The 71,383-nt window shown below is 50.2% G+C and overlaps 1 long non-coding RNA gene across 3 annotated transcripts; it reads left to right on the top strand.

Moving 5' to 3' along the window:
* The first annotated feature begins 35,228 nt into the window (after positions 1-35,228).
* On the top strand, positions 35,229-46,857 carry LOC130683903 (uncharacterized). Of its 3 annotated transcripts, XR_008997996.1 has the most exons (6): positions 35,229-35,663; positions 40,323-40,501; positions 40,973-41,076; positions 44,024-44,145; positions 44,412-45,285; positions 45,390-46,857. It is a non-coding gene; the product is annotated as an uncharacterized LOC130683903 (long non-coding RNA). The 3 variants fall into 3 exon arrangements; XR_008997994.1 differs by having other exon boundaries at positions 44,412-46,857; XR_008997995.1 differs by lacking the exon at positions 44,024-44,145 and having other exon boundaries at positions 44,412-46,857.
* Positions 46,858-71,383: the final 24,526 nt, after the last annotated feature.

Raw genomic sequence — 71,383 nt, 5'->3', positions numbered from 1 at the left:
AATACTAGCTTAGCTTGTCTTATTAGAATTTAGGATGTCTATTTTGGAATAATTTGGGTGGCCCAAGGCTGTGGTAAAAAGCTGATGCGAGGAGGTGTATGAGTTGGGCAAGCAGGGGAATGTAAAGTCCCTGTTGCTGACCTTGGAATATTGGTTTGAAAAATATAGTCTATAGCCCTCCTCCTTTTCTTCTTGCTGGCAAGGTTGTGTGTGAGCCCACCTGGAAGGTGGGAGGTGAGTAACAAATATGGATGCCCTACTGTGCTATGTTCTCACATTCAGCTATAATGTTTGTCTATGAAGCCATCTGTCCATGAAGAAACATGGAGATTGGCAGTCACTTTAGAGTGTTCATTCTTTGTGTTAAACAGAAGTTTTCTTTGATGGCAAAGGATGTAACCTGACATAAGATAAGATGGAAAGTTATTGGCCCAGAAATGGGCAAGTCTGGGGGTTTCAGGAGGGGCTGGATCCAGGAGCTCAAATGTTACTCCAAAATCTTTATCTCCATCTCTCACTCCTGATTCCTCAGTGTTGGCTTCATTCCCTGGAAGGCTTTCCCTCACAGTGTTAGAGATGGTCTCCGTTAGCTCTAGTCTGCCATCTTACCAGTTCATCAGCCCCAGTATAAAGATACCTGCTCCTTTGTGAGAGTTCCAGCAATACTCCAGACTGACTCTCACTGGACTAAAGTGAGAACCACTCACCCTGGCTAACAGACTGGCCACTCTGATTGGCCTGGCTTAGGTTGCATGCCCCCCCTGGTGTAGGGTGTAGGAGCTATCCCCACCCGAACACACGTGGACTAAGTGTGTGGGCTATCCACTTGGCTTCCAGCAACAGAAACCGAATCTGGCTAATGAAGGCAAATGGGAATTTACTGGATGCAAAAAGGATGTTCAAATGATCAGAGAAAGCTGAGAAGTAGACTTAGGAAGGGGGGAACCAGGAGTAGCCCAGAATGACCCTGCAGCAGAAATTACCTAAGGCGACTCTGAGACCAATACACAATGGAATGAGACTAGGATTTGTTGGTTGCATTAAATGAAGGACTGTATGCAGGTGCACGTGCAAACACACACACACATACATGCACAAAAGGGAGTGCATGTAAATAATGATGAAAGTGAATAAGGTCTGTAGTTTGTTAACAGTATTGTTTACATCAAGGTCAGTTTCCTGGCTCTGATACGGAAGTACAGCTATATAAGATGTCACTAGGGGGAAGATGGGGGAAGGGTACATAGGACTCTATGTAATACTGTTTGCAGCTTCTTGTGAATCTGTGATTATTTTAGAATTAAAATATAAAAATTCCAGTGAAATATGGTTACTTTCCATTCTTCAAGAATTCTCTTCCCTTTCTGAGATTCTCGTTCCTCTCCATGAGTGTACACCTCCTGGAAAAACCCCACTATCCCCTCTGTGCTTTCCCCAGATAGGCCATGTAACCATGCGGCTCAAAGCATGGGTCTCGAATAGTGTGACCAAGGGTCCTGGTTTGTCTGAGACTCAGGATGTGGGACTTTCAGTTTTCAAACTGGGACAGTCCAGGGCAAACTGGGACAAGTTGATGACCCTCCCTTTGGGTAAATCAGAATATCCCTGGGCTTAAGTCCCAACTCTGCTGCTTAAGAGCTGTGCGAACTTGGGGAAATGCCAGACTCCTCTGCTCTTCAGTTCTCTCATCTGAAAAAGGGAAATAATAACAGAACTTTCCTGAATGTCATCTTCCTGAGGATTCAATGAAATCACACAGGTGAACAGCTGAAATGGGATCTGGAGTGTAGTAGGTGCTCATTAAATCAGAAGTCTTCATAGTTACTTGGCTACACAAGGGTGCACCCCTAACCCCCCAGGCTCTGCTGATTTCTCCAGGCAGAGACTCTATACTACACCCTCACTGATAGTTAAAACAATGAATACATGCACTGGGACTTAATAAAACATGTTTGGACCATAATGTCATAAAACATGTCCCTACAGCACTTTAAAATACAGCCTGCTGTGGGCCATAAACTTGACCTACAACTTGTACATGAGCTAGTGCAGACAGCAAACATTTCATTAATGCTCATTTGTTTGCCCTCTTAGAATTTAGAACAAGGTCTAGTGACACCTGTCACTTTCTGCTGGGTGATCCAAATCCCTGTAGATAATGTCTGTCACCCCCTGTCTTTGATCTGGAATTTGGAGTTTACCCCACTCTCCTCTCCACTTAACCTTGATTCTGACACGGTGCTTTCCATTTGCTCAGGACTCAGGGGATTCACTAGTTTAATAAATATGTATGGAGCACCTGCTCTGTGCCAAGAAAGACCCTGGGCCCTGAGGACAGGACAGTGAACAGAACAGGTGAAGTCACTGCCGTCATGGAGCTTACAGTGTCATGAGGGGAAAGGAATGAAGGAGGGACGCAGAGAAGGAAGGAGGAGAGATGGGCGGCACGGGGCTACAGAGCGTGTGCCGGATGCCAGGCCCTGTGTTCAGCAGCTGGTGCCCCGGCTCTGTGAAAGCTCAGTGATGGCCACGCTGTTAGGCTTGTTTGACCCCCACTGTGCAGGTATAAAAACACACCCGGAGAGGTTAAGGTCCTTGTGCAAAGTCACCCTGCTAGGAAGTGATGGAGCCGGGGACTGAACCCAGATCCATCTGGATATGAAGCCTCTTCTAGGTCTGGAATGAACGAATGAATTCTAGAGTGAATGAATGAGTGAATGGGAAGCCTCCTTCTGCTCCACAGACAGTCCTTGCTCCTGGACCCAGTGCTCACCTAGACCAGTTTGGGAGATCCCTAACTGTTCTCACAGAGACATCCTGTTTAAACCTCCTCTGCCAGGGACCCTCCCTCAGTTTCCACCGCACTCAGGTCAAAAGCCAGAGTCCTCACCACAGCCTCTATGGCCCTATGTCACCTACCCCTGCCCCACCTTCATCTCCCCATTCTCCCCTCACTCACTCTGCCCCAGGCACACTGGCCTCCTCGCTGCTCCTCAGCTGCACCAGCACATTCCTGCCCCAGGCCCTTTGCACTTACTGTTCCCTCTGTGTGGAAGACTCTTCTCTCAGCTACGTACACGGCTCCCTCCATCACCTCCCTCAGGGCTTTGCTCCAGCATCACTCTCTGTGAAGCCCACCCTACCGCCCGGTCTCTAATTAATAAGTAGGCTTGCTCACTTCCCTTCTTCATTTTTCTCACAGCACTTGTCATCTTCTTTGTCTTTTTCAACCTGTTGGCTGTTTTTCTATCCACTCCACCACCACCATGACTAGAAGTCAGCTCCCATGGGATGAGAATTACAGGACACATTTGTTTTGATTATTGCTGTGTCTCCAGGGCCCAGATGTGGCTGGTGTGCAGGAGATGTTCAACAGATGTTTGTGGATTGAATGGATGTGAAGAGGGTAAATAGCAGTGACATTAGTCTGGGTCAGGGGAGTCACATTTGAGCTGAGACATGAAAGATAAGAAAGAGGAAATAGGAAAAGTTATAGAAACAGCACATGCAAAGGGCCTGGGGCAGGAATGAGCTTGGTAAGTTATAGGAGCATCGAGGAGGCCTGTGTGGCTGGAACAGAGTGAACTGGGGGAGAGTGAGAGCAGATGAATCTGAGAGGTGGCCAGACCATGCAGGGCCTTGAGGGGAGTTTAGATTTTATTCTCAGAGCTATGCGGAGCCATTGAAAATTTCAGAGCAGAGGGCAACATGATTTGACTTACATTTGTGAAGTTCACTTTGGCTGTAATGTGTGTTGAATGAACAGAGGCCAGTGTGGAAGCCAGGAGACAATGGTGAGACTGTTACAATTATCCAGGAGGACCATGGTGGGTGATGAGGTTCAGCCCAGGTAGGCAGTGGTGGTAGAGAAACATGGGTGGACCTGGGACACGCTTTGGAGATAGGATCAGCTTTCCAGCTTGGCTGAGTGGAAATTTGGGAACAGTGAGGTGTGGCTTTGCCTGGAAACTCTCTTGATTCCTAGATAGACCTTCCTTGGGACCTCATGGGAAGGAGAAGGTAAGAGATGCAATTCTAACAGTACCACCAAATCCGCACTTCCTCCAAGAGGCTCCATGGGGCCTTATTCCCTGGGCCACCCGCTAGGCTTCATGTTTCTAAGGTCACTCTTCATTGTGAATTTTCACTAAACTCATGTTTATTTTTGCTAAGTGATATAAATGACCTGCCTTTCGCTGCTGCACATCAGCGCCATACACTTTTGTATTAATTGGGTTGGAGGAGGAAAATTAAGTGCTTCAATTTGCCATCTTTCCAGATGACAAAATGGCATAGAAGAAAATTAGTCAGCTGAAAGAGAAGGATCTGTGAGTAGCTGAAATCCTCTTTGGGGAGGGGGCAGAGGCCGCCCAGGAGAAGGGGCTGGACCCCTGAGGGGAGCAAGGGAGAGGAAGGAGGGCGATGGGTCAGAGCTACCAGCGCCTGCAGCAGCCCTTCACATGCATGAAGTGTTTAAAGGAGACAAAGTGCTTTTCAAGGGCAGGGTCTCCATTAACTTTACAGCTGCCCTGCAGGGTGTCATTACCCCACCACCTGGGTTTGCAGGGGTCCAGTAGTTGTCAGGGATGGAAAACCCATTTCTAACAGACTTAAGCAAAGAGGGAAGGTAGCGACGGGTTCATAGAACTGAGCAGGCCCGAGAGTGGTGTGGGCCTCAGGTATGGCTGCATCCAGGGACTCTACTCAGTTTCTCCCCTCCCCACAGTGCCACTCTCTTCCTCTTGCCTCACAGGGGAGATGCCATGTGCGTGTGCAATAGTCCTGGAGGGAGAGACGTTTGCTACCTCGTGGCAGCTGAGGACTGCCTAGGATTCACCTGGCTAGACCAACCTGGTCACACGCCTATCTTTGCCTTGAACACTGGGGTCAAAGTGGTGGGATTTGCTCATGGCCACAACTACTCCCATGGCACTGTGGTGTCAGTTACAAAAGGTGCCCCCTCCTCTCGGGAGAAGCAGCCCTGTGCCAGGACACAGACTTGGTGGGCAAAATTTCAGTCTTTTGTGCAGACACGACCTGCCCAGGTATACCCAAGTGGTCCTAGATATGCTGATTGCCAGGCCTGGATGATGTTCCTCACATGGAGCTGGGTCCACAGGGTCCACTCTACTCATAGCACATGAGCTAAAGGGAGAATTCATTCACTTAACAAGTACTTTATCAAGTAGCCCCTATGTGACAGGCATTGTGCAGTGAAGGCAGTGGGGTGAGAGTCCCTTCCATCATGGAACTTACAGTCTAGTTTGGGAGAACAGATGAAATAAAAATCAATGAATTTATTGGTTATATGATAATCATTATGATAGTGCTATGGAGAAAAATAAAGCAGGACAGGAGAACAGGGCATGTCACATCAGATGGGTGGCTGGGGAAGCCCTCCTGATGGTGACGTTTAAGTTAAAATTCCAAGAGATGAGTCATGTGGCTGTGCAGGGGGGTGGGTGGGGGGAACATTCCTGGAAGAAGAAAAGGATGTGCAAAGGCCCTGAGGTGAAAGATTGCTCAGGGTGGGACCAATGAACTAGGTCATTTTGTAGGTCATTTTGAGGACTTTGGCTTTTACTGTGGGTGGGGTAGGAGCCACTGCAGCGTTTGAACAGAGAGACAGGATCTGACTTAGATTCTGAGAGGTGATTTCTCATATAGGTAGTGAACTGACCAGCCACCCTCCCTGCCCTCATGGAGCTTATGATCCAGGCCAGATTGGGTGGGGCTGATACTGGGTAAATGGGCACATACTCTATTTTTCAAGGTGGTATATGTCCTATATGTTTCTCTTCCTTCATCCCACTCAAGTTCTATGCCCTCCAGGAGGCTGCTGCTGACGCTCCTTGTTCTAAACACCCTTGGCTGGGCCTGGCTGAGCCCACTGGGCAGGACCTGTGAGATCCATGGAAGGAGGGGTTGTGAGCGGGTGCTGGGGCTCCCATGGTACCCGGACCCCAGGGCCATTCTGGGGCGGGGGGCAGCCCTGCCCCTCCTGGAAGAGTCCCTCAGTATGCCTGGACCCCAGATACGGAGGACACAACCTGCCTAAGGCAGTCCCCCTTCCCTGGGTCTGCCCCATCCCACCACTTACATGTCCCATGCAAACTGTGGGCTCTATTCATCAGAATTCTTTGGTTGCAAGTGAGAGAAGCTTAATTCAAACAGGCTTAAATGCAAAAAGAAAATTTACCAGCTCATGTAATTAAAAGCCAGTGTGGCCCCAGCTGGATCCAGGGACGCCAACAACTGAACCATGACTCAGCCTCTCTCCGTCTCTGGGCTCTGCCTTCCTCTGGGCTGGCTTCACTCTCCAACAGGCTGTCCCCATGGGGTGACCAGGACGACGCCAGCAGCTCCCAGCTCCTGTCCCACCCACCCCAGAAGCCCCAGTGCAGAATCTCTTCCCACCAGATCCAGCACAAGTCCAAGGGAGGCTCTCATTGGCCCACTTCAGGTCACATGTCCATCCCAAAGCCAATCAGGGATGAAGAGGATGGATGGCGTGCTTGGCCACACCTGGGTCACAGCTCACCCCTGGTGTTGGGGGTTGGGGTAAGCACTTCCCTGTCCACACAGTGGACTCAGTGTGAGGAAGGACTGTGTCCCCAGTCCGAAATCAGAGGTGGACAGGGATGGACACATAGAGACAGAAATCAAGGATGTCTGCAGTGCCTTGTCCCAGAGCAGGAGAGTAAGTCTGACAGGTGGATGTGCCTTAGCCAAGGTCCTGAAGCTCCAACCAGCCAGAGGACAGTTTTCAGCCCAGGCTTCACAAGCAGCTCCTGGGGGAGTGGCGTTTCCAATCTTTTGCATCCAAACACCCAGGCAGTTTGCAGGAGGCCCTGGGTCATGGCTGGAGGCCTCTTTCCAGAACCACACCCCTTGTCTCCATAGGGCAAGCCTCATATGTGCACCCTGAAAAGCAGCCTGTGAAATATGAGCATCCCCAGTTAGCCCTTCTCTCCCCCTGCCTTTCCATGGGGCTGCCAACCTCCACTGGTGCTGCACTCCCCCAGCCTGGAACACAAATGAGCAGCATCTACTGCAGACTCATCCATCAGGCTGCTTTCCTCCACCGACAGAGAGGACCTGCAGTGACACAGCGGGAGAGGATGGGGAGGAGAACCGCAGGGCTGAGAGGTGAGGGGAGGAGGGAAAGGAGAAGGGAAGGGAGGGAGGCTGCCAGGAGGATGGAAGCTTCTCTCAGAGCTCTGTGGGGGCCCTGGGGGCCCTTCCACCATGCCTGGGAGCAAACCCACACCTTGTCCCCCAATGCGTAAGCACGTGTACATGCACGTCCTTCATTTCCCCTGCAGAGGCAACTTATTCATCCCCTCCCTCTTGGATTCAGCACAATGCCCCGCATACCTGAGTCTCACTAGGATCCCTGGGCAGAGGGAGGTCATCATTCCTGAAGATGTCAGGTGTACATAGCCATGAACCAGTGAACTCACCCTTCGTCACAGTTTGTTCTGGGGAAATTTTACCCACATGGGCCAGGAGCTATGTCTGAGGATGCTCCCTGCAGTCATGCTTATTACAGCAAAACCCTGGAAGTAATCTAAACGTCCCTTAAGAGAAGGGTTTTCTGTTAACAAATAGGGTTTTCTCCAAACTAGAGGATAATGTAGAGATATACAAAGGGATTTGTAGATCTTATTAGTGTCTTGGAAACATATTCAAGAGATGGTGTTGAGTGAAAGTAAGCTGAAGAATGATAACACAGTTTGATAATATTTGCATGAAATAAGATCAAATATTATGCCTTTATGGGCCCATATGTACGAGGGGAACCTCTATGAAAAAGGATCAAGAAAGATAAACTCAACAGATCACAGTGGTTACTTCTAGGAAGGGCATGGAGATTGGATGAAAGAAACATTTGTCCTAAAGAATCAACAAAATAACCGACAGGCAGTAATAAGTGAGTTAAAAAGATTGCAGGATGGAAGATCAATGGAAAACATCAACTTAACTTCCTTATACTAGCAATGAACAACTGGGAAATGAAATTCTGAAATGCCACTTGCAAGAGCCTCAAAGAACATTAACATACTTAGGGATACATTTAACCCAATATACACACGACTTGTACTCTAGAAACTACAAAACAGTGCTGGCAGAAATGAAACACCAAAATAAGTGGAAGGATGTACCAGGTTCCTGAATTAAAAGACTGAATATTATCATGAAGATGGCAGTCCTCCCCAAACTGATCCATAGATTCAATACAATCCCAACCAAAGTTCCAGGAGGCATTTTTAGAAATTGACGAGCTTATTGTACGATTTACAGGAAAATGCAAAGGACCTGTAATAGTCAAATTTTAAAATAACAAAGAGCACTATTACTATCAGATTTCAAGACTTACTATAAAGCTACAGGAATCAAAATAGGGTGGTAGTGGCTTAAGGAAAATAGAGCCTAACATGCTAATGCTCCAGAGAGGAAGCTGGAGTGTGCAGCATTTCCTGAGCCCACTGGCCAGGGACCCTGTCTGTAGCAGAGCTTTACTACAACCACAAGGAACATCCTTGGGAACAAGCCGACATAACCCAGCTTAGTCATTGCATAGACAGGGGAACTGAGGCTTGGAACAATGTGACTTGCAATATCTCACTGTGAGTTAGTTTCACACTAGGGCTTGCAACCGGCCTCAATCACAATTGAAATAAAGCAACAGGTACAGTGAACTGCAAGCAGTAATGAATAACTATTAGTTCCTGCCTTTTCTTGTCTTCTGCTTGGAACCTCAGTTTTATCACCTGCCAAATGGGGGCACTAACCTTGCTCCACAGTATTTGTCTTGATGCTTTCGGTTACAAGTGGTGGACAAAACAAATCATATAGGGAATTACTGGCTCATGTAAAGTTTAGGTTAATCCTGATGCTGAGAATCTCCATGGTGGCTTTACTCTATGGCAGCCTTGCCCTGGGGGCAGCAGGGAAGATCCCCCCAGAAGCTCTGGACTAACATCTTCCTGGCTCAGCCACTCAGCCAATAGAGGACACCTCTTTCCCAACAACGCAGAAAGTTTCAGGTGAATTGCATTGAAACACATTGGGTCACATCCTGAGCCAATCACCGCAGTCAGGAGAATAGGGGTGCTCTGATTGGTCATATCTCCATCACGTGATAACCTGGGCCTACCATTGACCCAGTTCTGCTCCAGGAGTCACTCATTGACAAGAAGGTTGCTTAGCAACCAGCTTCTGTTGACTTTTGGTCATCCTAGACAGGCAAAGCCCTGCCAGAGTCCCAAGTACTGAATTTTAGGGCTCAGTATCTTTTTTTTTTTAGCCAGTGCTGTTCTTTGGAGGAGAAGCAAGGCAGCAGAATGATTAAAACAGAGACTGTGAAGTTCGATGAACTGCAATTTTCTCACTGGGTTAGATTACTTAACCTCGGTGTGACTCAGTTTCCTTGCCTATAAAATGGGATTAGTAATGCTATGCCCTTCTTGGGTTGTGAGGGTTCAATAAAGTGATTCATATAGATAGAGGGCTTAGAACCATGCCTCACCTGCCATGAGGTGCGCGGCCCAGTGAAAGCAATCTAAATGTTAGCTATTCCCTGGAAAATTCGGCAGTCACAACCCTCAGTTCACTCTACCCCTTCATCTCCCAGGGGCCACTCTGTAGCCAGGGGGGTATTTCAGTCCATGCTTTCTCTGCACAAAAAGCCCCTTAGTGGCTCTGTCAAGTACAGCACTTGCCAAATAGTAGATGCTTAATAAATACTTGTTGAGCACATAAGTCCCGGGGCACTCCAGGCAGAATCAGTCCTTTGCCTGCTCTCATAAACATGATGAAGCAGTTGATAATGAGAGCTTGTCCTCTCTGAGTCTCTGGAGACTGTTTTACAAGCAAAAAGGAGCAAAAACTGGCTGCCCATCAACCTACTCCCTGTCAGATCCTTCTCCCTAAATGCAGGGGAAGCTGCCACCTGGGGAATAATTCCCCGGCAGCCCGCAGCTCCAGGTGCTGTGTTGGCAAAAAGCAAGCGGCCTGCAGAACCCTTTCTTATTTTTACCAGGCATCAAAGCAGGGTCTTGAGTGCTTATGTTTCCATCCTACTAATTTTAGAGGCAATTAGCTGTGGGGTGCTTTTGCCTGTAAGCTCCCTCACACATTTACTTGTTAGATGCTCTCATCCCCGCCCAAATCAGCCAGTCAAAGATTTATGTCAACTCACTCTTAAAGTACAATTTTAACAATCCCTTTAAATGACGGCAGCATCTATGTGTAAGTAGTACTACACGTTAAGCCTCCGCTTGGGGACCGTAACCTGCTTCATTAAAACAGCCATAATGAAGAGGCTCTATAAATCAGCTTCTCTTTTACAAAAACACATTCTCTAAACTTCTTCAGCCCAGCCCTGATGCAGACAGGCAGCTTGGATGGAAGGTAAGAACTCTAAAGACATCATTACGAAGGGCAAAAAATACCCCCGTGTTAAATATTTTAAGTGAAGCCAAGCCAGCCAACCAAACCTTGTTTTCTCCAACATTAGCTGGGGAATGTGTGGAGAAACACAGACTTAATTTCTTTCCATGACCAAACCTTCCCACCAGACTGGGAAGGCACCCTAGCACCTTTCTGTGACTCCACTGGGGAAGGGGTGCCCCAGAACAGCGGGACTTAAACTCCAGTGCCCAGACAACTGGCCTGCCAGGAACTCAGTGAGTGTTCAGTGGAGCCCATTGCAGACTCCTGACAATTGTAGTTCTGGGTCATGTCAGTGCATCAACCGTACTGCTAGTTAATAGTCCTCTCTAAATGCACTCAGTCTTTTAAATTAAACCTCAGGCAATGCAATTATGGCTGTGAAATCATGGAGCTCATATCCATTTTTTCTATTTTTTTCTAATATACATTATAATTAGTACATACCTTGAAAATAAATAACATTTATGGGCATGACATGTAAAATTGTCTTGTGTACTCCAGTGTCACTACAGGTCACCCACTTTCAGAAATGCTGAATTAGCTCAGTAGTCTAAAGGACTGGGTCCAACCAATCACTGTTTATTGGGACTTGGCATTTGCTATTGGATGGTGGAGACCTGATTCATCAGGCCAGAGACTTCAGTCCAGGAGACCTGCTTCACTGGTGTGGCAGAATCACGCAGTGCCCCCTCCAACCCAATCCTGTGGCCCCTGACAGGTGACACAAGGGCACCATGCATGACAGAGAACTAAGGTGGTGCTATCTTTAAAGTATAGAGAGTCAGATTACGTGACTGTGGGAACTCTGGGAAAGCAGAGGGAGGGAGACCGGGAGAGTGAGAATAATGAGGCTGGAGTCAGTAAACCCACCGTCTTGATTTAAGTCTGTGTTTAACACTGCCATTATAGTAGAATTATAGTCAATTATAGTAAAATGTTAGCAGAGAATCTAGGTGGTTAGTATGCTCACTGTAATATTTTTTTGTTGAAAAATTTCAAAATAAAATGTCAGATAAAAATGACATGAGGGTTCCTGCTCCCTTTATGACAACTTTTTTTCTTTTCAGCAGAAGATTTAAAGTGGCTGAACCAAGAGAGTCTCGGGTGCACAGCTGACCTGACACTCTGTGTACAGCTCGGAAACCCCTCTCGGTCCCATGCCCTGTTTCATGGTCACACCGCTGGGTGCCTCCTCTTTGTCCTTCATTTTGGCAAAGGCTTCCAGCCCAGGAAACTGTCTCTGAACACACCTAATCAGCTTGGAGTGTTCAGAAACACCATCTTGTTTCCGGATTCTTCTGCTGATCTGCAGGGGAATGGGTCTCAGGGTGACTGATGAGCCTGGACAGCTGGGGAGAAATGCTCAGGGCTTCACTCAGGTCTAGCCAGAAAGACCCCGATGGCTGTTTCTCTCTGAGGATACTGAAATCTGACAAGAGGAGCAATGAGGCATTTGGCAAGAGGGAAAAGCGGCCAGAGGCAGAGCAAGTGAGCTGTTCTGCAGTGAGACTCCCATAAGGGGCATGAAGAAAGGAAATTGCGGTGGTGGGAGGGGAGTGTGGAGATGCTGCACGTGCTGGGGCCAGAGACCCTGACACAGAGGAGAGGACCCTCCCAAGGAGGTGAGTGGGCCCCACCACTGTGTCTTTCTTCACTTTACAAGTTTTTATTGATGGCCAGTTATGTACCAGGCACAGCACTGGGTGCTGGGAAGGGCAGGTTCCTACCTGGACAACCACTGTCATCTTCCTGTCTTGCAATCCATTTCTCCAACCAACAGCAGGGGGAGCCAACTAAAATCCTGTCTGACCTCAGGGCCTTTGCACTTACTGTTCCCTGTGCCTGGACTGCTCTTCCCCCAATTGTCTGCATGGCTCCCTCCCTCACCGCCTTCATGTCTTTCCTCAAATGTCACCTCAGTAAAGCACTCCTTGGCCAGTCTGAACTTGTAGCCTCCCTCCCACCCTGTCCTCCTTGACAGCACTTATCACTATGTGACATGATACATATTTTATGTGTTTGTTCATCTTACCTCATTAGAATGTCTGTCTCAGGAGCATTATGTGGGAATTGTTTATGGCTATATCCCCAGCATTGAAATAGTGCCTGGCATACAGTAGGTGCTCAAATATATGTATTGAATGGGAAAAAAATTCTTATCTTCTGCAACGTATTAATGGAAAAAAATTTGAGGTATGGTAAGGCCAACAGATGAGGAAATAAATGCCATTGAAGAGGTAGTTTGTTACTCAATTCCTAGAGAAGCATGCTGCACCCCAGGGGACCACAGAGGGGAGTCCCTGATGGGGGGCAGAGGCAGAAGGAGGGGGGAACTGTAGCAAGAGACTTTATTGTGGTTTTGTGGGAAGGAACGTGGGAGGGGTCAGCAAGGGCCAGATATCAAAGCATCAGAAAATAAAAGACATTGTTAGTACCCCCTTCTCCTGGTGATAACGCTCCACCTGTGCTTTGGGGGGTACTGCTTCCACTTTATTCCCCTTTATGAAGGTTGACTGGAGGCTGGAACAAGTGACCCAGGCTAAGCCAATCAGCACTTTCCATTCCTCTAGCTCTGCAATTGCCACAGGGAGAGACATGTGACCCAGATCTGGCCAATTAGAGGGAGGCACCCAGGCTGGGTAAAGGATACGGGGATGGGTCAGTTTGGGGGGCTGGAGGGTAAACCAAGGGTGATAATCCATGACCGGTCTATGTATGGGTATGTAACTAGGACCAGATACAGTACAGAGGGCCTAGTTAAATGTGAATTTCAGATAAACAAGGAATCATTTTTTAGTACAAGTATGTACAAATTTAAATTCAGAGCAGCCTGTATATTTATTTGCTAAATTTGGCAATCCTACATATGACCCACTCTGGGCCAAAAAAGACATAAGGGGATGTCCAAGGGGTATTGGTGAGGCAGCTAGCAGCTGGATTTCACCAAAGGCTTTGGTCCCTGTGTGGATAGAGTGAAGGTTCCTGTGGCCAGGATTCCCACCTGGCCCTGGTTGGCTAGCTCACTGCACACTGTGGGCAACATTGACTCTATATAAAGAGCCCTGCCCAGTGCTCTGGGTGACATGGCTGCAAGGCTGCAGGAGGGCAGAGCAGAGGCCTGAGTGGTGGCAGTGCCAAGGGCAGAGGCCCAGAGGCAGAGACCGGCCTGCTGCATGCAGATTCGCTCTGAGTGGACGGGATTCTAGTGACTGACCTGCCACCGTGGGAATAACGTTGGGTATCAACCCTTTCACCCCAAGAACGTTCCATTGTCATTTTTTGGTGTCACTGAATCCATAGTGAATTGCCCGGGGCTGAAACCCATTGGCAAGATAATTGGTGACTGTTGGCAGGATTCATGGTTGACCAAGGAACAGAACAGGCTGCCCTCGTGGGAGGAGTGTTTCAGCGGCTGCACCTATGGATGGGGAGACATTCGAGTGTCCCCCAGTGGACATGTGGTCTGAGGTGGCTTGCCTCCTGGAGGACTGGGCCCCTCCCCAAGACTGGGGTGACACCCGAGACAGCAAAGTTGGCCCTCAGCAAAATAGGGAGTTCCTTAGATAAACAGAGTGCCTGTGAGGCTGCGGGAATGGTGGGGAGTTTTCTTCTCACAATATTGAGAAAGGCCTTAGGGAGAAAGACGTCTTCTTGCAGAGCGCACGAGAAGAGGCAGCACGAGAATGAGAGCTGCGAGGTGCTGTTGAGGAGACAAAAAATTTATTGTTGATTCAAATGGCGTCTCTACGAGGTGCTGTGGGAATGGTAAAGGATGTCATGGTAACCGGAGAGGAAGCAGCCCGAGAAGGAGCGGCGGCCCGAGAAGCAGCCTCCTGAGGAGCACGAGAGTGCAGACTGGCCAGGTGCCACGGGTGAAGGATGTAGTGGAGCCGTCAGCCCCAGGAATGGAGGAGCAGAGGTTTGGGGGGAGGCATCAGCCTCTTCTCGGTTGAAACCCCACCCAGTTGAAAGTTGGTGGAAAGCCCAAAAGAAAATAAAGACTTGGCAACCGCGGGTTCCTCCAGGAGAGGTGCAGCCCCCTCCCCAGGTCGTGGAGCGCTCCGTGCTCTGCTTCTATCCTCAGGCTCAAGCAATGAGAGCACAGAAGGAAATACGGTCTGCTACCCGAAGGAAGAATTTAAAGGGCCCCGTGAAGGTCACAAGGACCTGGGTGTGGGTTGATTTGATAAAGGCAGGAGCTGACAGAAACTGGATGGAAAGTCAAATAGACTCTTGCTGGAGCTGTGACAACAATTGAAACCAGAGCAGCGGTTCCGGCCGCTGAGGACGAAGCAGAAACCAGAGACACAGCAACAATATCGGCCTGTGTGTCTGGGAGACTTTCTGCTGGAGAGGCTGGAGAAGGTGGGTACTGTAAGGCCCACCTGTGGTCCTTTTGGTTAACTCATTTGAGTGGAACTGGTTTAAATACAGCCAGGATGACCACTTGGTGGCAATGGATCTCTTCAGGTTTGAGGGTTATTATAATTTGTTGTGATTTTTGTTATTTGTATGTTGTCATAACCTCTGTTGTTGTTATGTTATGGAATTTGGTTACAATGTTCCAGCTTCCTCTCACAGGGACCATTGCAGAGGATTGAAGACACAAAGATTGAAAGGCAAGAATCCTGGAGGGATGGAGTGTGGATAGAGTGAAGGTTCCTGTGGCCAGGATTCTCACCTGGCCCTGGTTGGCTGGCTCACTACACACGTGTGTGCAATACGTTGTTATTGACTCTATATAAAGAGCTCACCCAGTGCTCTGGGCAACTTGGGGGCATGCTGAACGAGAGCATAGAAGAGATTGGAATGGTGACAGCAGGGATAGAGGACAGAGACTGAGACCACTGTGGGGGTAAAGAGGCCAGAGGCAGAGACTAGCTTGCTACGTGCAGACTTACTCTGAGTGGACAGGATTCTAGTGATTGCCACTGTGGGAATAAAGTTGGGTATAAACCCTTTTACTCCAAGAACACTCCATTGTCACTTTTTAGTCTCATTGAATCCATAGTGAACTTGCCTGGGGCTGAAACCCACTGGCAAGACATCCTGCTTCTGAGAGAGATGGTTGAGTACTGCCATTTATTTCTACTCTGTGAGGATGTGATGTCTGGAACTGTGCAGCCATCTTGAGACCATTAGGCATTAAGTTTGAGGACATGATGAAGGTGTGTGAACAGAAAGACGGAAAGATTCTGGCTCCTTAATTACATCATTGTAATTCCAATTCCAGCCCCAGGAATACCCCTCTCTGCATTTATTACTGTGTGTGGTAATTAAATGTCTCTCTTGCTTAAACCAGTGGTTCTCAATCTTGGCTGCATATTAGAAGCCCTCAGGGAGATTTCAAGTATGCCAGTGCCAATGCTGTACTCCACTGCAATTAAGTCAGAATATCGGAGGTTAGAACTCAGACATTTGGTTTTTAAGTTCTCCAGGTGAATGCAGTATACACCCCTTGCTACTCAAAGTGTGGTCCCTGGACTGGAAGCATGGGCTTCACCTGGGGGGCTGTTATCGCTATGGACTTAGGCCTGAGGAACTAGAAGCTGCTGTTGAACAGGTGGTTTGCATGCACATTAAAGTTTGGGATGCACTGACTAAAGCACCGTTAATTATTTACTCTAACTCCTTGCGGCTGAACAAATTCTGATTCATGTTCACATAGGACTCCCAGGCGCTAGGAATCCTAGCCCAGCAAAGGTTCCCTGCTCTCTGAAATAGCCAGTTATGCTGTTTTCACAGATTTGGTGTCTTCTGGACAGTGTCCAGCTCTAGAGCAGGCCACACAGGGCTTTGTGGGTGAGCTGATTTTCACCAGAGTGTGAGCCTCTCCTGAGCTTCTGTGCATGAATAGTTTTCTCAACTTTTTAGCCAAAAAGCTTCTCTTTTGAGGCACTGAAGCAGGCCAGGTTACCCCCTGGAGCCCTGACTGTGAGCCAGTGAGGAAGGCTCTTGGCAGCATTCTCTTAACACAGCTGGCTTCCACCTGGCCAGACGTTTTGGGCCCTGCTCATGGTCCCCGGGGGATGGCTCCACCCATCAGCTCACACACATGAGAACAGTTCATAAAATGCTCCTGGGGCTGGGGCAGAATTTAGCTAAGTCTCAAGCAGGGTTGGAGGTGTGCGAAGCTATGGCCCAGGTTTTTCATAAGATGAAGTTAGAGGTCAGAAGCCAGGGCCACTGAGTGATGCGGAGTAAAGTTTCAAAGTTACATTAAGAGAGCATGAAGTGTTCAACAGGGAGTGGTCTCTAGGCAGAGAGAATTCCCTGCTTCTGAGGAAGATGACGTCTAAGAACAGCTAATGTCTGCCTTTGAAAAGAATGGGCTGGGAATAGACCCCCTGACTTAATTAAGAAACTGGAAACCGTCCCTGTGATGCAGGGCTCAACACTTAAATTCCAGACTAAAGGAGAGAAAAGCCATCCCTAAATCAAGGTGAATGAACTCCACGCATCCAAATGCCTTTATAAATACATGAACTGCATCTTCAGGCTCAGTGGATATGAGCCACATATTGGCAGACAGACAGATGGACACACACGTAAGCCACCCTGTCATCCTCCAAGCCAGGCTTTTTATAGTTAACTCATCACTCAACCAGTAAGTTTGGGAAGTTCACATGTTATTGATGTTTTAGGAGAACTCATAAATTAAAAAATGAAAAAAACCAGCAAATATACCAGAAGGCTAAACCTCACACCCACTCCTCAGCTGTGGTACGTCCATAAACTTGGCCCAAGGAAGATCCTGCACGTGCAAATGCCCAGTGTGCCAGCAGCCAAGCCCGCCACCATTGCCCTTGGAGCTGCTTATTAGAACACCAATCACACACCCGGACAGGCTCTTTGGATGAGTGCTCTCTCCTGCATGATGGGGGACAGGCAAAGCTGGGGAACCTCCCTTACAAGGTGAGCGGTCTTCAGTCTGTCCTCCCCACCCCTTTGTCATGTGATGAACGGCTTTAACTGAAAACCTCCCAGGGCTCTGCAATGGGCAGCAGAGACACAGGAAGAAATCTCCTTCGCTATTAACTATGGGATGAGACTAACTCTCTCTGCCCTGGGAAGACACTGGGTGTCTGTCCTCCAGGGAACGCCCATCTTACCTGCTTTTCTGCCCCCAGAAAACCTGCTCAGGGGCAACCTCCCTCCTCTGCTCCAAAGGGAGGGAGGGGGCACTGTGGGAAAGGGGCCGGGGACAGATGGAGGGGCGAGAGGGTGGTGTCCCGACATGCACAGATGTGCAAATACCCAGATTCAAATGTAAGCTGAATCTTATGAGCAAACTGAGGGAAAGGGTCTCGCCCAAGGTCGTGAGGTTGGCACGTGGGGTTTGAACCCAGGTGAAATCCTTCCTGGTTTTGGGCACAAACCCTTTCCATGGCATCAGTGACCCCTCTGAGGGAGCCCTCAGAGTCCTTGGAGGTGCCTTGTCCATGGAGGTTCGGGCAGGGGGCCCAGGGGTAGGGTCTGACTTTTTACATTGGGTCCCAGATGAGATTTCACTGGGAGGAAAGTATGTGGGTGTTAGAGTGTGTGTGTGTTTGTGGCAGGTAGGAGGGGAGGGGAACGGTTGCCAGATAAAATGCAGGAATCCCAGTTGAATGTGAATTTCAGATAAACACCAAATAATTTTTTAATATAATCATGTCTCATGTAACATTTGGTATGTACTTTTATTAAAAGAGTATTCGTTATCTGAAACGCAATTTCCCCTCTAAATCTGGCAAACCCGTGTATGTGTGTGCATAGGGGTAAAAAAGTTTTGAAAACCACAGTATTATCACACACTGCCTGCCTTCAGGCCTCAGGCCCCTGTAGCCTCTCCTCCCAGGCAGAGACCTGCCCACAGTTTTCTGCTCCAACTCTTTCTTGCCATCAAGGAAACACAACAATGGAGGTTGGGAAATAGACTCACAATAGAAGCAGGGGCCATGGACGGGGCTGAGTTGGCATCACTTGATGACTTGATTCTTTCCACCACTGTTGCTGTTCAAACAGGTGATGTCTGTGTTTGGTCCCTTATCCTTTGTTAGGGGGGAGGGGACAGATCTCGTTTGTGGGTGGCTGTGTGTACCTATGTGTATGCCTGTGTACACACACGTATGTGTTTGCATGTGAGTGCCTGCATGTGTGTGTATTCACTGTAGGCAGGTGCTGTGGGTCAGGTTTCAGGCCGGGACTTAACTCACCAGCTCAGACACAGGGTCAGAGCGTCTGGTAAGTGACCTCTGGCCACACTTCCATAATTCACAGCAAACTCCATGGTCCTTGGGGTCCAAGGCCTCAGCCTAAGTTTTCTAGGTTCCTTCCAGGCAGATGGGGACTCCTGGCCCCAAGTTAGGAGCTCAGTGTCCACCTGGGAGCCTGGGAGGTGGAAGGCCCAGGTGTCCCCCAGCCTGGGAAGTCACTCAGCCACGACTGGGCGTGGGCCTGGTGGGGCCTCAGCAGACTCTCAGGACCTCCTGGCCTCCTGATTCTCCACCCCACCCGTCTCCAGCCCCACGGTCTGGGACAGCCTTTCTCCTCTCCTGTCCCTCGTCACCCTGCCGGAGTTTCTCACCACAACTGCCCAGCCTGATAACGGCTTTTCAGGCTCCTCACCCCACACGTGGCCCACCCGCCTTAGTGTTTTAGCCTCTAGGGCTCGTCTCTCCTGATGCCTATAAAAGCCTTGTTTCCCCCTCTGTCGGTTCCTTGGAAGCATTTTGTGGACCTGACCTAGACCCAGTGACAGAGTAATGGCTGCTGCTTGCGTGTATCTTCCCATCAAGAGGGAATCTGAACTGTTTCTGTCTGAGTGCTTTCTGGCTGAGTATGAGTTGGAGTTTGGAGCAGATGGGATTTTATGAGGATTGTAAAAGTCAAGCTTTACTGTGCCTCAAGCAAATCCATGTGTTAAAACTAGGGAAAATGACTGGACCTGGGATATTTGGAGGCTCCAGAGCGCAAGGGCACAGAACTGGGGCACAGGTGGCTTCCACAGCTTAGGCGCTGACACTTGTTTCCAGAAGAGTGGAAGAGGCTGCCCCCCTCAGGGGCTGGTGGTCACGCTTCTCAGCTCTGGAGCGGGGATGGTCGTGTATGGGTTTTACAGCCAAGTCCCAACATCCTCCATATAATACACTCTTGCGGTTAATTCTGCCCCAGTTTTCAGTTAAACCCAAGCTGTCTTGTTGGTAGAAAAGCAATTACACTAGAGAAAAATGGTTTATATGTCTTGAGATATTATGATTATGAAAAACAGCACCATAAACTCCCATTAAGTCAGAAGAAAGTTAATTGTGTTGCCTGCAGCCTCCCTGGGCCAGCGCGCCGGCATACACATGATTTACTTCAGCAAAACAGGCCTCATCTTCTGCAGCACAGCGCACATTTTCTCCCTTAATTACAAATAATTGTAAAGGGTAATTTATAGTAATTTATACTAATGCCTGATGCCTCAAAGTGTGTGTTCAGGAATAAATGGTTAGTTTGGGAGATGGGAAAAGTAGAAAGTGTGTAATTGCAGTCTGCTGGGGGCTGAAGACCAAGAGATTAAATCAGACTTCTTACCAGTGGAAGTCAGTTGGGCGTCCTCCAGTTTAGACACTGTTCTAAGAACACAGATGCCAGTGACAATATGTCTAGTTGCTTCACCCTCCACCAATAGATCTCTTTTGGATAAGTAGACAAGAAAGATTAAACACATGAGTTTTTACTGTGTGATGAAAAGCTTGAGCAAAAGAAAAAAAAACCCTGCGGGGGGGAAAAAAGAAGAAAAGCTTGTGCAGTTAGTCCACATGTAATTGAGTATTAAAATGAGTGACGTGGCTCCCGACAGCACAGAGGCAAATCTCTGTGCACAAGGCAGAGCTTGTGGGTCTCTGATGGTTGATGGTTTTCTAAAGGGGAAAAGCAGGGTCCCTTTGACCAGGACTGCAATTCAATTTAGTCCCCCCTTGGCAGTGCCCCTCCCAGGAAATTCACTAGTGAGCTGGTTAATTCTGGCGGTGATTTAATAAAAGCAGAGCAGAGAGGCCCCACGGAGAGGTTCTGATTTACTTGGGTTCTGCCCCCACTGGCTGGTGACTCCTTAGTAGACCGGCTCAGGCCTCAGTTGCTCATCGTAAGAATGGGGATAATAGTGGGGACGTTACAGGTTGTCATGTGGAGTAAGTGAGATGAATTTGGATCAAATGGAAGGTGCATGGTGATCATTCATCGGATCAGAATTGGAAACACATGGGCCCCAGGAGCGACTCCTCCATTGTCTGTAAACCTGGACTGTGAAAATCCAGGGCAGTTGGTCCTCATGAATCTTGTTCGCTCACCATCAACCTTCTAAAGGCTTCCCCTGTGGACAAAGGCTTCCACAGGCCTGTTTGCAGATGAATTTACTCAGGTTCATCAGCAATCATAAAGTAGGCAATAGGAGCTCCTGGGGATGTCTGTTTAGGCAATAAGTGGATTGAAGGCTTATTTCTTTGCCTTGGACAGAGACCACACCTCTGTGAGCCACGAACAGGCACTATTTGGGACCAGTGGCCACAGTCTGCCTTGGCCTGGATGTCAGCAGCAGCAAAGACCCTGTCCTCCCGCCCCAGTACGTGCTGTTCTTGGGTTATCCACAGGCCCAGTTCTCATCCTGCAGTGCACTTCAAGCAGGAAGCCAGGCCTCCACTTGGAGGAGACATTGAGAGGAAAGCCACCTGAGCTGCCTGGGGGCAGCCGAGCTGCTGAGTTCGGTGTGGGACCGGCTGGGCGGAAGTCTTGGAGCCGTAGAGGAGGGTGGTTTGAGCTGGGTTATCAGAGCACGGGACAGCCTGGCCCTTCTTTGGTGAGATGCTCACTTCTCCATTCCTTTGACAGATGTTTATTTTGTGTAAGTTGCTAAGTACTGTGCCACAGCAAACACTGGGGTGTGGTGTATGATCCACTTCTAGAGTTGGCAGATAGACTACAGGACACCCAGTTAAATTTGAACTTCAGGTAAACAATGAATAATTTTCTGGTATAAATACAAGTATGTCCTCTGCTAAATCTGTCAACCCTGTTCCGCTCCCAAGGGATTAGATCAGAGTTTCTCAACCTCGGCACTATTGACATTTGGGGCCAGATAAATGGGGGCGGCCCTGTGTGTTCTAGGATGTTGAACAGCATCCCTGCTCTCTACCCACTAGATGCTGGTAGCAACATTCCACAGCTGGAGCAACCAGAAACGACTTCAAATATTGCCAAATGTTTCCTAGAGGATCAGTTGTCCCTGACTGAGAATCACTGGGTTAAAGTCTATTGGGTAAGACAGATGTAACAAGTGAGCACAACAAGGAGTTTGTGGAAGCAATTACTGGTCATTTACCAATATCTAGTCTCCCTCCTTCTTGCTAATAGAAATCTGCTTTTTGGGGATCCACATAGAACTTTCAAAAACTCCTTGAGACTCAGACTGCAATGGAATGGTTGTTGAAACTCCGCAAAGGGAGCCCCTCTCCAAACACAGGGAGCTAGGTGGTGCAAAGGGAAGAAACAAAATCGGCAGAGTGCCAGCCCGAGCCGGGGGGGAGCTGGTTACAGCCTTTCAGAAAGGAACTTCTTGTGATTTGGCTGGTCTCTGTCCATTATGCCCTATTCTCAGAATCACTGAATCAAAGAAGGAATTTACGGGGAGTAGGTTAGTCTCTTGGGGACCTGGAAACATGGAAGTAAGCACAGAGCAGAATATTTGATTGTTTCCTTCCCCCAGGAACCAGTTGTTCCATTTGCAGAGGGAAAGTTGGTGACCCCTCCACCGTCCCAGAGTCCTGGAGTGAGTGGAGGGGCTGGCGGGTTGACCAGCAGTCTGGTTCCAGAGTTGGGCTCCTTCCCATGATAATGCCTGAGTTTCATCATGCTCATGAAAATCCCTGAGTCAATTATATTTATTACCCATCTTACAGATGGAAAAACTAAGGCACACAGGCATTCTAACTTCTAGCTTGAAAGTGGCTGAGCCAGGACCCCGCCCAGGCTGCCGGCTCAGGCCCACGCCACAACCACCCGGCTATGGGCTGCCTGGTAATGAGCCCTTTGAAGAAGGGTGAGTCACTTACCTGGGCCATGCCTCAGTTTCCTCATTTGCCAAGTTGGGCTCTTAGTAATTCCATCCCACTGACTCAAGGAGTGTTGAGAGAAGGGATCAGGGCCACAGCAACCGGAAACTTCCATTAGGAAGGTGCCCTGGGCTGGAAGTGGGTCTTGGCCGGCTCTACGCCCAGGGCCCTGTGCGCCTGTGTCCTAGTCACCGGCAGTTTCCTCACCTGGAGGGGGGCTTCAGAAACCTGCAGCCGCACTTCGTGGGCCTGAGGTCGTGGGCTGTCCCCGGCCTTGGTTCCCAAGCCTCTTTCCATCTGTACAACAGGTTCTGGCATGTCTACTATGGTTTCACAACATGACCATCTACCCCTTTCTGAAATCCCATCTCCCAGGTTCCCCGGGGAGTTTACATTTACACTCTGAAAGGCCCAGCCTGGATAGTATCCTGGAGGCTGAATTCCACCCCTGATAAGGAAGAGCAGCTCTCTCAGTTAACAAGGGGATGAATTGTTGAAAATCTGGCAGCCTGGAGTCCCCTGGGCCCACTGTGGAGGTTTGTCTGGGCAGCCACCTGTCCAGATGTGTTTGTTGGAATGTGCTACATCTGTTAAAGGGATCCTCGCTGGAAGGAAATCCCACCTGGGAAATATGAGAGAGGAGCTTTTATGAACATAAAGTTTGTTATAGTAAAACATGTTAATATCCACTGCTATTGGCAGCAGAATATTGCTGTGGGGTCTGAAAGAGCAGATTATGGGACAATGTGTTCTTTAAAAACAAAAACAAGAAAAATCATGTACCTAGCTCCTAAAACAAAAACAAAAATGGAGATGCACAGCTTTGAATTATTCACTTATTTGTACAATAAAATTTACAAAGCACCTACTAAGCTCAGGACTCTGGGCTAAGGAGGACAGGGATGCGTCAGATCTTGTTCTCAGTGGGCCCATGGCTGGTGGGGGACGTGAACAGGGACATAAACAGCATGCAGGGAGCAGTGGGTTAGTGAGGTGAGAAAGGCCCTGAGGGTCAGAGAGGAGAGGGCTTGCTGGGTGCTGGGGGTCAGAGAAGGATTTTGGAAGGGATGGGGTATCCATTAGCTTGCTTTTGGCTGTGAGCCAGAGAAACCCTTAATGACTCTGCCTCACATGGGGAGGGAATTTGTTATCCCCTCCCTCCCCCCCCACCCCGTGACAAAGACCATCAGGTGGACTTCAGGGTGGGTTGATTCTGCAGCTGTGCGGTATCCCCAGGGAGCTGGGATGATTTAGCCTCCCTCCAATCTATAGGGAACCCAGGCCAGGCTCTTGGGAGGCCTCCCTCAGCGCAGGTTTCCTGCAGCCCTGGGAGTGCCCAGAGGGAGGAAGAAGCCATGCATCTGCTCCTGGCAGCAGCCTGGCCTCTTCAGCGTTTCAACTGTTCTGAGCCAAGGGGCATCTTCTGCTGTGAATTCCCTCCAGAAATCTCCTGCCAAATGTCCCCCATCTCTCATGTGGGGACGGTGGTCACTGGATCACATGGATGTTTCCAGCACTCTCTTTAGAGTGTGTAGGTTCCCACACCTCCAGCTTTGGGACTTCAGCCAAACTTTGAAGTCCCCAGCAAGGTCTTGGTCAATGTCCCATTGCACTGGATTCACTGTCTCAGGAGAAAAGGACTTTTTCCTGGAAAGAGGCATCTGGAGTAATACTGGTGTCTGGGGCTGTGGCCGAGGCCCCTCTTCCCCCAGCGAGGGTACAGTTGGTGCTCAGTCAGGGGTCTGGTTTCAGTGTCAACAGTGTGGCCTGGACTCTGGCTCGGAGACCTTACAGCCATGGGCTCCAGGGAGTGTCCACCCCGCCCAGCCTGAATCCGCTCCTCTGTGGCACGCGGCTCCCGAGAGGGCCGTGTGACGGCGCCCAGGTGGGGATTAGGCGAGGTAGTGCCCCGGAGCCCTCAGAACCCCAGCCTCAGCACCGGCCAGTGCCCATGGTTGTCAGCGGGTAGCCCATCAGGGTCACAGGTGAATCAGGTCAAGAGGCCACCCTGGACTCTGGATTTTGGGTTTAGGAAGAGAGATTTCTGTGGAAACACTTTGAGATTTAGCCTGTAGCTGGCAGCTTTGCTTCCAGTCACTCTTGAGGGACAAACCATAAACTGTTGATTATCCATAAACCAAGAGGAGAAGGGCGGTGGGAGGAGCGGTGGCCTCGCTGCCCGAGGTGCCGCCACTGTGCCAGCTGCTGGCAGGTGGCCGGACGCCAACGGCCGTCCCACAGCTCCGGCCTCAGGGCCTGCTGCTTTTTCTTCTTCTGCTTCTTAATTAAAAAAGAAATTATATCCCCAAGCCTCTATTACTGCAGATTCCCTGACACTCTGCTGCGGGCTCATCTTTAGGAAAAAGTGCTGATGTTTTCAACGTTCTTTTCCTTTGGTATCTTCTTTTATCTTGAGACCAGGAAGAAACATGTGCTCTTGCTCAGCACTGGAGAATGCATCCCTTGCTCCTTCTTAAATCTGCTCCTCTTCCCTCCCTTGTCTGGCTAAGTGTGTCGATTTGTGTTTCTTTCTCTTCCCGCGACGACAGATGCTTAAGTACCTGCAGGCTGTAAAGCGGGTTGTAAACACAAGCGGGTTGTGATTTCTGTCCATTGTAATAAAGGCACACTGCAGCCCCCAAACCCGGACCGCTGTGGTTCATCATTTGTCCCATAAAGGAAGCAGTTGTCCCAGTGTCCCTGTCTTCCTGGAACTTACATTTGAGCAGGGGAGATGCAAGGTAGATGCATAAACGAGATAAATGCAGGGCAACATCAGACCACGAGGAGTCCCGTGAAGGAAGGGAACAGTGACCTGGCATGTGTGAGGGGTGGCGGCATTAGGGGAGCTGGGAGGCCTTTTTAGGAGGGGCCACTCGGTCTGCCTTATCTGATGGGAAGAAGGTACTGGAGGGCAGGCATATTTAGGGAGGCACCCAAAGTGGGACAAGCTTGGGGACATAGGGCACAGCAGTGATGGGTGGGGCAGTGTGGGCACAGGTGGGATTGGAGAGGAGGCAGGGCCTGACTACAGGTCCCAGAGAGGGGAGCCCTGGAGGGTTGTATGCAGAGACGCTGTGATCTGACTCAGGCCTTGAAAGGGTCCCTTGAATGGCCTCCATGTGGGGTAGGGATGGCTTGTGAGCAGGAGGGGAGGCAGGAAGGCCAGCATCCAGGGTCAGCTGGTGCTGGGGAGGTGAAATGAGGAGGCCCGTGCCCTAAAAATGGTAGAGTGCTGCCCATCCGAGGGATGACGAGCTAGCACCTGCGGGGCTCAGTGACATCCGAGGCTGTTGGTGGTGATGACGATGAGGGGGACGACCTCAGATCATCCTTCTCAGCCTCATTTCTGCAGGGAAGGTCTGATCCCAGCATAGAAAACACAGGGAACTGATGAGGCCAGGGAGGAGGGTCACCAGAGTGCCATCAGGTGAAATCCTGGTGACGATGGTAAAGGTGGTGGTGGTGGTGGTAACATCTCAAACCCTTGCTCCCATGGACATCGCTGCTGAGGGCTTTACCGACACTTTCTGCTCTAATCTGCCCACTGGTCCTGTGCAACAGGGACTGTCACTCCTTGTTTTCAGATGAGGAAAACGGGCACAGAGAGGGCAAATAACTTGCCCAGTAAGTGGTGGGCTGGGATTTGAATGCAGAGACTGCAGAATCCGGCCTCTCAACATGCTGATGGCTGTGTGATGTTCTGTCTACAGCATAGCTACCCTGGCACATAAACCTCATGAGCAGGTTCACTCTGACCTTCTCAGGTGAAATTTCTCGGCTTTCCAACATCTGGCTTCCAAAAAGGCAAAATGAAAGTACCCAGGTGCTTGCTCTTGTCTGGACTCCACCCTCCCCTCTGTGACCTCCCACTGTCTGCTCTGACTTTAACGCACAGCTGCTGCTGAGAACAGACAAGGACTGGTTCCCCAGGTGCTTGGAAGAAGGGCTGGGGAATTGGCGGGTGGGGATCTGTGGCTTCAGGACCTGAGATGGGTTGTGCTCAGGTGCATGTTCCTCACTGGGGTCCACCCACAGCAGGGAAAATGAGGGGCTTTGTGCTGTAACTCCTGGACTGAGAGATTTCTTGTCTTTATGAGACCACAAAGCCAGGGTTATAGCAAAGATGGCCCTTCCCAGGGAGCCAGATAGTAGCCAGATATTCTGTGCTGTGGAGAAGGACCTGCCCCAGCGAGGCTGGAACCGGCTCTGAGGCGTGTCCCTGACCCGCTTACCAGAATTGCATGCCTGGGACCCGAGGAGCTGGGCAGTGATTCAGTCTGTGAGTAATTAGGGTGGAAACACAATTTCCAGGAATCAGGCAGTTAAATACTCACGCCAGGTGAACCCTGAGGCGTGGTGCTTTTTGCTGAGCAGAATCCCACTGCTTGGACATTGCAGTCTGCGGGGCAGTGTCTACACTGTGGGTCTACACAGGAGGACAAACCCTGCTGACCACATAGAGCCCTGCAGCAGTGCCCCAAGACAGAGCTTGCAGGAGAGTTGGGGTCCTCCTTGATGTTCTGAGGAACTTTTAACTGTGGCCCCTGCTGCTCCGTCATGACATCATACGTCAGAGGTCAGACCCTCAGAAGCCCAAGTGTGGTGCCGAGACTTACCTGCCTTTGGGGCTAATTCCATGTGATGGACAGAGGGGTGCTTGCACACAGGGGTAGGGGGCCGGGGTGCATCTCCTTGCGTGGAGCATCTCCGTGGGTGCTGGGAGGGTCTTGTCTGAGGGCCTGCAGGTGACATCTCATTCTAAATGTCTCTCAGCCTTGGGAGCTGAGGCTTCCTGCTCTGGGCTGCCAAGTGCTGGTGCTCCCAGCTCTACAGGCCGCCTCCAAGTGCGAGGCTGATCCAGGCAGACTCTCTCCCGCCCTCGGCTCACTCCCCTGGGCTTGTGGGGTTGCAGAACCTCTTCTAATTGGCCCCCTGTCTGTCGGTCACCCCTGCAGACGGACCTGGTTCATGAGAGTCTAGGAGTCAGCCGTTTCCTACCCACATTAGTGCTAAAAATGGTGTTGTTTTCCCCAACTCAGATGCACCTGTGGAGAGAACACACAGCAGCCTGTTTTTAGCAGGTGGCAGACAGCACGCGAGGGGGCTGTTAAAATTAGCATCTTGTTCAAAGGGTGAAGTTTCCAGCCCAACACAGAATGACTGCTCAGGGGGTCCTCTTGCCTCAGCACCTGTCCCTGGCGTCCAGTGTGGGAAGGAGCCAGCCGCACGAGGAAGACCCTGGGGTCCCTGGGGTGCCAGGGAGGTGGGGAGGCCATTGTTGGTGTTGATCCCCACCATCACTCTCTGCCCCCTGCCACCTTTCTGTTTGCAGAGGGCTTGATCCTGCCCGGAAGTAAGTGCCTGCCTCCTACGGGGACATGGCTGGGCTAGTGTGATCAAGGTGCCCTGTCACGTTGGTGTAGGGCTTTCCAATCATCTGTCCCCACCCACGACTGTCCTGCGGGGGGATGGAGTGGGGAGGTGGGGGGTTGCAGAGCTGCAGCAGAGACTGGGAGCCCCGGTATCCCTCCCCATTTTTCTTTAGTGGAAGGGAAGCTGGCACCTAAAATACAGACTCCATTTCCCAGGTGCCCTTGTGGCCAAAAAGTGGCTGGTGCGGGTGTGAGCACCATCTCTCTCTCTCTCTCCATCAGTTGGGAAAGAACAGGGATGCAGGTTATAAGGTAGAAGGACCCTGTTCCCTTATTTGTACAATTGATATGTAACTGTACCTACCTCCTCTGGTTTCTATAAATTAGGAATTTTTTCATTTGCCAAAGGACAGAAAACCCAACTCCACAGGCCAAGGCACAAAGGGATTTATTGGCTCAGTCAAGTGAAAGTTTCCAGAAAGAGCTGCCTCAGAATTTGATTTAGGAAGAAGTTAAACAAGACAAATATTTACTCCATCTGGGATTCCAAATAATTATCTCTCACTTTTATGGCACACTCCAGGTGGTCTCTCTGGTGGTGGTCATGCTGACAAAGATAGGCTCGACCTTGGCAAAGCCTGAGGAACATACCAGATTGGTGGGAGGTGGACGGTGTGGTCAGAGCATCCTTGGCTCTGAAAACTCTTGGGTTCTGGAAATGCTCCCCTGTCTGTTTACCCTGGGCCTGGGGGACTGGCCTGTCTTACCCATGCCTGCTGTTTTCACAGTATGTTTGTTAAGGTACAAACAATTCTGGCTTGAAAGGACCACAGAATCACCCTGTAGAGTGACAGGTGTCAGCTGGTAGATGTGCTGGAGTCCCGAGTCTGTGGAACGTCCCAGGCCACCCTCAGGATTCCCCCCGTCACTGAGCTGATGTTTTCCCTGTCCCTCCCGCCCTCCCTTCGGCTGCTGTTGAGCCTCAGGTCTGCACCCTGCCTGCTGGCCATGCTCCCCTCAGTTCTGCAGGAGTCCTTCATCTACGCAGCCAGGGGCTCCTCCTTGTCCTCGCTCCCCTAAATTCCCCGTCTTGGTGGCAGCTCTGATGGTCACGTTTTAACGGTGATTCTGGAGCGACACAGGGAGTTGTTTGTGTTGATGCCCTGGTCTCTGGCCATTTCTGCCAACTCCAGCTTCAGGAGGTGTTGCTTAGCGACCCCACAGACTACCTCCTCCCTCCAGGTCACACGGCCATGTTCTGGTTTATGTCTGAGTAGCTATTCCTTTGTTGTCTTTTTTCAAGTTTTGATCCACATTTTCTAAGCCCGAGTGACTTCTTGGCATAATTTCCCCACTTTATGGATGTTCTTGTCCTTACCAACTGTGATTCCAGCTGGCATCTGATTGATCTGTTTTCTCCCCACCTACATGGGTAATAATGGTCATGCCCACTCCCTGTCTGTCTGCTCTATGTCAGGCATGTGGCCTGTGCCTTTTCCACGTATCTCATTGCTCTGCACAAGGGCCCCATTCTGTGGGCCTGTTTTCCCATTTTACAGATGGAGAAGCTGAGGCTGGTTCCAGAGAAGAGACTTCATGGTAAGCTGGGGAGTTAGGATTCACGGGTGCTCTCACCCTGGGGTCTAGGCTCCTTCCCATAGCTCACTATTCACGGTTCATTTGCAGGCCACTGTCTCTGCTTTCCCATGGCCACACACCACCAGGACAATCTCTTATATCAGGTGTGGGCAAATGTTTTCTGTGAAGGTCCAGAGAGGAACTCTTTTAGGCTCTGTGAGCATGTGGTTTTGGTCGCAGCTTCTCCACTTTGCCACTGTATGGAGAAAGCAGCTCAGCCAGACACAATATAGATGGAAATCAGCGTGGCAATGTATGTGCAAAACTGGATTCACAACAACAGGTAGTCAGCCTGCAGGCTGTCGTTTGCTGATCTCTGACTCACTCAATATTTTTCTTTAAACAAACCCATTTTTTTGTTTTCACTAAAAAACTTGTATTTGAAAGGAAAACTATATCAGCAGAGTAGATGGAAAACAAGCATGTCTTGCTGCAAAAGGGTGGTAACCATAGACATAAAGACAATAAACCTAAACAGAGGTGTTGCATTCTGCACTAAGCCAGGGGCCGGTTCTTTCTGTGTTGCAGAGGATAATAAGCAAGGCTTAGAGAGGTGCCAAAGGCATATCAGCACCGAATCAAGATGTGGGCCTTGGGGTAATCAGAGGAACTGAAACAGAATCAGTATAGGATGCAATGTTCCTCAATGCCACCTCTGTTTGTCTTGTGAAGTGATCTCAGCACTGAAGTTTTTGAAGCTCGAAGTAGAAGAGAGCTGGGCAGGGCGTGGGAAGCCTTGCACCCATCCTGGAGCAGTGGTTGGGGGGATTCTCTGCAGCCAGTGGGGACTGCAGGACAGAGGACAGCGCAGGTGGCCTCGCACTGGCTCCCTGAGCGCATGTGCTGGGACCTGCAGGTAGGTAACGGCTGCCCCAAGCGCAGGCCCAAGATGGCTTTTCGAGCTTAACTGTTGGAAACTCCAGCGATGAACAGGAGATGAATCCCCTAAATTCCAGCTCACTGTGGTCCTTTGTTTCCTCATTCCTCCGCTTCTGTATTTTTCTTGTTCTTGCTCTTTCCTTATCTACATACATACACACATATTTTTCCTCTGTTAAAAAAGGCCACATATTTTGGTTATCTTTTATTTTGGGCAACCACTTCCTCATCCTCCCCACCGTGAAGAGCCACATCAAGTAGTAGTTTCGACTTTATTCTGTATCAGGGCCTCTCATGAAATCATTCCCACTGTGTCTTAGAAGCTCTGGTAACTTAAGGATCTCTTGCTCCTTAGGTCCTTGAAAAATGCCTTGCGTGTCTCCTGGCATGGGGCGATCTTAATTCTCTTAGTGGTGCTAGGCTTCCTCCTCACTGGCCCGCACCCCGGACCTCATCCCCACCCCTTCCCATCCTCAGCTCTGCTCAGAGCTTCCCATCTTCCCACCTTCCCACCTCCCTTGCCTTATGCCTCCTTTCTGTCTGACATCCCCATATTTTTCATTCCTATTAAAAGCCTTATTTGACCCCATCTTGCATTTTTAAAGTGAAATAACATAATGATCATTATGCCTTTATGGAAAGCATTACTTGAAGTTTTACATGGGGGAGGTCTGTAGACTGCATGCATAGCCTTTAGCTCCACCAGACAGACATGGAAGAGATGCCATCTCCTTGGTACAGGCACTCAATTCAGTGTGCTGGTGTGACTTACACACAGTCTCTCTGCAGGCTGCCAAAGAAAATGGAAGGAAGAAGACTAAATTCTTCCACATCAAGCTAGAGGAGACTCCATATGAAAAATCCCATTAATAAAGTCATGGGAATGAATGTCACCTCCACTAATCGCTGTGGGCCCCTCACACATTTCCATCTAATTTCTGAGTCTTTGGCCTTCATAGATCCTAGTCTGTAGAAAAGTTAACCAGGAGTAGCACTGGGCCTGGGGAAGGGCAAAGCTCAAGGTGACCTTGGGCTCAAGCTCTGAAAAGCCCCCACCTCAGTCAGGCCCCTGGAGCAAACGTTGGGGAGGAAGGCTCACTGGGGAGGGGAGATTGGACATTTCTAGATTGCTGCAGGAGGGTGGTAAGTGCTTGGCCATGCTCAGCATGGTTAGTGCAAGGCTTACATCCTAAGGACAAGAGTGCAAAGGTGAGGCTAGGCATCATGCCTCGATCCAAAGCCTTTCTTGAGCCCCTGCCATGAGCCCTTGGGATGCAATGGGGAAGAAAAGAGATGATGGCCCTGCCCTCAGAAAGCTTACACTCTAGTGGAGGCAAATAAATTGGTAATATATTTTGTTAGCTCAGGAACACATGGTTTGGTTTCACATTTTCATATCTATAGTCAGAATATATCTTATTAGGGACATTGTGTGACAACTGTAAGTTCAGTTGTCACTGGGCTTTATTTCTTTGTGGTATGTAAAATAGTGGTGCATCTTATACCTGATGGCATTGTAGATTTGATGAGATCCTCTAGTGTTTCAGGCAGTGATAACTGCAGTGAAGAGAAAAAGTAGCTAGGTGTATCAGTCAGGGAATGAGTGGCGGGAAACAAATAGCCCAACTGCAGGTGATTGAAGAGTTTCATGGATAGATGGTTAAAGGAGACCACTGCTGAAACTAGGCCAGCAGTGTGGGACCACAGGAAATTGACATCTTGGCTTCCCTGCTTCCCTGCTGTCTGACCTTCAGCCTGTCTTTTCCATTAGCCAAATTGCCAGAGGAAGGCAGAGGCCCTGTGAGCCTGGGTGAGGCAGTCCTAGAGGTCAGCCTTAGGGGAGCCTTAGAGGAGCAGTGAGAAATGAGGCCAGGTATACAGTCAGAAATTTAGGAAGATTCCAGACTAGGTGCAGGGCTTTGTAGGCCATGGTGAGGGGCTTGGGTTTGACAAAGTGTGGCTGGAGCCTTTGGGAAGAGGAGGGACATGATCCAGGGAAGGTTTTAACAGGATGAGTGGGCCTGGGGCTAGTGTGTGCAAAACGGCCTGTAGGGGTGAGATGGAGATGGGACCAGTGAGGAGGTGACACAAGAATCCAGGTGGGAGAAGAATGCTCCTGGTCCAGGCTGGGATGGGGAAGTGGGAGAAGGGGCTGGATTCAGGGTATATTTTGAAAATAGAGTGAGAAAGATTTCCCTATCAATTGAAAATGGTGTGAGAGGGAGAGAGGAATCAAGAATAAATCCATGGTCATTCTCCATAGTTCCTATGGAGATATGCTCAAAACATTAGACTTTATGATGAACTAATTTGCAATCAAGAGTATATTTGCTGATTCTTTAAGCTTCCAGAAATTCTGTAGAATATTCTTATGGTGGAGAACAAAGCTCAGCAGTGCAGGAGCTCTGATATTCACCTCTCTAACCATAAAATATTAGCTTTAATATCCAACATGTGTCATTAAAGTCTTCTCATGGCTACTTATGTACTGGAAAATGCCCGAACTATCTGCTGCAAACCCAAAGACTGTCCATATCAACAGGAAAATAGTATGTTAGTAACAGGAAGATGGGGCATATGGGGCAGCACGTTGTCTAGCCTGCTCCCCCACCCCGATCAATAGAGGGCATCATCTTGTTCCCACCAGCCCTTGGCTGGGCACAGTGGTGGCATCCAGAACAGTGTGATCAGTCAGTTCTGAGGGGAAGCATGTCTGTGCTGTTGCCCATGTGTTCCTGTCCAGATGAGCAGGTGCCCTGCAGCCCAGAGAGGGGAACTCAGGGAGGTCTCCAGAGAGGAGCCCACAGGTGAGCTGGGCTGGGCAGGGAAAGTGAGGGAGGAGACCCCAGGAGGAAGAGGAAGAAGACATACACAGGTACGGCCAGCAAGGCCAGGGGAACTTGACGTGGACAAGGACCCAGGAGGATGTTCCAGAGCCATTTATATCCCTTAAGGCTTTTGAAGTGACAGATGTCCAACTCAACACAAACAGGGATTTGGGGGATAGCACTACAGGGTGCTCTCAGGCACAGGGAGGGCGGGGGGCCAGGTGTGGAAAGGACACTTCCAGGGCCATGCCAGGAGGTCTCGGCAGTGGGAACTATGGAGCAGCCTGCTCCAGGCACTGCCTCTGGAATCCATGACCCAACCACCCTGTGTTGGGACGTGAGGGAGAAGGAACCACAGAGCCACCGCAGCCTCCAATGTTACCATGAGGAGCTGGGGGCCAGGAGGCCCTTCAACGTGCCCAAGTCACGTGGCCAGTGAGTGGTAGTGGGAGGGTGTGCATCCCAGCCCCTGGGCTCCCAGATATTATTTGCATATACTATCTCTAATTGCAGGAATGTTTTTGTTTTAAATCAATTTAGTTGGGGAAAAAACTCCTTTTATTTATCGTAGGCAATAATATCAGTGAAATTATGAATTTGATATGCTCAGTTTTTCAAATACACATCAAATAGTCTTAAACAACAGGGATCAAGTCTTAAGGGCCCCAAATCAACTTTGTGGGGACCCTACCATAGTTTCAGAAACCATGTGCTGTAACTAAGCAGCTTTTCTATTAGGAGGGCAATGTAGATTGGTAATTTTGAAACTTCTTTTTAGCCCCCAAGCCCGAACTGTTAAGGAGTATCTTATGTTGAGCTCTATGGGAAACCAATCAAAGGAGAAATGGTGGCCTTGGCACGGAAGCCGGGAGGAAGGAGTCCAGCCAACCTGTCCTCATCCCTGGCCATGTGGTTGACCTCAGGGCTCCTCCTTGGATCCTAAGACTGAAGAAGACTTGTGTGAAGATGCTGTGCCCAGACAGTGCACACCTAATGACTGTAGCAGGGTGAGCCCGGCCTCGTGTCAAGGGCAGCGGAAGTTCCAGCCCAGTGGAGTATAGGATGAACATGGCGGGTGGGCCCTCGCTTCCCTGCCCACCCGTCCAGCCGGCATCCTGGGCTGCAGAGGCCCCAGAGCTAAAACTTGCATTTCCCAGGCTCCTGTGGATGGTGGAGGTGAGGTGGGGGCTGTCCTCTGCTACTAATGCTGGGTCTCTGATGCATGTCCTGATAGTTGGATCCTTAGGATGATAGAACATTCTGGAAGTGTGTCCTGAATTCTGGCAGCCTTGAAACGCACTTCGATCCCAGATTCAAGAGAGGGTGTTACTGAGATGTTTCCAGTGCAGAGATGAAAACTGAGTCGTTTTCTGTCAGTAACACCTAAGCGTGACCAGGACTGAGGAATCCCAGGCGGATGGACCTTCTTTCTTCCCCAGGGCGGTGGCTTAAGTTCTAAGTGAGCAGCGAGTTTTGAGGTCAGGGGCTATCTCCCCGCAGCGGGCGGGTCTGGGTGCTGGTGACCCCCTCCTCCTCCAGACGAGCGCGGGACGTGGTCCTCCGGGCACAGCCCCCCGGCTGCCGGGCGGGTTAGCTGGGCAGCGGGCGCGGGCGCATCCCGGGGGAGGACCAGGCGGCGCTCTCCTCCCGCCGGGTCGCACCCGCCGCAGCGGGTCCCTGTTTTAGGGCCGGGGAAGCTGGGGGGCCCGGGCGCCGCGCTGCAGCGAGCACTCGCCCCCCCGGGCCCCGCTCACGGCCGGCCGTCGGCCGCCTCGGATGCGCCCGCGGGAGGAGCTGGTCGGGTGACCCGCAGGCTTCGCGCTGGGGCTGCGGCGGGCGGGCGTCGGGCCGGAGCCCCCGGGGCCCCCACGAGGGCAGGGCAAGGACCGGGAGGGGCGGCTCCGGAGAGAGCCTGGGGCTCAGGCCGGGCCCACCGCCAGGGAGGCCTCCCGCGGCCGGGGGGACGACGCCGACCAGGACAGAAACAGCCGAGCTCTCCGCCCAGGGAGCGCTGAGGAGTTTAATTCAAGATGAAATGTGTTCTTGTTTGTGTACAATTAATTTTCCTCCCAAATGAAGGGTTTTATCTGTCAGTCGAGTGTTTGAATAGCAACCGCGTAATTAAGGTAGCATGTGCCTCTGCAGTTGCAAAACAGGCTGTTTGTGTGAACTTGTTGGGGAAGCAAACATAGCTTGGGGTGCTTCCTGGGTCTAAGAAGAAAAAAGAGAAGAGGCAAACACCTCCAAAGAGACTGGGCTCCTGCAGCGATGACGTCATCTGGACAATGTGAGCAGGTCGGTCCTGAATGAAGGGGCCCCCGGAACCCTGCTCTGCTCAGGGCAGCACAGGAGAGAACAGAGGTCGTACCCAGGGACTTTAAGAGCAGGATCACGCCTACAGGGGCCAGGTAGGAGTGGTGTGAGGGAAGAGGGTTGAGTGCGTTTTTAAACACAGTTGTACTTGTATAATTAATACATAGGGAATCCATTTCCACAAAGAAATAAGCATTATTTTTCTTGAAGCCTCTGGCTCTTTTTATCTTTTTGGTCTGTTGTTTTTGGTGGAGAGATGGGAAGAAAGATTTGTTTTTATGTTGGAAAAAAAAGCCCATCAGTCTGACAGATGACAAATAGTGATGGCTCAGCTTTGTTGTCAAGGGACAACAGAGAATGTTGAGAAATGTGGCGAGTTCAACCTCACAGCCTAGCTCAGTGAGGGTGGCTGGGACTTGCTCAAGTTAAGTTACCCAATGGAAGGTACATCCAGTTTGCTGTATTTTTTATTTTTTGGAGGAAGCTGGAAATCTAGATTTTTATGTGAAATCTTTCTTTTTCAGCCTCATTGAAGTACACTGAAATACAACTAAAATCATAAGATATTTGAAGTATTCAATGTGATGATTTGATATACATATCGATTGTGGAACCTTCTCATTTTCAATGTTGAAAACCAGCTATACAGGCCAATGAGTTATAGGCTGGTCACGACATATATCCTGACTGGATGTGGCCTGCCTGTCCCTTACCATCGGGGATAGACAGCTAACTTGCACACTTTAGTAGCAAAATTTGCTTCTAACTTTGGTGAATGATTTATTTCATCTGTCTAGGACTCAATTTTTCTACCCACAAAATCAGCTCCTATTTTTGCTATAGGTTATGTTTAAAACATGTTCTTCCCTGAATTTGTTTTTTTGTGGGAAATGTCCTGACAGGTCCACTCTTAACAGCCTGAATCAGAATGTCTGTAGGTCTTAGTCCAGTGTGTATGGGCTTTGCATTGGTTAGGAGTTAGTTTTGGCTGCTGTGATACAGACCATGGCTTATACAAAATAGAAGCTCAAATCTCACTCATGTAAGTAGCTAAGCTGGTATGGCAGCTCTGGCCCTTGAAGCTGTCAGGAGCCCAGGCTTCCTCTATGTTTTTGCTCCTCTCTGCCTAGACCCTTGGCTTTATCCACTGGGTCCTGATGTCCCACACCCATTTGCATTTCAAAGTGAGAAGAGGGAAAAGCCACACCCTTCCCTTCATGGGCACAGCCTGATAGGGCTATGCCTCACCTGTATTCACATTCCATTGGGCAGCACTTACTCACCTGGCCACAAATTGCAGCAAAGGAGGTTGGGAAATGTAGTTCTAATTTTGGGCAGTCATGTGCCTGCTAACAACAGGAGTTCTGTTATTAAAGGAAGAAAAAGTATGTGGATAAAAGTGTAGGGGGTTGGGCAGCTAGTAAATGCAAACAGAAAACAAGGTGGCCAACTCAGAGTAAAAAATAAAAACCCACAACACCCAGTATCTTAACTGGGATTCTCAACTAGCTTTTGGTTTTACTTTTGAGAGATGGAGATTAGTTGCTTTTTGACTTCTTTAACAAATTTTGAGGCAAAAATATTTTTCTAATTAATGCTACAATATTGTGTCCAAGCCTCAGTAGTTTCCATTTTTCCATCATAGATTTGGACATATTTATCTACCAATTGAGTTATTATTTACTTTTTGTTTTATTCTGAATAGACTCAGTATTTTTTCCAAATAAATTTATTTGAAAAGGAAACTTTGCTGGATGATAATGAAAGTATAACATCAAAAATTGAGGGATTCAGCTAAAGCAGTGTAAAGAGGAAGATTTATAGCTTTAAATGCATATATTAAGTGAGAATTAAATAAGGTCAAAAATCAATGACCTGAGATTCCACCTTAAGACATTAGATAAAAAGATCAAAGGAAACCCCAGATAAGTAGAATTAAGATAAGGAGCTGAAGCTGATGAAATAGAAAGCAGATGTCAATAGATAAAAGTAACCAAGCTAGACCCATTACATGTTGATAAACCTACAACTAACATTTTTCTGCATCTTGATTTTGTCACTCAATTCCTTTATAAGTAGAAATACTTTAAAGTCATCTTGTATAGCTCTAAATTAAAGTTATTCTTTATAATGGCTGTGCAATATTCCGTGGGGTGGATATACTTGAAAAGCACCTGGCCACTTATCTAGTAAAGAGAGTCTTTTGTTTGTGGTTCGCCCTCTGCCTGCTTCTCCCACACTGGCCCCTTGCTCTTCTGAGGACAGGACAGGCACTTCCTTGGGGTCTTCACATTTGCTCTGCTCCCTGCTCCCCCCACCCCGTTCTTCTCCCAGATGTCCACCCAGCTTGCTCCCTCACCTCCCAGGCACTTGCTCCCCTGTCTCCTCCTCAGTGGGCTCCTTCTGACTGCTCTCTGTACAACTGCAGCCCTCCATGACTAACCCTGCCCCTTCCTGTCTCTGTCTTTCTGCAGGGCACTTACTGCCATCTGACCACTTTATGCTTCACATAGGGCCTTAGGCTGGATTCTTCCAGAAGCCAACCGAGAGAGTGGGTGTGAGCTCAGTAGTTTATCTGGAGCTGATCCCAGGGAGCTCTGGTAGGAGGAGGCAGGGAAACAGGCAGAAGAAGGGTCATCAGGCTGATCTGGTGGGGTACTGAACAGGTGTCCACCATGGGGGCCTGTGGGAGAGGGTGTGGAACAAGCCTCACAGGGGATGTGCTGGGGTGAGGCAGCCGGGGATTGTTCTGCCAGCTCCCCTCTGGCCTTCTCTGAGGCCTGCTTCCCAGGATGTCAACTCCCAGCCATGCAGGCCCCTGAAGCTGGAGACCCCTGAGGGAGAGCCTCAGGGGCAGTAAGAAGCCACCTTGGGGCAAAATGGTGAGGAATGAGGGGGCAGGAGGCACCAGCTGTGTGCTGTACTTACTGTCCTAGGCTGTCACCAGTCATCTGTCTCCCTCTGTAGATCATGAGCTCCCAAAGCCAGGGTCCTATCTGTCCTGTGCTTTGCTGCATCCCCAGGGATCCGAATGTGCCTGGCACATACTTGACCCTCCTGACATATGTGTGGAATGAATGACTGAAACCTTAGAGATCAACCTCTTAGGCTGCTGAGCTGGATATTTACAGTCCTTAAAGAGTCCAAATTCGAGAGCATGTGATCTGACTCCACCGTTTTGCAGACCTGACTCCTGTTGCTTTTGTGGCTGGTTCTGAAGCTGCCGCTGCTCTTTGTGGCCAAGTTGGCTTCCTCAACCACAGTGGCACTGCAGAGGGGCTCAAACGTGCTGATAAAAGCTCCTTTTCAGTGGCTGCTTGGCTGATGCTTGGCATCCAGAGAGATGCCCTTTGATGTTGTCTCAGCCATGGATCCTGATGGCAGCTGTGATGGTAATAGTCCCAATTACCCCGGCCATCTCATGTGATGGGATGATCAAGAGCCCACAAATGGCTCCTGAGTGCACCCCTCTAGCAAAAGATTTTTAAAAATGAGACCACATGATTTGATCAGAAGAAGAAAACAACAAATATATCATTTTTCTTTTTTCCTTTTGGTGTAGACATTGCAATCATCTGCAGTAATCACTTGCAGATTGTCCAAATGCTTGAGTCTCTCAAAAACACAGACTACTGAGCATTGTCTCTATCCTTGAAGGCCAAGGTTCTGTCTCCATGTCTCCAAAGGGCCTGGCATGAGGTAAAGCTCAATGCAAGCATTCTGTCTACTGCCCCAGTAAGAAGTTATAAGAAGAGAGCGCCAAAAGCTACTCTAAGATAGAGATTTTTAAAATCCTGAGCACAGTTTATCTGTTTTTCATATAAAGCAGCATGAAGGAGTGTGTCCTTTGTGTTTGAAATGTCAGTAGAGACATATGGACCTCTCTGCTCAGCTGGACCCTACTCCAGAGGGCAGGTCCCAGAAAGCAGGTAACGTCCCGTCTGCTTGGTACACGTGCCCAGGACGCTGCCCCGGCGGGCCCTTCCCCGTCAGGTGGCTCCACCCCTTGGCGTCACAGCAGGAAGGGAGCCCCCTGGGGACATGGCCTGTGGGGTGAGCCCATGAGTGGGTGGTGGGTCTGGTCTGGGCACAGCCTCCGGACCCCTGGCCAGTGCTCCAAGGGATTCAAACTCCATGGGCAGAAACTAAGGAGCTTCTTTCTCAATTTGAAAAGGTCCTCAGACTCCTATGACACATGCAGGCTTCTTCCCTCTGTGTTGCCATAGCGCTGGTGCTTGAAAATCAGGATGTTTTACTTGGTGTGAATGGGCGGGGACACCGTCCACCCTCCGCAGCCCTGCCCCTCCACGCCCCCTGCAGCTGTGAGGGAAAGGACCCTGTCGCTAACTGAAGCCGAGTTCGGGAAGACACGTTCTGATTGCACTCCAGCAGGGATGTCAGCAAATTACCCAATTAAGGCGGCTCCGCTAACTACATTCCACATTCAGGCAACACGCTGTTCGCTTCCCACATGGACCAAGCCACTAAAAAAGGAACCAAATCAATGTCTCAGAAAGAAAAGAATATCTTTGATGAACGAATTAAAATGAAAGCAGGAATCATCTTGCTTATTTTAAGCATCTGAGATGGTTCCCACTCCAAGGTCAGAGTCAGCAGCCCTTCCTGAACCAGTTTCTGCTGTGCCTTCAGGACAACGTTTATTCAGGGCTACGACGTGTCAGGCGTGCTGCAGATCCGATGAAAAAATCGGGGGCAGCATGGGACAAGGGGATATTAATCAAATTGTCCGACAGATGTAACAGATCTGAGTCCTGTGTCCACATCTCCTGGGGTTGCGTCTCTCAAGATCCAGGTAGCAGATGGGTCAGAGATGGACACAGAGCGAGCAAAGCAGACTGAGGTGGCTGAGGGTTTGCTGACAGCTGGAGCCTCACAAGAGGATGGGACCCACTTTTCGAAGCTGCTTCCTGAGGTGACATCATCCTGAGGGGCTCCTGTCCTCCCCTCCCACGCCACTGGTGGTCCCAGACTGGGTGGGAGTGACTGACCACTTGGCCACACAAAAGAGGTGGCACCTCTGGGCTGGGTGGACAGTCCTAGGGACTGGGGAGCTGGGGGCAGTGCTGGGGACGAGGGAGTGAGGGGCAAACTGGGGAGAGGGTCCTGCCAGTCTCCCTGCTGACTGGGGTGTGGTTACGTGGCTCTCTCTCTGGGAACTTGGGACTGAGGGTGCATTCCTGTGGACAGTTTAAGGGACAATTGACCAGAGAACCACACTCACACCCATTTCTCTGCCACAGTGAGGGCACCCAATGGGTTGAGATGTGTTGCTTGAACTGGAGTGGAGCACTGACTGTTCACTCTCCTCTTTTCTGTGTGCCTGGCCCACAAAGGATAGGCCAATTTATTACAGACTGTAACACCCCTTTCTTCGTCTGGTTAGGTGTACCTGGCCAGAATCACATGTCTAACCTCTTTGAATTACCTGGGCACCCTAGCACTCCTGAGGCAAATCGTTTCAGCACCCAGGACAGATCCTCCCACACGGTGAGTGCCCCAGATATCCATGTGAAGAGTGAATGTATGTCCCAGGACAAAGCCATGTGGCACTGTTAGTACATGTGTGCTGAGGAGCAGAAATTGTCTCAGCATGGTAGCCTCAGGGCTCATGGTCCCCTTCTGGTGAAAAGAGCTGGGGTCTGGCTATGGATCCATTGGAGGGGAGCCCCACATTTGATAACAGAGTTTCCTCCCCAAATTCAGGGTGTGCATGAGATGTGACTGCACTGGCGTGTTGGTAAACTGGGCTTCAGAAAGAAAAATAAACCCTGATTTTAGCAATTGTTGATTTCCATGATGTAAACTCTACCATGGCTGTTTCCCAGATACCAGTTAGTTAAATTCTGGAATGTTCTCTAAGAGCTGGTTGTCCTCCACATACCATTACATGTGAGTGACAGGCAGGTGCCTACCAGGGGGTCTCACAACAGACATTGGTTGGGGAAGCCAGGGGGTTGTGGGTGAGCTTGTACACCTTATCATACAACAGAGAGCATTTTTGAATCACCCACAAAGTCACAGACAATGGGGATCTGGGGGATTCATAACAATTAACACTGGAGAAGAGAAACCAGCAGGGAGAGGATGAGGCAGGACCTTCATGAGAGAATGAGGACTTTGACAGATTAGGAGAGGTCCCTGGGAAGGCTCCAGAAGCTCTTGCGGCTTTTAAAAAATGACTCTCCTTTAATCAGGCTGCAAAAATCAAACCTGGAGGAAGAACATGGACTGTGCTACAATTTTGTCAGGAAAATTATGCAGGAAATTAGTACTTGATTCATTCTTTGATTACTCTTAAGAATCAGGGCACATTTGCCACTATAACCTAAAAGCTGTTAAATATGACATAACTTATATTCCATCAAATTTAGTTTCATTCTAGATAAAACCTTTCATTCAGAAAAGGTAGATGAGACCAGGAACTCCGTGTCAATCACTAGCAGGGTAACCTTCCTGTGCCTCAGTATCATCATCTGTAAGATGGGGCTAACAACTGTACCTATGGTATAGAGGATTGAGTGATTGAATTAGTATATGTAGAATACTGAGGTCAGTGACTGGCCTAAAGTAAATCCCAGGTAAATATTTCTTAAATACATCCCCAAACATTTGCTGTGAAACTTTGCACCCAATTGAATTAGATTTGCCTCAAATTGCCTTTTTATCTGTTTGAATCATCCTCAGGTAAGGAAGACCATGTGTCATAATATACAGTCTTTGCTGAAAAGGAAAGACATGTAGTGTCATGAGACGGGCTTTAGGGGACCTGCCTTGAGCCCTCAGCCAGGGTGTGGGAGTGAAGAGAGACATAAAAGAATCTCCCAAGGAGGTGATATTTTATCTGAGACCTGATAGGTGAGCTGCAGGTAACTAGGTGAGGGATTGTGGAGGAGTGGGGAAACATTCCAGGGCGAGGGAACAGCATGTGCAAAGGCCCTGAGGTGCTGGGAGCCTGGTATGGCCAAAGCCAGGGGAGAGGCCAGTGTGGCCAGGATCAAGTAGACACAGGGGTGAGTGGTGGGCAGTGGGACTAGTGAAGGGCAGGGAACCACTGAAGTTTGGGTTCCATCCTAAGAGCTGTGGGCAGCTTCTGGAAGGTTTGAAGCAGGGGTGTGATGGGCATCAGATTTGTGTCTTTAGATGTTCCTGGTTATAATGGATATTCTCCTAGTCTGGACCTCTTTGTTTCCCTTCTCCTTCCCAGCACAGCCTGTTTCATAGCTAAGAACCTGGGTGGCACGGGAGACTTCTGTTTTAGGGCCTTGGTCACATCACAGGAGCAAGTCAGAAAGGATGTCAGGAAATATTCACCACGGAACACTAGCCTGGGCGGCAGGGGTCTGAGAGTCAGGTCAGCAAGGGAGTCTTGTTCTGGGGACTGAGTCTGAGGCAGGGCTTCTCGGAGAGGGCTCAGGACGTGTCCGGAGTCACAGGGCCGATGGAGGGGCTGGTGGAGGGGCCAGAATGGGAGTACCTGGCTTTGGGAGTGTTGGCGGGCACGCCCCAGGTGTCTGGGAAGTTCAGATCCCGCCAGGGCTGCAGGTGGGGACCTGGGAGACACAGGTGCATCTCTGCAGGTAACTTCAGTGCTCACTGTTTGCACCCCTGCAAAAATATTTAATTATTAAAAGTCCTTGAGGGGATGAACCCAGGCCTCTCTGTTTCATCTGTGCTTATTGTGGGATGAATTAACTATTTCTCAAGTAACACAGTAGCATTTGGAGTGAGAAAAATAGAGAATTAAATAAAAAAGGTGAAGCAGTGAAATTCTGTCACAGGGACGTTTATGAATAATCAAGGGTCCAACACACAGCTGTATTTCAATGATACTCTCCTCCTCAGCTGTCACCTGTCCCTGCATGGCATAGGCAAGACTTTGTTTTCTAGCACGAAGAGCCTCTTAATTAAACCTTATTTGTCAAGAAGGTGAGATATATTTGTGTTTCCTCAGGCTCTCATTGTTACAAACTTTGCAATGTTTTCTCTGAAAAATGCCCCTTTTCTGCTCAAAGAGCTGGGTGGTTGGTTTTTTCCTCTTCCATTGTGAGGAGGAAATGCTACACGTTCTTTGTCAGGTAATCAGTTATCATCCTTAAAGGATCCCTGAGTCATCATCTGGAAATTATGGCTCCTGGAAAATAATAAAGGACCCACTTCAACGTGCTGCTGCATGTCGGAGCAAATTTTCCTCCCCTCAGTCACAGAGCCCGTCAATTGCCCATGTTAATGACCTCTGGCTCCAAATACGGTCACTTCTGCCTGTCACTTCTGGGGTTTTGCTGTTGATACCGTGTCAGCTTCTCACAAGCCCCATAATGATGCTCCAATTAGTAATGCCTCCTTCCCTTCCCTCCTTCTCACTCTGATTGCTCTAATGTATGTGCCTCGGCAATACTCCCACTATGCACGTCATCTGTTCCTCTGTGTGGAGCAGGAAGGTCTTAAGGTCAAGGTGCCTGGCAGGTAAACAACAACTGAAACAATTTCAAGTTCATGGACATCTTCTGCAATCAGCATCAACCACCCCATCAAGGAAACGAGACCTTGATATTGTTGGTGAGTAGCAGATAATTGATGAGCTTGTCAGCATAATCTATGGTCCCCGATCTGTATAAATATGAAATAAGAAACCATTTAAGAGGTGTCAGGAAAACACAGTATCCCTCCCTCCTCCTGTCATTTGACAGTGACTCATTCATGTATGAAATTGAGTCTTTGTGATGGTGAACTATTAAATACCCTGTGTAGTCAAATTACTACCATGGAACCAGAGAGTGGAAACAGGTTACTAAATGTCCTCTGGTTTGCTCTCCTTCCAACAGGAGAAGAAAACAAATAGAGGGCTTCGATGCAGATGTGAATCCATGCCCAGGTGTTCCTGAGAACCAGCATAGACTGAGAAAGAGAAGGCAGGGCTGATATTCCAGATAATCCTGGTTAAAAAGACACTTTTTGGAACCATCATATCCAGGCACAGCTTGTAGATCCCGCCATAGGTTTTGCATCCTGTCTTGTGAATGAACCCCAAGGTCCATGCCAACACTTAGTGGAAAAAGCATCATTGAAATTCCTTGAGCCAAAGAGGATGTGTTCATGTCCCACCCCTGCCACCACCTGTGGGCTGGACAGACCATCTTCCCTCCCTGGGTCTCAGTTTCCTCATCTACAAACTACACGCTCCTTTTGACGTTCTTCGGTGTTGCCCGGTGCAATATAAAGGAGATGGAAATGAGAGAACCTGCTTCTGCTGGTGTTCCAAGAAGAGAACCTTGATCTCAGAACATCCATATGTATCCTGGGGAGAATGAAGCCTTAAATTCACAAATGAGTGGGATAGGAATCATAGTCTTTAATGGAACGTCAAATTTTTAACTGTCCAAAAATTCCAAAGAAAGGACTCTGAATTATGTATGGAACCTTTATGTTTTTTTTCTTTTTTGCAATTGTATTACTCATTTGTTCGTGGGACACTTGGCTGAGCCATTGTAATTCACAGCTCGTTGGCTAAGTGCAGACACCAATAACCAGGTGTTTTCTTCCTCTCAAACAGAACCCCGATTTTGCTCAGATGTTGGGAAGAAATGTGCTCTCAAGCACCAGAGGATGAATTGTAGTATGTCTAAGTCAATCTCATTTCCCTTTCCAGTGATTGGTTTGGGGGGACATCCTGAATCATGTTTAGTTGATGCAATATAAGTTGGGAGTCTTTTTGGTGGGTGGGTTCTGGGTTCCCTTATTGAAAGAGACATGTGAGAAGTAACTCTCTCTTTCGTATTTTCTTTGCTATTGTTATGAGGGAGAGGATGAGAAGTCAGGCAATGTTGCAGCCACCTTGTATGAGGGCACAAGCCTGAGGACACAGTCAGCTCACCGAGGAAGGGAAAGCAGAAACGGGAGACCACCACGTCCTTGCTGTTGTGGAGGGCCTCTCTGGGGTATAAACCTGCCCCTGGACGTGCAGACATTTTCATTCTGAGAAGGACTACCTCTCTCCAAATTCACACCCCCATTAGCAGGAGCCAACAGGTTATCTAGGAGCACCTTGGCCTCCAGATAAGACCACCCCTTTCCTGGCCCACACCTCCACTGACAAAAGCCAGTAGGAAGACCCACAACTCTGTGTGACCCTAGAAATATCTCTACTCTCTTTTCCCTAAATACACAAGCTCACCCCATATTCCATCCTGAGACCTTCAGAATTAATCGCATGATACTTTCTGTTCCCATTAAAGCCGGTTTCTTCATGCAGCCAGGACTCCTGGGGCATCCTTTGTCCCCTGGACTCCCGTTGTCACGTGACTCAGTGGGAAATGAGGCTGAAACCCTACTTCTCTGCTTTGTTTTTCTCCACTGCCTCATTCCTGTCTGCCTCACAGTCTTCTCCAGTGACCAGGATGACGGAACTTTGGTCCAGGTCTCCTAAAGAAGAGCCTGAGGCCAACCTGGAGATGTAATGCTTTCGTGGAAGGTGCAGCCCCAGGACATCAAGAGCGAGGAAGAGGGAAGCGAGGTGTGGGAGACTGAGCAGCAATCACCGAGCCGGTGGCTGCCTCACAGAGACGCGGCAGTCACCTTATCCCATGGACTCTCTGCAGGCCAGCTGTGCAGAGGTCTGCTCCTCAAGGGAGTCCATAGAGGAAGGCAAGGAGAGGCCAGTCACTGCCGGCCCCTCTTCTCCCCTGTCCCTTGGTGGTCAGAGGTCCGTCTCCAGGGCCGTACTGTACCCATCACTGCAGCTTCCTTCGCCTGGCTCCTCCCACAGTGGTTGAGGAAACCAGATCCCACACTGGTTATGGCCCCTTATCTGAGTCCAGAATTGGTGAAAGGATCAAGAAACTTGGGGTGCTGGTCTCAGGCAATGTGTAGTGTAAGCCCTGAAATGAAGGTGCCCTATTAATACTGCCTGGACGCCTTTGAGCTTCCTGGGGCCTCAAAGGCCTAACCACGAGTCCCCCTACTCTATCAGATACGCCCTCCACCCAGGGGGAAATCTTTCCACCTGGCTATTTCCCCTATCAGAGGCTATTTCCTCTACCTGATCTTCAACCTAACCGTTTTCACTTTCCCAAGAGCCTGTGGAATTATCCAAACAAGACAATCACATCATCCCATGGGACCTAGGGGCCACCTCATCCTTTTGTTACTACCAAGCCTGCCTACTACTCCCCCTGATGGCTCATTCTGTTCCCTAGTGCAGCCCCCATGTGGATATGCATGAGGTGAAGTGTATGACACCCCGGGCTTTGAGTATATGTGACTAATAAACCACTGTCAGGTATCATGTGTTTAGCCATTTTTGTACTGTTTTGGGGGGGATCCCTCCCTTGCTGGTGGGGTGAATAGGATGTGATCAGAACTCAGTGGAATCCTGTGGACTTACAGTGAGTCAGTGTCTGCAGTGGGAGACAGGTGAAGTGAAAACATCTGACAACACATCCCTTACAGTTTACATTGTTGTTTGCCAATTTCCCTCTACTAAAAAATATGCTCTTAAGGGCAGAGAGTTGGGCTCTATTTTTCATGACTGCATCTCAAGCACTTGCACGAGTTCTAGCACACAACAGACCTTCAATAAATCTGTGGGATGAATAAATGCACAAACTAATGCAGTTACAAAACAACCTTGGCTAGGGAAGAATGAGAACATGATTCTTGATGTTATACTTTGCAGGAAAAGTTACCGGAATTTCATGTCTTTATTATGGCCTTGGGGAAGGCAATGTGGAGGCAGAACCTTCAGGTCTTCACCGAACTGCAGCCTCTCACCCTCCTCCGCGTGTTGCCCCCACCCCCCGCTGGGGTGGAGTGGACAGGTGCATGGGGACAGTCTCTCCCCCTTCTCCCTCCCCATCTTCCTTCCTCCCACCCTCCGCACTTACCCCGGGGAGAGGCTGTCACTGCCGCTGCCTCATCCTTTCACCAAGGGCGGTGGACTGGACCTGCGGCTGTGAGATTTGCTCTGCTGGGTGATGGGGTGCAGGGATGTCTCAAGAAACCCAAGGCCAGGGGGCACGGCCAGGCCACTCTGAGCAAAGTTCTCCCAGAGGATGGAGATGCAAGCCCAGGATCACATGTCCCCACAGTACCTCCCGGGCTGACAGTCGAGGACGGGTAAGGGTTTCCTGAGGACCTGAGGAGAGGGTGGCCGTAGAGGCTGGCGCTGCACACAGCTGGGGCGCCACCATGCCCTCCCTGGGGGAAGGGGCCCCTGGAGGGTGAGGGCACAGTCGGCCTGATCACATTGACCGGCTTGTGCTGTTCTTCAGGGACTGAGGGAGGCCCTGCCACCGTGCCACTCGGCACAGAGCCTGATGGGCCGAAGGAAAGAGGCTGCTGTGGGGGAAATGGCAACCTGACAAATGGCACGAGACGTGCGTGCTGGCTGTGTCTGCACAGGGCAAATGTCGCTTGCTCCTGAGATGATCTCATTATGGGCAGTTGAAGGGATGGTCGGCAGTGAGCCAGAGAGCCCAGCTGTGCACCTGCAGGTGGTGTTTCCGTGACATCCACTGTGCCGACCCCTCTGGTCTGCGAGCATGGTGCTGGGGCCACAAGGGGGACAGAAAGTGGAGGTGACTTGATTGGAGGCATTTGTACCCATTAGCCTCAACTTCTCGTTGCTACACTCAGAAACTGTAGCTTTTTTCTTTTCTAAATGAAAAATCATTTTTATAATGAAAGTAATGAATATTCATTGTAAAAATAAACAGTCCCACGAGAAGAGCCCTGCAATAATTCCGTTGGAATCCAGCATCCCGAGAGCTGCGTTTTCCATAAAGATCCGCCATGTGTCTCCTGCCCCCACCTGCCTGTAGAGGGAAGCTGAGTCATTAGTCCAGCACTCAAGGCTCACTGTGGTCCCATCCCAAGTGGCACAGAGGGGACAGGGGTTGTTTCTGGCTGCCTATGACCTACTTCCGCTGCCAGCCTTCCTTTTGGGAATCACCTCTCCCCCGTGGGAAAGCGTTGGGGACAATTCGTGGTGACACCTCCTGCCAGGAGAGCTGAGGGGGGAGTCCCTCCTTCTGTCCCCCTGCTTTCCTGAGGGTGGGCACCAATCTAAGGCTGGTCTGTCACACACTCTTTCATGGATTTTGTTTTGAGCAAATGAAGGAAAGAAGGGGACATGGAGGGAGGTCCCTTCTCCCAGGGCAGCCACCTGATCAGCCAGTCCAGTGTGACATGCTGTCTCTTGGCCCCACGGATTCCTGCGGTTCCTGCCGGGTCCTCCCCATCTCATCCATTCTGTGGGGCTTGAGGAAGCCCACTGTGCTCACGTCGTCCAGGAGGGTGTCTGTCACTCTCTGACAAGAGTTTTGGTTGCACTGTGGCCACCTGGCCATCTGTTGAGGATACCCCCCTCCCCTCAGCCCACCCTCCTGCTGCCAGAAGAAATGGTTACCCTCTGTGTCAACTCTTAGCAGATCTGTCCTTTGAAACTCTGCAATCCTTAGTTGGGGGAGAAAAACTCACCACCTTTGTAGTAGGTGGTCTCTTTCAGGAGGCGCCCAGGGTTCATGCTCTCTGCAGAGATTCTCCATTCATGGTAGGAGCTGATTCATGATATTTGTCAGAGGCTATTAATTTTGCTTTTGTGGGAAGAGTAGCACCCAGACCAACCTCCAGAAGGATTTTGCTTTCATAAGCCAATCAAATTGTATTTGATTTAAGCAAGAGTTTTCATATGCAATGTGCCTGGCCAACCCTTAATAATGTAAGAATTTAGTCAGGACTCTGGGTAGTAAATAAAGAATCTCAATTCAAATCTGCTTAAACAAACAAAAAACAGGAAGAATATAAAGGCTCACATAACTGGAGGGTTTAAAGGCAAACTGACTTCAGGTATTGCTGTATCCAGGTGCTTAAAAAATGTCATCAGGACCCTTTCTCTGCATCTCTCAAGTCTAATTTTCTTGGGTGCCGGTTTCATTTGCAGGCAGAAGCCCAGGCTTACCTTCTCCCAGCCCTGCTGACCCAGTGGAAAGGGAGCCCCTTTTCTGCTTGTTCCAACAAACCTTTGATTGAGTTTTGTTTGGACAAATATTCTCATGTGTTCCTCCTTGAATCAATTGCAAGGGCCAAGAGAAGGAGACCCCAATGGGCCAGGCCTGCTCATGTCCATCCAGACCCCAGAGATGGAGAGTTGGAGAGGGGTGGCTTTTCCAAAGGTGGAATCAGGACCCAGGAGCTGTGACAGGTGTTGGTGAGCAAACCCAGCATGTCCCCAGCCCTGTTATTCATGGGTTGTGTGACTGTGGTGCCTCTTCTGGTCTGCAGGACTCAGCGCTCATCCCCTACTTGCTCGTGAAGAATGCGGTATTGGGGGAGCATGACTCCTGATCAGACTCCCTGCAAGTACCCCTTCTCTGAGCGCCCCCTGATGGACAGATCTTTGCCCTCCGTGCCATGGCACCCTCTTCCTGACCATTTCCAGGAACAACACTTTAGAGTCTTTGAGACCCACGTGAGGGTCTCTTTAGTGTGGCTGGAATGAAGACCAGCTGGGGGGCTGGGGGGCTGGGTCAGCTCTGCAGAAGTGTGGCTCCTGAGCTGCTTTCACGGAGCTCAGAGATGAAATACACAGGCTCTGGAGTCAGAGCACATGGGCTCGGGTCTCAGCTCCGCCATGTGCAGCTCTGTCATCTCGGCTAAGTTCTTCAGGGTCTTCATCTGTAAAACGGGTCTGATAGTAATATTGACCTCAAAGCATGGTTGTGAGGATTAATGAGCTACTGTGTGTGCCTGCTGCAGCACACAGTAAGTGCTCAATGAATGTCATCTGTCACTAACACTATCTGATCACATATTCCCCCCCAAGAATAGTTAAGATTTATGTCCATTTCAACCATCAGGAACTTGTGACACACAGTATTTAGTACCTCTAATAAACATCTCCATTTATGCTGTCTCTAAATCACCAGTGTTAGGAATAAAGGAGAAGAGGAAGATTACCTAAGATGATGGCTATTAATGCCTCCCTCAGAGGCCTGATGGCATCACCAGAATCACCAGCTGCCTAGTGTGCTGTGAAGGCCTGTATGGTGGTGTCCCCGCCAAGTGCAGGGAAAGAAGAAAATGAATGTGCCAGGTGTAGTGTGAGGTGTCCTACCCGTACATTTCCTTTACTATTGTGTCAACCTTTGTGGTAGGTATTATACCCATTTTATGGATAAGGAAACTAAAGTCCAGATGAGTTAAATAATTTGCCCAAAGCCACACAGAAACTGTCAGAGCTGGGATTTGAACCCATGGCAGTCTGATTCCAAAGCCCATGTAGTTTTAACTCTACATTACTTGTTCTTTAGAGGAACAAGAGAGAAGCCCAGGGTACCATTCATCTCTCTGGTGCATAAAGGGCCACTGGGTGATCAAGTAGTGTTCACATTTTTATTAAGAAACTCATATAAAAATAACATTTCCAAAAATATTCATTATTTTTTATCAGTAGCTTATAATAATTGGGAGCCATTTTTGGTGAGTAGGGAATGTGAATCAACTCTCCGTGGCTCAAGGAGAGCTGGGGGTTAGACATGAAGCCTGCAGACATGAGCATGTCCCTCCCTGGCTGACTCTGGGGAAGAGATGCAGCCAGACATGGAGCCGCCCTGACACCACAGAGGAGCTGTTCCAGGAGGGGCGGTTCTGTCACCTGAGAGCAAAGGCCCTTGGCTTTGTCTCCCAGACCTTATTTTGGGAGGTGGCATTTCCCACCCAAAACTCCCCCTGGTGGATGTGCCGTGCCCATGTCACTGCGCCCTCACCTCACAGGCACTGAGTAGGACATGTTCAAGTGTGTTTATGCACATCTGGTTCAATGTGCTGTGTTGTTCTTTCCATTTGCAGAGAATTCATTGCTGGGACCAGCCAGCTCTGGGTCCCAGCTTCTCACGGAAGATTGGAATGTGCCTTCAAGTCAATGAGGAAACCAGCCCCCATCCCACCGGGGGTCATCTGTACCCAGCTGCCCCATCTCACAAGGTCTAGTGCTCACCTGGAGAACTGACCCGCTGCTCTGTCCCAGAATCCAAACCTGCTCCCTGAGGGGGGGCTATGGAATTTGGCTCCAAGTAGGGCCACTGCCCCTGTTAGCAGTGGTTATCGGGCACCCACAGGCTCCCAGACTGCCCCTTCCAACCTCCTCAGTTTGGGGTGCCTCTGGACACAGCCTCACCTACTGTGCATTGTGACAGGGTCGCCCCAAGCACCATGTCTTACTGGTGCCTGTCTTCTGACACCTCCTCAGAGGGTATGGGCGCCAGGCCCTGGCAAGTGCTTCTCGCTGGAGGCCAATCCCAGAGCCTATTTCATGGTTCATTCCAAAGGGGGATGAGGAGGATTTTCCCATTTCATCTGTTGAATGATTTAATTCACAAGGGACTTGGCCAACACAGCCTCCCAACACAGCCCAGTTCCTCCATCATTTGCAATTTACCACTCCGATTAAAACCACCCAAACCCTGCCAAGCTCTGCGCTGGGCCCCCAACGTCCCAGGGTCCCAGGGGACATCTGGTCAAGGAGCATGAGGCTCAGGAGGTGGGGGGAGCAGAGTGTATCTGACTCATTTCGTGCTGCTGATGCGTGAAGTGACCCGAGCGGCGGGAATCCAATCCCTGCTGAGGACGGTGTTCTGTAAGTGTTTAATTTAATGTTTCGAGGGACCGTTTTCCTGGAGCAGTTGTCAGCCCCAGGGGACTCAAGCTCCTGACCTTTTCCACACCCAGGATCACATGCACATCGACGTGCCCTCCCCTTCCTACCACACCCCCTCCTGTGCAGAGCCGTGAGGCCAGCCTGGCCTGCTCTCCCGTCACAGCTGAGTGACCCAGGGCATGAACGGCAGAGCCAGGGGCTGCCTGTTGGCGGGAGATTTTAGGGAGGGGGAGCGTCAGCCATGAACCTAATCAACATGCCGAGGCCTGAGTGACACCCGGCCTGGCCTACTCTTCGGGTCTCCACAGGGCTCCACAGGATTCCCCTGGGGGGCTCCCTCCTGAAGATCTAGATGCTTCTCGGGGCTTTGAGGTCCCGTGGTTCCCTGGAGATGCGCTATCATCCACGAAATGCCAGGAAGGACCTGCCTGGGACTGAAGACTCTGTGAGCTGTCCTGGGTGGAAGGTTGGGGGTCCGTCACTCGGGGTTCTGAAGTTGCAGCAACAGAATCCATGGTGAATTGTGAGGCGAGGATGAGAGAAACTGACCAGCAGGAAATGGGGTGGCAGGGCATGAGGCACGGAGGTGCAGGAGCCTGGGCATCCTTGGGGCCTGGGCAGCCGGAGTGCGTGGGAAGGGTTTGCTGTGGAGGCAGATTGGTGGGACTCAGAGTGAGTTAAATCCTCCCAGGAGATGGGCTGGGCCTTGTCCATAGGAGTAGGCGGGGCCAGAGCACCAGCGTCCACTCCAGGAGCCTGCCCAGCACAATTCCCCCTCCCCAACCCCGTCTGGGACCCGTATGAGTAGGGAAGGCCAAAGCTGGTGAGGACCTCAGGGATCTCTTCATCACCCTTCTTACATCACAGGGGTGCTGGTGGCACCAGGGCTGAGCCTGTGCTGTGACCTGGGTGGGTGGCCTGGGCTTTGGGCCTCCTGGATGACCCATGCCCCCTGAATGCAGCACCACATGTCTCCCAAGGTGGAGGAGGGGCTTCAGATGCTGAACCCTCTTTTAAGAAGATCCAGTTATGTGCTAATGGAAGAAAAAGAAAAGGCAAATGATTGCTGTGTTCCGTCTTTACTGAGGGCTCTGGGGAACAGGTTCAAAAGAAAGACATGTACCATGCTTATTGAAGTACAGAAAGCCTGAAGGTTTGGTGGATTGACTGGGCCACCCTCCTGCCTGCAAAACTACTTAATGTCAAGCAACACCCAGCCTACCTGAGAGGACAGCAAATGGCACTTGCAAGTTCTTAGAGGAATGAAAATTTCCAGTATATTTTATAAGTCCCCAGAGAGTGCATACACTTGGGTTTCCCCTGACCCTCCATTCCACAGTGTTTATTGAGCACCTGCTGTGTGTTGGATCCTGAACTAGGCGTGGGGCTTCAGCAGAGGACAAGACAGGCAAGGTCCCTGTCCCCAGGGCTGATGGCCTCACTGGGGCTGACAGAGAATAAGCAAGTTAATAAACGAGCGAGTGTGAGAATTTTGGAGGGTGATCAGAGCATGGAGGAAAATAAACCACAGCAGCGTGAGGGAGGGGGTCACGCTGGGTCTGGAGGTCAGGGAGGGCTCTCCAAGGAGGAGGCATTTGAGCAGAGCCCCAGATGCCAGAAGGAGCAGCCCTGGTCAGGCCTGTGGGGAGAGGACTCCAGGCAGAGTGAGGACTACAGTGAGCAAGATGCTCCCGCAAACTCCATCAACCACACGTGGCTTCTGGGTGAGCAGCAACTTCTCGGATGCTCCTTCCCTGCTCCTGCCTCTGACCTTTGCATGGGGGCTGGGGTGGGGTGGGGGGGTGTCAGGCAGCCAGTTTGCTGCCATGAGGCCCTGGGCACCGGGCTGTCCCACCTGATAATTTGTGATAGCTTTTCCCTTCAGCAAATGGAGGGATGTGGATTCTAGAACTCCAGCCCCTTGATGAGCAAGCTCTTCCAAGTCCCAGGGCGGTGTCCGTCCAGTCTGCTCTCATTCACTTGTACATCCGTCCGCTCACTCACTCATTCCACATATATTTACAGAGTGCTGCTGGGTGTGGGACCCTTCTAGGTACTGGGAACACAGCAGAACGATCCCTGCCTCATGGAGTGCACATCCTGATGCAGGGAGATGAAGGCTGATGTGTAGATAAGGAAAGGACCAGTATGTGGGGGCCCCATCAGTGCTTTGGTGGGAAGTAAGCAGGGAGGTGGACAGTGAATGTGGGAGATGTGGCAGGGATGTTGATTTGCAGGTGGTGTCTGGGAGGCTCCCTGAGAAGGCAGCAAGAAGGGAGCCACCCTGAGCTCTGTGTGGGGGCTTTCCCAGCAGATGGAAAGGCTGTGCAAAGGCCCTGGGGTAGATGTGGATGTGGACCTGGTATTTCTGGGTAAAGCCAGGAGGTCAGTGCCACCTGAGAGGAGAGTGAGGGGTAGAGGGGCAGGGGCACCAGAGCAGTGAGGGGGGCTGAGTCAGGCAGCCCCTGGGCCACTGTAAGGACTTGGCTTCTACTCTGTGTTGGGAGTGGTGGAGGACTTTGACCACAGGAGTGACAGCATCTCATTTATTTCTGCGACTGTTGTCTCAGTTGAACTCACTTTTTGAACAAGTGGCTTGGCCTTGGCCAGCCCAGAGTCCCGTGGCTGAGAGCTGGGCTCTAGCGTGGCTGTTGACACATCCTCTCCATGTGGCTGGGTGGCCCAGGCCCTGCTCTGCCCGACCTCTCATCTGTGGCACTTCTCACGTTCACCTCCTCCTGAGACTGGCCCATTTATAAGCCTCATTACATGTTGGCTCAGAGATGGACAGCAAATGACTCATAAAGTATCTTTTAAAGGTTAATGGTCACTGGTGAGGGAAGAAAGGGCCACTGAGCATCAGGGCTCTTTGATGGTGTGGATTTTCAATTAAGTGAAAATGAGTCACACCTTCTTACAGGTGCCTGGTCTGACCACCCAGCAGCCAAGGAGGCCTCGGGGTGTCTTGGAGGCTGGGACCATTAGCCCGATGTGAGCTGCAAGCCCTCTTACGCTAGCCGCTCCCAGGGGAGGGAAGTGGGTCAGGCCATCGTCTGTCCCTTTGCTGCTCAACCTGAGTGAACTGTGTGTGTGTGTGGAGAGGGCAGTTCTGGAGAGTTCCACACCATGGCCCATAAGCTCTGGATTCGTCTGTGGCTGCTCTGGCCATGGCAGGTTGAGGGGTCTGGGTTGATCTCAGATGACAGGGCTCTGCTCAGTGGCCCTGGAGCAAGGAGGGAAATCAACCTTAGTGCTCTGCTGGTCACACTTTACCAAACACACACAGCATTTCCTGCTCAATTACGTATTCAGTCGGTTATTCAGTGATGATCGTTGAGTACCCAGTCTATTAGTTATCTGTTGCTCAGCAACAGTCTCATAAACTTAGCAGCGTAAAGAATACCCTTTTCATTATTTCAGTTTCTGTGGGTCAGGAATCTGGGCACTGCTTTTCTGGTCCTTTGCTCAGGGTCTCTTGCAGGAGTGAGTTGGGACTGGGTCTCATCCAAAGTCTCAACAGGGGAAAGACCCACTACCAAGCTCACTCACATGGTTCTGGGCAGGACTCAGCTCCTTTGGGGTCGTTTTGCCAGGGCCTCAGTTCCTAGCTGGCTGCTGGCTGAAGGCTGCTCTCAGTTCCTTGCCACATGGGTTCCTCCCAACACACCAACTTGCCTCATCAGATCTAGTAAAGGAGAAAGTCTGCCAGCAAGATGCAAGTCACTATGTTATGTGACCTAATCATGAATTGACATGCCATCAGCGTTGAGGTTTTCCATTGGTTAGAAACACTATGACTGAAGGGGAGGGGCTATACAGGGCAGTGAGTACCAGATGGGGATCTCCCCGGGCATCTTACAAGGTGCTTACCACAGTGGACTGTGGCAGACAACCTCTAGGATGGCCTCCAGTGACCCCTGTCTCCTGGTATTCATGCCCCTGTGTGATAATACCTTCCCCTCATGGGTGGGTGGGACCTATGACTTGATGCTAAACAATAGAATATGGCAAATGTAATGGGATGTCACGTCCATGGGTCTGTGACTTTTGTCTTGCTAGAAGATTCTTTACCTTGTTTTAATGAAGCAAGCTGTCATGCTGGAGAGACTAGGGTCAATGAGGGTGACCTCTGTACAATAGCCAGCTAGGAACTGAGGCCCTCGGTCTAAGGCCTGCAAGGAAATGACTCCTGAAAGCAACCCCATGAACTTGGGGGCAAACCCTTTCCCAGCTGAGCCTTCAGATGAGCCCCCCACCCCAGCCTGCAAGAGACCCTGGAAAAGAGGAGCCAGCTAAGCCATGCCCATGTTGCTGGCTCACAGAAACTGATCACAGCCATGTGTTGTTTTAAGCCACTAAGTAAGTGGTAAGTTGTTACACCTAACGGAAAACTAACACGCCCCCTTAAATGCCAGTCACTGGGCTGTGCCTTCTAAAAAGATTTCTCTATAGTGAGCAGCTTCAGAAATGTTCTGACATTTGTTACACACAGGCAATTTCAAGTGAACACCCCTTCTAACCCCATTTCATGTTTCGGAGGAAAACAGTGATTAACAAAGCTTGGGAAAGCGTGAAGCATTTAAATGCATCTGCAATTTCAAAGCCTTTCAGAGCTCAGCAGAGGGCTGCTACGCTGTTAAAAGAGGTGATGATAACTCACTTGTGTGTGCTATTTGGTCTGCAGGAGAGACAGGTGAAGAGGAGGAGGCTTCATAGTGGCCGCCAGGCTGATGACAGGTTGTCCCAGAGGGCATTAAGTGCAGGAATGAAATGGGGCCAAAGGTTGCAAACTGAGTAGCACACAGCCCCGAAGATCAGCCCTCTCTGTCTCCCATTCCCCTGTCACCACCTGGCCCAGACCACACCTGGTCGATGCTGCTGTCTCCTCACGGGTCCCTGGATTCCTCTCGTGTCCCACTGCGTGACTTCCCAATGCTGTAGCCAGATGGATGCTTTAAGTTTCCCGAGCTAAAATCCTCCCGTGACACTCTGGGTGAAACTCGGCTTCCTGAGCGTGGGTGATGTCACCCGACATGGTGAGTCCTGCCAGCTGCCCGGATTTGTCTCCTGTAGCTCTAGCCCAGCCACCGCTCACACCCAGAGCAGCCTCCTCCCTCCTCTACGGAAGGTCGCCCCCAGCCCATCCCGACTGAACTCATTTAACGCTTGCTTTCCCTTCATCATTGTCTGATCCCAGCACGACGTCCTGCCCTCCAGAGCTCAGACTACCCTGTGCTACCCAGTGACACCTTTGAGCACATTGATGAAGGTTTAATACTTTGGAAATTATTGTGTTACAGCTCATATTTATTCCTCTGGGTATAGTCTTCTCCCGTAGAACTTGAAGCTCCAGGGCACCAGGGACCTCCCTGGTGCCCAGAGCTGAGGGCACTGCCTGGCACAGAGTGGGCACCACAGCGTTGGCCAGTTGGGTGGTTGTGTGTGCCTCCAGAATATGTAGTGGAGGAGTTTATGGGATCTCACAAGAGGACACTTACAACTAATGAGGAAAGATTCTTATAGTCTGGGCTGGTTTCTTCTGGGATGTTCAGAGAGCAAAAGGCCCGCAGGACACTTGGCCCCCTCAGGCTGATCCTCTGGGTAGTGGTCACTGCTGCTGTCTAAGCTTCCCGATGAATCGTCATGCCTGGGTCTGCTTGCCCATTGCCAAAGGTTTTCCTTCAAAGCTGCATCTGGCTGTGACCCAGAAAACCTGGACAGACCATGCTGGCTCCCTTCTCCAAAGTGAATATTCAAGAAGCACAGCTTGAGTACAATGCCAGGCACTGTGCTTGGCACTGGGATTTGTCAGAGCACAAGACACACATGTCCCCATCCTTATGGAGCTTACATGCTAGTGCAGGTGACAGTGAAGATGTGCACTTGCAAACTAACAAGACACTTGCAGGCAGGGGTATGTGCCATGAAGGAAATAAACAGGGCATCAAGTTGACTGTGACCCTGGTGGGGGCTACTTAAATCACACACTGAAGGGGGCCTCTCTGAGGAGCTGACCTTTGAGGCCTGAAGGATGAGAAGAAATAAACTATGTAAAAAATCTGGGAAGAGTGTTCACAGCAAAGGGAACGGACAGTGCAAATGCCCTGAGGTAGAAAAGGGCCTGGCAAGTTCAAAGGTCAGAGAGAAGGTCCCTGTGGCTGGAGCACAGAGATGCGACAGGTTGGAGAGGGCAGCCGAGGGAGCAGCTTTGTGGGCTATGATGAAGAGAGTGGGTTTTATTCTAAATGTGACAGGTGTCATGGATGTTTGAGCAGAGCAGGGACACAATCTTCATACTTTACAAAGACTCCTCTGGCTGCCTGGTGGACAGTTGACTGAAGGGAGCAGGTGTGGGGACCAGGGAGGTGGGATGTGGCTGCTAACAGCAGCAATTATACCCCTGGAGTCTTCAGGAAAAGTAAAAGCTATGCAGAACTGCTGTCCTCCTCCTGTAGACCACAGTTATCTCCTGGAGAAGTATGCAAGAAAGAAAACAAAACAGCCAAATCCCCCCAAAGAAAACAAAATGAAACCCGCACACGTTGTCTCTATGGCTTTTGCAGTAAGGGGATCAACAACTAGCTGTGAAGCATGTGCCACCAGGTGCTGAGGAAGCAAGGACGAACACCTTATGATTTTGACCTTTGACGATCTTAAATGTTGAATTGAGAATATGTTTCAGAGTGGTGTTTCCCCAGAGTGAGAGGTGCCCTCCAAAGACAGGTGAGGTGATTTGGGGTGGCTCCTGAGCCGACATTACCACCAGGGATTGGTCAGTGCAGACTGTACCCCCTCCCGGAGTCTCCCTCAGTCCCTCTGATGGTTCAGCAACAAAGTCTCGGTTCTCTTTAGTGCCTTCCAGCCACCCCTGGTCAGACAGCGGGGAACAGGCTTCCAGCCTCAGCAGCCTGCAGCTAGACAGTGTTGTGATATCACTGTTCTTTTCCATTATATTAGTTTTTATGGATTCTCCTCTATTGACAATCTTTTTTTATTTGCAGTAGTGGAATATCAAATTTCCTTTAAAAATGTATTTGAGTTAAGAAAGTAACTGAGGTAAAGGTAAATTATGAGTAGGTGAGGATGCGGATGGAACGTAACAATTCCAAAAATAATGAGGGAGGCATGGGAGTGTTTTTGGTAAAGGTGAATCAGATCACGTCACCCTCCTGCTCAGGATCTTCCAAGGGCTTCTTCTCCCGGTCGGAAGGGAACACGCACTCCTCACCCTGCCTGGAAGGGCCCACATGATCTGGGCCCCGGTGACTCTCTGGCTTCCTTCTCTCTTGCTCTATGTTCTGTCTGTCTACTCTGGCCATACTGGTCATTCCCACTGCCGGGCCCTTCCACTTGCTATTTCCTCTACCTGGACCCTCTTCCTCCAGTAGTGTGTGTGGTCTGTCACTCAGTGTGTTCAGCCCTCTGCACACATTTCTCCGCCTCCCAGCAGCCCTCCCTGACTACCGCATCTCATAGAGTGCCTCCTCCTGACTTCCCAGCCCTTCCATGTGCTCTAATCCCCTCAAGTCCTTAATGTGAAGTGATTCTGGGCAGCACGCATTTATCTGTTTATCTGTCTGTTGTCTGTGAGGTGGGGGACACAGCCATCTTCCTCACCGCTGGCTCCTGATGCCGAGCAGGGTGCCTGGCCCCAGTCCTTACCTGAACTCTTGAGCTGGGTGGGGTCTGTGGCACATGGGGTCTGTGGCACATGGGAAGGTGGTGCCCCATCCACAGGGGCAGCTCATTGCAGTGACTCAATTCAGCTCATTTTACTCACTGGAGAAGACAAGCCCACTGTGGACAGGTATTTCTTTATGGGGAAAGCCAAAAAAACCCTCATTTTAATAGGGAATTTCCTGATTTTTAAATCTTGGCATCTGGTTTGCATTGGTTTCCTGTGGCTGCCGCAACAAATGACCACAAACTGAGCAGTTTGAAACAACAGAAATTAATTTTCTCCCAGTCCAGGAAGCCTGAAGTCTGAAGTCCAAAGTCAAGGGGCCGGCCCGGTGGTTTCTCTGGCAGGCTCTAGGCAAAGCAGCCCGTGCCTCGTTGCTTCGGTGGCAGCCGGGGAGCCTTGGCCTGCCCTGGCCAGCGTCACTGGCGTCTCCGCCTCCTTCTGCAGGTGGCCTCTGTGTGCGTGTGTCCGGACTTCCCTCTTCCTCTAAGGACACCAGTCACATTGGATTAGGACCGACTGGAACCCGGTGTGACTGCTTAACTTGATTACCTCTGCAAAGACCCCGTTTTCAAATGAGGTCACATTTATAGGTGCTAGAGGATAGATTTCCTTCCCACTGAAGGAAAGAAGTAAGAACACAACATGCCTTTTTGGGGGACACAATTCATTGGAGGGGGAGGGAGGAGGAGAGGGTGACTGTGGCAGGAGGGAAGGGGGGCAGGTGGTGTCTGTGAGCTGGAGGAGCAGCTTTCCTCCTGGGGGTCAGCAGCTGCCTGGCTCAGAAACACAAGCTGTCCCCTCAGTGGCCCCTTGAGCTTAAGGACTCGGTTGGAATATGCCCCACGTCCTGCGGGTCCCTGGCCATGCAGTTTCCATCCCATTCGTGCACATGGGCCTGGACACACGTGCGTGCAAACTCACCGACATATGCACACAGGCACACACCCCCATACACTCCCTCACACCCACAGCGGCACAGGCTCCTACACACAGACACAGCAGGTCGGGTGCCATTAAAATGCCAGGCCATGCCTCTGCCTCCTTGCAGAGCCCCGTGTGACCCTGCTAATCAGAGGAGGCCGCAAGTGCTGAGGGCTGCCCTGGCGGCGGGCCACCTGCTCTCCATGGCAACCAGCTGATACCTGTTTGTGAGTTTAAAAGCTCCGGGGCTTGCGGGGTCTCTCCCATTATTTCATGCAGATCAACTGTTCACTGTTCCGTACACCCACTGTGATGGGGGGCAGCGAGGCACAGAATTACACTTGCTCTGTGTGTGTGTGTGTGTGTGTGTGTGTGTGTGTGTGTGTGTGTATGTGGTGAGTTTGACACACAGCTGGGATGAGATTGGGGGCAAAAATACCATGAAAAATACAGCCAATAGTAATTGGATTACAATCGCTGATTGCCTTCAGACCAGTTAACATGGTATATTAATCCCAAAGTGTGTTATGTCTAGTGAATTCTAAAGTGTGCCACTGAGGGAAAGAAGCAAGAACACACTTGCAAATGTGATTAACTCTCCCGGCCAGTCCTGAAATTGCTGGAATGGGGATGAACATCCGGTACAAAACACGGGAGAAAAACAGAACACGTCACTGGGTCTCCAGGGACTGGTGGTGATCAGGACTGTGGGAATCCCAGACGCCGCCTGGCAGGCCTCTGGGTGTGGAACGCAGTGGGTGGCAGGCTGGGGAGGAAGAGGTGGAGGCTGGGACAGGCTGGGTGGGAATGGCCAAATTTGGTTCCTCCATCCGTGGCAGGGTCTCAAACCCCAATGCCCAGCTGGGCCTAGCAAGCAGCAAAGAGTGAGGAGGGTGGACCAACCACCAGCCAGCACGTCCTAGGGGACCGCTACTGGCCAGAGGTGCTCCAAGCAGGATCTGGACATGGACTCAGCCCATCCCCTACCCTGTGAGGTGGGGCTTATTAGCCTCCATCATAGAAGGGAAACACCCAGGGAGGGAGAGGAGCTTGCCCAGGTCACACAGCCAGCATGTGGCATATGGACAGCACAGCACAGGAGTTTGGGTGGCAGATCCCGGGCCTCTGTGTTGGGAGACAGTGGGGAGGGGTGGAGACTGCGGCAAACTGCAAGCACAAGCCCAGCTAACTGGGTAGCCAGGATTTTGCCCCGCCAACTGCTACTATGAGAGATTGTGGGCCTGGGTGGCCCCATCTCCTGAGACCTCAAGAGCATCAAGGAATTGGATTCTCAAGTAAAATCTCTTTGAAGTTTTTACATGTTGACACTGGATTCACATTTCTCAAGAAATTCCATGATTTGTCTGCTAACTGTTTTTGAGCCATGAGTCCATTATTTCTCTCTGTTCCATGGAGAGAAACAATCACCCTAGAATGCTGTGAGCGTCAAGGGCCTGTGTGGTGCTGGGCTGGGTGGTGTGGGGTTACAGACACAAGGAGATGGGGGCTTCTCCCCAGAATTAGGCCCACTGCAGCGGGACAGATGTGACTGACTGCTCCCCGGCTAATGCTGTTCAGGCAGCAGAGTTCACTCTGCTCCACCTGAGGGCTGAGGAGGGCTGTCTGGCTGGGAGGAGCTGGAGTTCCAGAGGTGTGACAGGATGTGGCCCCGGCCTGACGCAGCTCACAGCCCTGGGGTGGGCAGTGACCTCCGTTTTCCTGGAGTTGCCCTGGCTGCTGGGAGGTCGGGCAACGTGGGGCCCATATTCCGCATGGCCTGCACCGGCTGGAGACAGCACTTCCTGTGGGCCAGCCCTCCTCCCTGCCCCTGCAGGAGTCCCCTTGAGACAGGGACCGTGGATGTAGACAGAATAGGGTGAGGGCCTCCGGAAAAAGCAAGGCAGCATATTTGCAGTCAGAGCAATGTAACAATGGGCAAAGAAGTCCTTACTGAAACTCTATGTTAAACATTAAGCTGTGGAATCATTCTTTAGTGAGATCAGTTAATGTTCCCCAGATAAAGAAGAGTAGCACATGTTTTATTATGCTAATCATTTGCAGCCATGTGTAAGATTCACTTTAGCTACTAAAAGGCCCAGGCCTATGTGCTGTCTTTCCTCCTTCAGATCTGACGAGGTGATTCTGCAAACTGAGCAACTAACTCAGCATGCAGACCCAGCTGTAGATGGCAGGGTAAAAGGCAGGAAGAATTCCATCTTAAAGATAAGATTGCATTTTAACACCCAGGAAGTTCAAGAGGAAGGATTCTTTAGCAAGTAGACAATACCTCAGCCCACCTTGGGGGCTGGGCGGGCAGCCTTTTGATGTGCTCCTGGACCAAGGTGCCGGTGTCCCAGAGAGAAATCAAGGCAGGAAATTCATTACGTTAAGTTAATCTTTAATATTCAGGGACCACTTAACAAGTCCACACCCCTAAGTTTTTTCCATGTTCTCGAAAAATCCTCAACTGCCTATAAAACCCCTAGACGACACATCACTATGGACTCTCTTGTCCCCTCCTGGTGTGAGCCAGGAGCTCTATTCTCTCACTTTATCTCTAAATAAAAGCCTGTACCTTGCTCTCCTACCTTAGTGTGAAGCTCATTCTTCGGCTTTGTGAACAAGAACCCCGGCATCACCCTGGCCCCCAGGCCAGTAGTCTTTGCATCTGTGGCATCTCCTCCCCACCTTGCCAAGCCCCCAACTCCCCTGGGCCAGGGCAGGGGCAGGTTCAGGACATTGTCCTCTGGCCCCTGCGGGCAGGGCTGACCCCTCCGGAGGCTGGGAGGAGATCCCACAGGAACCATCTTCCTCACAGTGGCTGTCCCTCCTTAAAGGGTCATTTCTGAAGAATGCCGGGTGGCAGGTGCCAGATTTTGGCATCTGACCTGCTCCCATATGCTCCCTGGGATTAGAGCAGTCATCTTTTGTAAGCTCTGATTGGGAACAACTGGCCGCTGTCCTTTAATTAGGAGGGGCATGCTCAGCTGGCCTCCTGCGGGCTTCCATAAACATCCATTGAACCGGCCTGTGCTCCCTGCAGCCTGCCGGGCCCACTGAGACCAAGGAGCCCCCGGCCCCAGTCTGCCTCCCGAGCCTGAAATCAGCTTCCAAGAGAAGCGCCCAGCAGCCGGGATTCCTGGCAGCCACTCAATCCGGCAAATTATTTCTTGCAAATTACCTTTAAAGACTGAAATCGGGGCCGGACGCCACAAGTTCACGGACGCCACAAGTTCACAGGCGTCTGTTACCTGCCGACGTTCAGCCGCCTGGACACAGCTGCGGGCAGGCGGCTCCTCTGGGGGTGGGGGATGTTTTGGAAGCAGCAGCACCCTGCTCAGCCCGGTCCTCCCCTGCTGCTGCTCCTCCTGCAGGGGAAGGTGGCTGTGGTGGGAGGGCGCAGCGCCAGGTCCCCTCTCCTGCAGGCCGGGATCCCAGGAGTCAGGTGTGGGGGCTCTTCTAAGCACCACCTTCTCTGAGGGCCCCCAGTCCCGAGGGGCGCCCGGCTGAGGCTGGGTACAGGCCTGAGCTGGGTGGGGGTTGCAGGACACAGGGCACAAGGCAAGGGCAGGGGGAGCGGGAGAGGCGGGAGCGCCGGTGCTGGGGACGGAGACGTGGAGTCCCAGGGCAGCAGGGGCTGTGGAGCAGGTGGGCAAGCCCCCAAGTGGCCTCAGGAGCTGGCCTGCTGCTTCCCGGACCCGCTGCTCGTGGAGATCTCTGAGGAGGGAGCCTATGCCCGTCAACAGGCTGGCTTCTGTCACATTGTCGCCCTTTGGTCACTTCACAGACGGATGCTCACGGCCCTGCTGGTGGCCTGTGAGTGTTCCCCGCTCACTGCCCTCTCCCTGCCCCTTGCCCCCCAGGCTTGTTCCCTCTGCTCCTGTTTCTTGGTGTCTGTGCAGCATGACAGCCCAGGCTGGCTCCCAGGGCTGGTGTCTGCCTCCTGCAGGAAGTCTGGGGTGGGGGTCCTGGGCAGGGGCAGGGGTAGGGTGGGAGAGCGGCTGATGGATTTTCATCTTCGCCTCTGTGTTTCCACTGATTCCTTTTTCTTAGAGCCTCCCTCGAGTCCTGATGACTCTTTCTGTGTCATGATCTGATGACCCTGTGACATTCCAGCACCGCACATGGGTAATTGGCAGCTTGGGGACCCTCTAAGGGTGGGTGGGGAGCGGGAGAGTGGAGGTGAAACAGGGCAGGGCCAGCAGCTGGGGTAATTAATTTTTCTTGAAGGTTTATCACATTGTTATTAATTTCCTTGTCGAATGTAAAAGTATAGGCACAGGCTCAATTAAGAATGATGTTCTGGTGCCAACTATGCATGTCTTTTAATCACACCCCTTGCGTATTGATTTTAACATCTTGGTTTAATCACTGGGTATTTTCCAGCTGCTGTGGAATCCTCACGCAATCTGTGGGGCTTTTCTGTATATCCCAGAGTTTGTGGCAGGGACCAAAGGCAGCACTCAGTTGGCAGTCTCCCAACACTGCTGGGCTTCTGTGCAGATCCTCTGGAAAGGGTGACTTTCCGAGGGCACCAGGGGAACAGCCTGAGGTTTGCGGAGGACCTTGCACTGGGAAGTTTGGGATGAGGACTCCAGCAGGACAAGAGCACACGAGATCACGATGAAAGAGAAGATTGACAAGGCAAGAAGCTGGCTGGGGGCAGTCTCTGGAGTCTGTGAGGTGGAGAGGCCCCACCACAGCTACAGGCATGAGCCCCCCAAAAATGCTGTGCCACCAGAGCAAGGAAATGTGCCTCCTTCTTGGCTGTGGGCATTGGGTAGGGGCTGTGGTAGCTTGGTGGCTTCTCTCTGGGCCCCTGTGATCACTGCCATTAGCACACTGTCCTTCTAAGGCCTCTGAGGTCCTCTCTACAAACCTCAGCAGCACTGAGGATTTCAGACGGTCCTCATCCTGGATAACGACAATGAGACAAACAATGACAACCCACATTCCTGTGATATGTTATCTGAATGGATGGATGGATGGAATTTGGAGACTTGTTCCTCACAAACACTCTATGATTATTATCCTCATTTTACAGATGAAGAAACTGAGGCTTACACAGATTAAGAAACTTGCTCAAGGTCACACAACTGGTAAGTGGTGACTCAGGTCTGGCCTCAGAGCCCTGTCTTATAACCACTGTGACAGTCCCCAAAAGGTCCTTCTTGTTGTTAGGTCCCGTGGCCCATCGACCCTTTCCCATATCCCCATTGGAGATAATTATGGTAATAGCCCACCCATATCTCCAGCAAAGACAAGCTGTCCCCAGTCTGAGGGCAAGCCCTGGCTTTCTGGAAGATCATTTGGTGTCAAGACAGAATACAGATGTGTGCAATTCTGAGCACTGATTGCCCTGCCCATTTCATTATGAAAGGGAACAGTTTCATCCTGAAAGATGCTCCAGAGGCCTGGTTTGAATGTGGGCTAGTTTAAAAGTGCCCCATCCGCCGACTCTGTGTCCAGCCACTCAAATCGTGCTGTGTGCCGGCCCTGGGCCGAGGGCCGCGTGAAGGTTTATTCATGTGATCCTCTCAATAGTTCTGTTATTACCATCCCCACTTCTAATTAGGGAAACAGGCCCAGAGCAGGAATTAAGTTAATTGGTAAGTGGTAGTGCTGAGATTTGAACCCAGGTAGCTTGGTGCCAAGCTGTTGGCACTCTTAGCTGCTATTCTATGCAGTCCCCCAAATGACCCCTGGCTGCAGCTGCAGGGACTTTGTATGGGGACAGGGAGAAAGAATGGTTGTGCATGGGTCAGGCAGTGCCCACCGGGAAGGGCGGGCTTGGCTCTAACTTGGATGCCACCCCACTGCTGTGTCTGCTGGGCGCCCCTCCCTGGCCCCTCCCCTGATGTGCTCCTTTTCCTTCTTCGGGACTCAGTTCGAATGTCCCCTCCGCATTCCCCTGTGCCCGTCCAAGCCCACCCACACCTGATACGCCATCACTTCAGCCTGGTTTCATTTCTTCCCAGCACGGTTCACTCTTTGGACTTGTCTCGGGTGTTGCCTTATTTCCTGCTCATTGTCTGTGTCCTACCACAAGCTCAAGGGCTGTGGGGGCAGGGCTGGGATCACAGCTGCCTCCCTAGAGCCTGGATCGTGCCTGGCTCAGAGCATGTGCTCAGCAATGCCTGCAGGATGAGCACCGTGCCCTGGGAGAATCTTTAAGCTTGCTTAGTCCAACCTGCTTGTTTGACAGAGGAAATGAGGGGGACCCTGAAGCTGTGCCCCTGACCCAGCTGCACTGCCACACACACACATGCCATGGACACGCATGACACAGGCCGTCATGGAGGCTGTTGGCCTGCTAGCAGGAGCAAAGTTATCTGTGCCCAAGGCTCGGCCCAGTCCCCAGAACCCACTCAAAACAGACGCCCCAAATCAACAAGCCATGGTCGTGTGGACCCAGAGGGACGCTGACAGGAGAGGTGGCAGTGCGGAAAGGGCCCCCTTCTATACCTACCTGTATACGGGGCATGGAACATAACAGTGGGGGCCTCTGCTCACCACCCCTAGCCAGGATGGTATTTCCATTTACTCATTTTATTTGGCTTTTCTTTTCTGGAAGGAATCTTGACATTTCTTTCTTTTTTCTTTTGGCTCTTTAATCTGAGGACTGATGAGCTACAGGGTGTGGTGGGACAAAAACCTGGAAGATTTGCTTCCCTGTCACATCCTGAGCTCAAACCTGGTGGTGTCTTGGGAGCCGGCCGTCAACAACGTTAAAGGAAAGTGTTGGCAGTTGCAGTAGGAAGACTTTCTCGCGTGAGAGGAGTGCTGGGAGTTTGTGCCCATGAAATCTTGGTGGGGTGGAGGGGTCTCTTTTCTGAAGCTTAATAGAATCCTCTTCACTGACTTGTTGCAGAGGGACCCGAAGATGGTACAATGTGGGTGAAGCTTCATTTCTGCATGGCAGCTTGTATGGCAGGACCCTGCTAGGTCAGGGGCTGTGGGACCTCGTCCAGGGGCTCTATCCTCTCTGGGTGACCTCCAGACAGGCTCTCAGCCTGGCTAAGTCTTCACTTTCCTCATCTTTACAATGTGAAGAACAATCCCATCCTGCCACCCTCCCAGGCTTGTTGGGGCACCGTCTAAGCAGATGTGGCATGTATAGTTTTGCTCTATGCCTGCAAATTATTCCAAAATCTGAGGTTGAGTGTCTGATTCATGATGCATTTTTATACCTGTTTTAAGATCAGTTACTGGAAAAGTAGCCGATCACACTGCAGCTCTTTTCCTTGTGTTTCTAAGTTTTTTTTGGTCCATAAGCCACAATATGAAATTTTTTACATCACAGGACAATATACACTCACATTTATATGTCTGAGACAAAATATGAATTCTTCCTACCTTTACTATCTAATAATATTCTTTCTATTCAATTATCAAACGACTGTCCAAGATGCATTAGATATAAGGACCACAGTGTTCCCCAACGTGCACATTTAGGAACACCACATGGTCACAGGGCTCTCCCTCATGACTGTGGCCGCAGTAGGTGACTTTTCTCTGTTTACCAGACCGTGAGCTTCCTGAGTCTGGTGTGACTTCTGTTCTTTGCATTGCCCACGCTGGGCACTGTGCCTGGCACAGAGTAAGCGCTCCAAGAATACTTGCTGGCTGGAAACCATGAATCCTTCTCTCCCTTCTTCACATTTTGTTATAACTGTCTAATTTTGGGATGCCGAGTGCTCAGTAAATAGCATCCCGTTCTCTTTGCAGAGATGGTGAGGGTTTAATGGGACTCTCTGACAGGCATCAGAACTCAGAACTAAATGGTTTGGCACCCTGCAAAGAGCTTCCCCTAGACAGTAATGCCACTGGGACTGTGTCCCCACCCCCCACCCCCCGAGGTTTGAAGGCATTCTGAGTGTAGATTTGCATGCAAACTGGGGGAAGTGGAAATGAGTGGGGATGTTCTGGGTTGTTAGAGAGGCTAAGGAAAGGGGAGAATGACTGATCTCTATTGGATGTGAGCCAGAGACACTAAATACCCTGCAGTATCTCTGACAGTTCCACACAGTGAAAATTACCCTGTGCAAAATGCCAGTAGAACCTGTTATTAAGATGCTCTGGCTGAGGCTCCCTGTTTCGGAGTTAACTTTGAAGTAAAGAAGTCAGAGGAGGATTTGTCTCATCTCCCTAACTCTCCACCCCATTTTTTTTCTTTCCAAATATCAGAGGCTGTAAGGCTCACACCCAGGAAAGCTGGCTCTGGGACAGCTGGCAGGCACGTTTTAGAGAATCATCTGGCCCCGACACGCCAGCCAGGTTAAGCTTGAGGAGAAGCGAGTTCTGACAGATCCAGGCTCCCCAGGCCCTCGGGGGATGGAATGCACTGCGGGAGAGAGGGAACCACACACCTTTTGGGTAAATCATCCATAGTCACACCCCGTGTGCCTTTCTAATCACCACTGACCACAGGAACGCATCTCTCTTCCTGCACCTACAGGTCCTGGGCTTTCTGGGAGCAGTCTCCTGGGAATGGGGGAGTTAAGCTCTGGGTCTACTTCTGCCAGAGGCTGGGCTTTGCCGGCAGGTGGGCCGGCTCCTCCTTGGGTGTCCTCAGGGCAACTGGGGCTCCCCCGCCCCTGCTCCAGGCCACGGTGTTGGTGTCTGATTCCTTGCTTCCCTTCTAAGCAACTCATCCGGCAACTCTCCTGATGACCGAACATCCTGGGACGGGGATGAGCACATCACTGGGATGGGTTTGCCTGGGACTGAGCAGAGTCCCAGAATGTGGGGCTTTCAGTGCTAATGCCAGGATGTCCCAGGCAAACAGGATGAGCCAGTCACCATCTTCTGCACAAAAGCCATGGGGCTGGGGTGTGGCTGGAGTGGAGTGACCAGGCAGAGATGGCAGCCAGAGTAAAGAATTTCATTCTAGATGTGATGGGCAGACACTGAAGGGAATCCAGTGGGGATAAAATCTGACGGCATGTTGATAGCTCGTCTTAAACAATCCCTGGCAGGATGAACAGTCATAGTGAGGACCAGAGAGGACACCTGGAGCCCGGCAAGGGGCTGGGGCATCTGTTCAGGGAAGCAGGCCTGGTGGCTGAGACCAGCGTGGTTGCAGTGGACTCTGAAGCGTGCCTCCCCATCTCTCCTTCAGGTCCACAGCGCTCATCCCCTGGGGGCCAGGAATGGCCAGGAATGCTGGCTGCTGACAGCTCATACCTGGGAGTTGTCCTCATTTGAAAGAAGTTGCCATGCACTAGGTTTCACCCTCTGCCCAGAGGTAGCCCACATCCTATGACTGGTTGGTTCACTTGGGTGCAAAGACCCAGCTCCCTGTCCTCAACTGGGCACAACTCTCCAGAGCCATCCCAGCCCTAGGGCTGCAGTGGGATATGCTGACGCCTCTCAGTGCAGCCCAAACCTCCAGCCTTCCCTTCCTCACAGGTGCTATTCTGGAAACTCCCCCAGTAAACCACTACTGGCTGACCCCCATCTCAGCCTCTGGGTCCTGGGACAGTGGTACAGTGAAAGTGATGAGAAAGGTTTGTGTGTGTGTATGTGCACACACACACATATATGCATGTACACACACATTTTATAAAGTAAAATTTGCATACAATAAGTGCACCGATTTTAAATATACAGCTTGCTGAGTTTTAAAACAATAGTCATCTTTGTAACCCCCACTCAGGTCAAGATCTACACTTGCTTCACTACTAAACATTCAAGTCCCTTGTGACCATTTACATTCAGTCACATTCCCCAGGTAACTACCTTTCTGACTTCTATGATGATGTGTGATCAAAGACAATTTTTTGTCAGCTCTTGAAGTTCATATAAATGAAATCATAAATAGGTACTCTTTTGTCTAACATCATGGCTTTGAGATTCTTTGATGTTGGGTTTATCAGTTGTTCCTTTTTCTTTCTGAGTAATGTATGTTTCTTAGAAATAGCTTGTAGTTGGAACTCGATTTTTGTTGGTTTATTTTAATATTGTCTGATCTCTATTTTTTAGGTGAAGTATTTAGTTTGTCTCTATTCTTTGTTCCTTCGGTCCTCCTTTTCTGTCTCCTTTTGATTAATCTAATGTTTTTCTTACTCCATTGTGTGTCTTCTATTGTCTTTTTTAATAATATTTTTGTGGTTGCTCTACAGCCTACGATATATATTCTTAGTACTGCAATTAATCTTAAATTAGTCTTATGTTCATTCATGTACCAAATAAGAACTTTACAGCAATATAATTCCACATACCTCTCTTGTCTATTCTGTTGTTAATGTCATAATTTCTTCTACATATGTCACAAATCTTACAATACATTATTACTTTGTCAATATTTAATTGATTTTAAGTAGTATTTTATATTTACCAATATATTTATCCTCCTGTTGCTCTTTATTCCTCTCCTTAGATTTGTGCTTTTATATGGGATCATTTTGCCTGAAGCACTTCCTTTATAATTACTTGAATGGTAGGTCTATTGGTGACTAATTCTTTCTGCTTATGTTTGTTTGAAAATGTCTTTCTTTTGTATTCATTTTTAAAGACTGTTTTTGCTGGGTATAGGA

The sequence above is a fragment of the Manis pentadactyla genome, chromosome 5 (assembly GCF_030020395.1).
Source record: "Manis pentadactyla isolate mManPen7 chromosome 5, mManPen7.hap1, whole genome shotgun sequence".
Taxonomy (NCBI): domain Eukaryota; kingdom Metazoa; phylum Chordata; class Mammalia; order Pholidota; family Manidae; genus Manis; species Manis pentadactyla.
The sequence above is the reverse complement of the archived record's forward strand: the minus strand, read 5'-3'. Positions and strand labels throughout refer to the sequence as shown.